At 42.7% G+C, this 72,089-nt stretch overlaps 1 protein-coding gene across 1 annotated transcript; it reads left to right on the top strand.

Moving 5' to 3' along the window:
• Window positions 1–19,782: 19,782 nt before the first annotated feature.
• GPR63 (G protein-coupled receptor 63) lies at window positions 19,783–64,294 on the top strand. Its single transcript, XM_030555973.1, has 3 exons — window positions 19,783–20,228; window positions 52,754–52,870; window positions 61,700–64,294. The coding sequence occupies exon 3, from the start codon at window positions 61,844–61,846 to the stop codon at window positions 63,101–63,103; it is 1,260 nt and encodes a 419-aa protein (XP_030411833.1). The 5' UTR covers window positions 19,783–20,228; window positions 52,754–52,870; window positions 61,700–61,843; the 3' UTR covers window positions 63,104–64,294.
• The last annotated feature ends 7,795 nt before the right edge of the window (window positions 64,295–72,089 follow it).

The raw sequence follows: 72,089 nt of genomic DNA, 5'->3' as shown, positions 1-72,089 counted from the left end.
GGGTTTATGCCTTCTCCAGGAACTAACATTCTGGACTTTGTAAGCAACCTACAAAGCACCCTCCAACACTCTTTAGCCCTTGCTAGAGAGAACCTAAAGGATGCTCAGGAAGAGCAAAAGGCCTGGTATGACAGACATGCCAGAGAACGTTCTTTCAAGGTAGGAGACCAGGTTATGGTCTTGAAGGCGCAACAGGCCCATAAGATGGAAGCATCATGGGAAGGGCCATTCACGGTCCAAGAGCGCCTGGGGACTGTAAACTACCTCATAGCATTTCCCAATTCCTCACTAAAGCCTAAAGTGTACCATGTTAATTCTCTCAAGCCTTTCTATTCCAGAGACTTACAGGTTTGTCAGTTTACAGTCCAGGGAGATGATGCTGAGTGGCCTGACGGTGTCTACTACGACGGGAAAAAAGACGGTGGCGTGGAAGAGGTGAACCTCTCAACCACCCTGGAATGTCTGCAGCGGCGACAAATCAAGGAGCTGTGCACTAGCTTCGCCCCATTGTTCTCAGCCACCCCAGGACGGACTGAACGGGCATACCACTCCATTGATACAGGTAATGCTCACCCAATCAGAACCCCACCCTACCGGGTGTCTCCTCATGCCCAAGCTGCTATAGAACGGGAGATCCAGAACATGCTACAGATGGGTATAATCCGCCCATCTACCAGTGCATGGGCATCTCCAGTGGTTCTGGTACCCAAACCAGATGGGGAAATACGCTTTTGCGTGGACTTCCGTAAGCTAAATGCTGTAACTCGTCCGGACAACTATCCAATGCCATGCACCGATGAGCTATTGGAGAAGTTGGGACGTGCCCAGTTCATCTCTACAATAGACTTAACCAAGGGGTACTGGCAAGTACCGCTAGATGAACCTGCCAAGGAGAGGTCAGCATTCGTCACCCATGCGGGGGTGTATGAATTCAATGTCCTTCCTTTCGGCCTTCGAAATGCACCCGCCACCTTCCAGAGGCTGGTAGATGGTCTACTAGCTGGACTGGGAGAATTTGCAGTTGCCTACCTCGATGATGTGGCCATTTTTTCAGACTCCTGGCCCGAACACCTACTACACCTGGAAAAGGTCTTTGAGCGCATCAGGCAGGCAGGACTAACTGTTAAGGCCAAAAAGTGTCAAATAGGCCAAAACAGAGTGACTTACCTGGGGCACCAGGTGGGTCGAGGAACCATAAACCCCCTACAGGCCAAGGTGGATGCTATCCAAAAGTGGCCTGTCCCAAGGTCAAAGAAACAGGTCCAATCCTTCTTAGGCTTGGCCGGATACTACAGGCGATTTGTACCACACTACAACCAAATCGCTGCCCCACTGACCGACCTGACCAAAAAGACCCAGCCAAATGCAGTTAAGTGGACTGATGAGTGTCAAAAGGCCTTTACCCAACTTAAGGCAACGCTCATGTCTGACCCTGTGCTCAGGGCCCCGGACTTTGACAAGCCATTCCTAGTAACCACGGATGCATCTGAGCGTGGTATAGGAGCAGTGCTCATGCAGGAAGCAACAGATCACAACTTCCATCCTGTCATGTTTCTCAGCAAGAAACTGTCTGAGAGGGAAAGTCACTGGTCAGTCAGTGAAAAGGAATGCTATGCCATTGTGTACGCCCTGGAAAAGCTATGCCCATATGTTTGGGGATGGCGGTTCCAACTACAAACTGACCATGCTGCACTAAAGTGGCTTCATACTGCCAAGGGGAACAACAAAAAACTTCTTCATTGGAGTTTAGCTCTCCAAGATTTTGATTTTGAAATTCAACACATCACAGGAGCTTCTAACAAAGTAGCTGATGCACTCTCCCGTGAGAGTTTCCCAGAATTCAGTAGTTAAAAAGTGTTCTTAAAATGTAGAAGTCTGTTAGTTATATACTTAGGGGTATATGTAAAGGTGCATGTGTTGTATTAATCTGTTTATTTTCAAGTTCTAGAAGGAAATCGCCGCCAGTGAGCTTCCCCACTGTCTGCAATTTGGGGGGCATGTCATAAACAGATAGCTACGGGTTAATGTCTCTTTCACCTGAAGCACCTGACCAGAGTGCCCCAAAACACTCTAATTTTTTGGGTAGTGGCAGCAAGTACCAGGTCCAAGCTGGTAACTAAGCTTGGAGGTTTTCATGCTAACCCCCATATTTTGGACGCTAAGGTCCAAATCTGGGACTAAGGTTATGACAGACGTATAGGTACCCAAGTACCTTTGTGGAGCTGCTGGGCCAGAGTGACTTGCCCCAGGTCACATATTGAGGCTATGGCAGAACCAAGAAATGAACGCAGGTCTCCCAAATCTTAAGATAGTACCTGTATCATCCGTCTCTGTAATTCCAGAAAAATGTATCCTGGGATAACTTTAAATTGATTTCTTTATTTGGCCCACTTGCCCCACTTCCTAAAGCCTAACGAGCTCATTCAGCGTATAAATTGATGTTTCCTTCAACATGTAGGGGAAGAGGAAGTAGCGCTACGGTCCAGCACAGGTATTCACACTCCAGCTATCTGAAATGCCCTTGTATTTCCTACACTACCACATCCCAAATGGTGTATTTCTGTGGACAGAGGATAGCTGCCTCATTTCCACACCAGAAGTGTTTGCATTTCAATGGTGAATTGATGATGTTTGTCCATCGTTGTCGATGAAGACCTCAACAACTCATTCGTTTGATGACCGGACTCTGTGCATCTGAAGATGACTGATCAGTCCAATTCAGGAGTGGAACGTCCTGTCACGTCAGGCAGACATGTGATGGCACTGTCGATGATGTGTGGGCAGCCCTGGACTTCCATAACTCACGCTTTCTTTCAGCCTCAGCAGTATGCTTTGCCTCAGAGATATTACTGCCTGTGTGAATGAGGCTGCGCCATGCTGGATGGTTCAGTGCGAGGGTTTCCCATGTGGCGGTGTTGATCTCGAGGGACTTCAGAGAGGTCTTCAGCGTGTCCTTGAACTGCTTCTTTTGTCCTCCATGGGAGCGCTTTTCCTGGGTGAGTTCTCCGTAGAAGAGCTGTTTAGGAATTCGCTCATCTGACATTCTCACGACATGTCTGGCCCATCTGGTCTGGGCTCCCATCAGCAGTGTGTGAACTGACGGCAGACTGGCGCTGGTAAGGACTTCAGTATCGGGCACTTTGTCCTGCCATCTGATTTTTAGAAGCTTTGGCAGACAGGAAATGTGGAAATGATTGAGCCTTCGTGCATGACTCCGATAGACAGTCCACGTCTCGCAGGTGTACAGCAGAGTTGGAAGCACCACTGCTCGGTAGACCTTCAGCTTCTTTGGTAGGCTGATCCCTTGGCGTTCCCAGACGTTGGAGTGCAATCGGCCAAATGCAGAGCTGGCTTTAGCAATTTGGCAGTTTACTTCATCATCGATTGACACTGCTTGGGAACGGGTACTGCCCAGGTACGTGAAGTGGTTCACTGCCTGAAGTCTCTGTCCATTTACAGTGATGGATGGTTCTGAGTACGGAGCGTGTGGAGCTGGCTGGTGCATGACCTCAGTCTTCTTGATGTTAATGGTGAGACCGAAGTTGTTGCATGCAGATGAAAACTTGTCCATACTGGCTTGCATTTCTGGCTCTGTACTAGCATTCAGAGCACAATCATCAGCAAAGAGAAAGTCTCGAAGTACAGTTTCCTTCACCTTGGTGATGGCACGCAGTCGCCTCAGATTGAATAGTTTCCCGTCAGTTCTGTACTTCAGGCCTACTCCTTCAGTGCAGTGTTGAAAGGCATCAGGCAGAATGGCAGAGAATATCATGCTGAACAAAGTGGGTGCTAAAACACACCCTTGCTTGACACCGTTGGTAACTGGGAACGCCTCAGATGTTTCACTGTCATCCAGGACACGAGCCATCATACCGTGATGAAATTGACATACCATTCGTATGAATCTGTCTGGACAGCCGAATTTCGACATGATCCTCCACAGGCCCTGGCGACTGACAGAGTCAAATGCTTTCGTGAGGTCCACAAAAGTTATGTAGAGTTCACGATTCTGTTCTTGACATTTCTCCTGTAGCTGACGCGCAGCGAAGATCATGTCAATAGTCCAACATCCCTTGCAAAAGCCGCACTGTGATTCTGGCAGTAAGCCCTGCTCCAGGTGAGTGATCAATCGGTTCAACAGAACCCGTGCAAGAACTTTCCCCACTGTAGAGAGCAGCGAGATTCCACAGTGATTGTTGCATACCTGGCGATTGCCCTTCCTCTTATAGAGGTGCACGATGGACGCGTCTCTAAATTCCTGTGGAATGGATCCCTGCTTCCAGAAGGACTGAAACAACTCAGTGAGTTTCCATAGCAGCACGGGTCCACCGACTTTGTACACCTCTGCTGGTATGGCATCTGACCCTGGGGCTTTGCCACTTGATAGCTGGTTGATGGCTTTCTTCACTTTGTCCTCTTCTGGTGAAGCATCCATGGAGTCATTGACTGCAACCTGAGACATCTTGTCAATGGCCTCATCATTGATGACTGAGGGGCAGTTGAGAACTGCTTCAAAATGTTCAGCCCATCTCTGGAGAATCTGTGTCTTCTCTGTAAGAAGCACAGTGCCATCAGAGTTCAGGAGGGGAAAGCTCCTAGAAGACTGTGGACCATAGAGTGTGTTGAGGGCTTCATAGAGCTGCTTATAGTCGTTCCTGTCCGCATACACCTGTATTTCATCTGCTTTGGCGCTCAGCCACAAGTCCCCCATTTTGCGCAGTTGGTTCTGTACTGTTCTGCGAGCATTGATAAAGGCGGTCTTCTTTGCCGCTGAGGATGGATCATTTTGATATGCACGATGCAGGCAGTGCTTCTCAGCAAGTAAGGCCTGGATTTCTGCATCATTTTCGTCAAACCAGTCTTGCTGCCTGCGTGTGGAGGGCCCCAATACCTTCGATGCAGCTGTATGGACAGTGTTGCGGAATCGCTCCCAGTCTTTCTCAACGTCATCCTCAATACGAAGATCAGCAAGCTCATTCTCTAGGTCTTCCGCTAGATTTTCAGTGATGCGGCTGTTCTTCAGCTTCGACACGTTGATCTTTTTGAGAGCCTTACAGCCTCGTGGTCGTCTCTTCGGCATGATACGGAGCTTCATTTGGATACTATGAGCCTATGATCCGTCCAACAGCCAGCGCCGCACATAGCTTTTGTAACCCTGACGTCTTGTCTGTCCTTTCTCCTGATGATGACATAGTCATCAGATGCCAGCGCTTGGAACGGGGATGCATCCACGAGGTCCTGTTACGGGTATGGAGGTGGAAGACCGTATTGGTGATCAGATGGTCATGTGCTGCACAAGTTTTCAGCAGTAACAGGCCATTGCTGTTACACTTTCCCTCTCCATTTTTCCCGATGACTCCTTCCCAGGCTGCGGCATTGCATCCGACTCTTGCGTTAAAATCGCCAAGCAGGATCAGCTTGTCTGTGCAGTGCACTGATGATAGCAGAGCATCTAGTTCTTTGTAGAATTTATCCTTCACATCCTCTGGGTTGGTCATTGTGGGAGCATATGTGCTGATCAGAGTAGCTTGTTTTCCTTTTTGAAGCAGAAGCTGCATTGTCATGAATCAGTCATTCACACCCTTGGAGGGACTGGCAAGTTTCCAAACAAGATGATTCTTGATGGTGAAGCCAACTCCAGATTCGCAACACTCATCACTGCTGTGGCCACTCCAGAAAAATATATAGCCTCTGCCTGACTCGGACAGCCGTCCTTCATTAGCAAGGCGAGTTTCGCTAAGGGCTGCAATGTCAATGTTGTAGCGTACGAGCTCTCTGGCAACAAGTGCTGTTCTTCTCTCCAGTCTGTCTGCCGTGATGTTGTTCAGTAGCGTGCGCACATTCCATGTGCCAATGGTGATCGGTGTCACTCTAAGTTTTGTTTTTGTTTGACTGCTTTTGTGGGATCCCCGCCAGCCCCGGTATGCTGGCCAGGGTAAGGTGAAGCAGGCAATGTTTAGGGCAATTTTTCTAGCCCACTCCTCATTCTGTGAGGTGAGCAGTGCAATCCTGAATAGGGCTGCTCAGTCGCTCAGGAAGATGCCGAGCTCCACTGCTGCTTCAGTCAGTGAGGAATGACCATTATACCTGAGCCACCTGTGTGCAGGTCCGCGGCTACAGCTCCCAGTGTATCCACACCTGCTGCTTCGTCGCTTTCCCATTGTCACAGGATTTGATATGATGTGATATGATATGATGTCGAGACTTGCGCGTGAATTGGATTAAAGTGAGGGAGAGTTGTGCAATGTCAACCTCACTCTCTGTTCCCAGTTCCTATCTGTATCCAGTGGCAGGACAAGAGTCGAGATGGCTGGAGATAGGGCAGGGTGCAGTGGATGACCAGGACGCCTACGTGCCTTGTTGTGCTCTTAAGTGTTCCACAACGCTTGCTGTCACCACCTTCCTGACCGTTGAACAGGTTTCCTCAGTCAGCCGGATCCAGCCTTTGCATGCAATGGGTAGACAGGTCGTAACTCCCCGAGGGTCTCAGACTCATCAGCTACCCTCACCTGGTTTAGCCCGCCAGTCGAGACGGTTTCCAGGGTGTGGCCGCTGTCACATACTGACAGCTACTTGGAGCCGCAGGTGAGAGCTGGGTGTCAAGTGGGGACCAAAGTGGATGAGCTACTCCTAGGAGTATGGGGTGTATGGGGTTGTCAGGGAGGGGTAGTACCTCTGATGGGGGAGCAATGGTGAATTAAGCAATCCCTGAATATAGTCTATATATCACTATGGGATCCCTCTGATAAAAGTAATACCTTGTATTTGTATAAAACTTTTATTTAAAAACACAAAAATATCTAGAAAGGAACTTTCTATGAAAACTAAATGAATTTTTAGTTTCTATTAATTATTACAGGATAAATTTTTGTTTCCAGCAATTTGTTAATGCACTGAATTCTCTTATCCTTAGATTAATAAAGATAGAATAATGTGATAATCTATCTGACTTCCTGAATAATACTGGCCATAGAACTTCCCTGAAATAATTCCTGTCTGAACTACAACAAATCTTGTAGAAAAAAACATCTATTCTTGATTTAAGAATTCCCAGTGATGGAGACTGCACCACAGACAACTCTTGTTAACTTGTTCCAAAGGCTAATTATTCTCTTTGTTAAAACTCTGCACCTTACTTTATTTCTAGTCTGAACTTGTATAGCTTCAACTTCCAGCCATTGGATCTTATTATATCTTTATCTGCTAGAATGAACAGCCCTCTATTGTTAAATTTCTGTTCCCCATCTATGTACTTAGAGTCTGTGAATATAGTAATGCCACAGAATAGAAGATTATGCTGCTCTATCAAGCTCTAAAATGCTTCATATAGCAATTCTACTGGATTTCAGTGTAGCACTGCTATGGGAGATATTTGTTGGCTTCATGCACCTTATTCAGTACGACTAGGGTGACCAGACAGGAAGTGTGAAATATCGGAAGGGAGTGTCATAGCCTAGGGATGCTCTTTAAATACATACATACAGTAACTTGTGCAATAATTACTGCTTGTGAACAAGAATGGAAAGTCATTTGCAAAACTAAAACTGTTGTAAAAATGACAGGCCCAACAAAAGTCTGTCTTACTCCAGAAAAGAGAATATTAGCAATAATCCTAATGTGAATTCCAGCCTATTCTCCCTATTGAGCAGAAACACACTAGAGGCTGTAGAAGTTGTTTTGTATACTACAAACTGCTCTGGGACTTGCTCTTTCTCTTAAGCACACTGATGCTATTATGTCAAACTGTGACATAAACATTTTCTATTGCAGTGAGATGAACTCTGTGATCTAAAGGATCTTTTCCATTTCTAGATGCTACGATCCTGTAGGCACAACTTTGAAGTAAATATACTAAAAATTGCAAATAAACATTGAGAAATACATTTATGTGTATTGGCCCAATCCTGCTGTAAACCATTACTTCTTCACTATTACCTGAAGGAAACATGCCTAGTTTACACTACACGGGTAGGTCAATGTAAGCTTACATCAACCTAATTATGTCAGAATGCACACTACAGCCTTGTCCTGCCAATGTAAGTGCCCTACTACACCGACATCATAACTCCACAAGAGGTGTAGGACTTACACAGGCATAGTTAGGAGAACTGCATTACTTACTTTGGCTGTTTGGGAACCTCTGGACTACGTGTTTGTGGGAGTGGAGGGTACAGCACTTTAGAAGACTGCACTGTCTGGGAGGGGAAGAGCTCAGTTATAGTGTATATCCTGTCTCAGGGCTCGTCCAGACTAGGGGGGGGAAAATCGATCTTAGATACGCAACTTCAGCTACGTGAATAACGTAGCTGAAGTCGAATATCTAAGATCGAATTACTCACCCGTCCAGACGGCGCAGGATCGATGTCCGCGGCTCTCCGTGTCGATTCCGGAACTCCGTTGGGGTTGATGGAGTTCCGGAATCGATGTAAGCACGCTCGGGGATCGATATATCGTGTCTAGATTAGACGCGATATATCGATCCCCGAGCAATTGATTTTAACCCGCCGATACGGCGGGGTAGTCTGGACATACGCTCAGTCTCTATGGCAGATTGCTTCTATGGCAGATTGCTAACTTCCTGGTGATGACAAGCATTTCTGTCTAGCTTTGCTGGACCTTGAAGATAAAGAACTTTTTTTTTTCTTTTTCTTTTTTTTTTTTTTTTGCTGTTCACACATTAGTCCTAATCCTTTACACTTGTCACACAAGGACATTAAATGTGCTCCTCCTCAAAAGAGACTGCAAAAATGACTCCTCCTTGGCACTGTTTTCTGGAGGGTTCACCTTCCATGAGACTGGAACAGCGTTATAAAGTACTTTCTTTTCAAACAAAGGCTGTTCCTTGGACGCTTTACAAAACAAACAAAAAATGGCACCATATTCTTCTTAATGGAAAGTTTTTCTGAAATGCCAATTTTTTAAAGCAGAGATTACACAGGGAAAAATGTATACTATAGGACTAGCTTATTAACTGTCTGTGTATTTTCCCTATGCACAAGTCTCATTAGCAAGCATTACTCTTGTGTGTGGATGATGAGTGGCCAAGAATTAATGAGCAAAGTGAAACATAAAGGTAATGCCTTTTAATTTCAGTCCATAAGGGATCCTTCCCTTCTCCCTCCATGTTAACATAGCTAAAGAAATAAAACAATGAATCATCTTTTTTCTATCTTTGTTGATCCCAGAAAGCTTTACCATAGCTCTGTAGAGGAGCCAATGGTCATGTAATTAAGGTACTGGCTTGGGATTCACAAGATCTATATTCAGTTCTGGCTTCTGTCATCTACCCCCTGGGGCTCTTTTGTGGGGGGGGGGGGCAAATCATGTAATCTTTCTGTACCTCCGTTCCCTATTGGTAAAATGGATATAAGAATACCTCCCTTCTCCCATCCTGTTTGTCTTGTCTATCTAGATGGTCAGATGTTCAGATCAGGGATTGTCTCATGATGTGTATGTAGAGGGCCTAGCTCAGTGGGTCCCTGATTCAGACGGAGCCTCTAGATGCTACTGTAACAAAAATAATACGAAACACCACCCATGAGTGGCCACTGTGCATACAGAATGAGTCAATTCCCTTTATAGGAATGAAATAAAAAAACTCCCCCTACTTCAATAATAATTCATATGTGGGATGCCACTGTGTAAGAGCACCCCTTGCCTTCCTCCTGCCCCATTTCACTTCCTCCCAGAATGTGTATGCCGCAGCCCGAAGAAAGGTTATCACAGGGCCCAGAGGAAAGATGTTGCAGAAATAACTCTACTTTGCTTTTTTTTTTTTTTTGTACCCCCTATCCCAGTCAGGAATCCACTGTGTTTGCATCTCCTCCACTCTCAGAGTGGAGATGATAATTTTGGATTAATTTATTAAGAATGCCATTTGACTTCAATGGGAGTACTACATGTGGAGGGGCTATTGCACTATGGCCAATCCATAGTCGTATCTGATCTTTGATGTAAAGTGATCACACGCAGGACTCGGGATCACAGGTATGCTCCCTTCCTCCTACCAATATACAGAATTGCACAATTGGCTAGATTTGTCCCCTTCCTCTGAAGTATGTAGATTCCTTACAGTGTTTCCATGGCACCTAGCGCTAAGTGTATGAGTTGAAAAGTCTCCTTGGAAAAACTCGGTTGTCAGAAAGTTGATTAGTATCTTTCTATAAGGATCCCAAGAAACATTTGTAGTCAAGCTCCCCCTGTTTCTAATGAAAGACAGCAACTAATCCCATGCACAGCTTTTGATTCCTAAATAGGGTAATAGCTTTCTAAGACTGAATCGAAAATTGTAGCCAGTACTAATATAGCAAATTTATATTTTTGTTAAATTCTGCTTATTCAAAGCAGCAGAGAGTCCTGTGGCACCTTCCAGACTAACAGACGTTTTGGAGCATGAGCATTGCTTCAAGATGCACTATTTCTCCATCATTCTTTGCTCAGGGTTGGAGGAAAAACTTTGATTTTTAATGTTTACTTTCCAGTTCACAGAACAGGGCCCTGAACAAATTATTCTTGATGGTGAATTGTTTGCCTAATTTACTGTAACGCTGGCCTGCAATTATAAATAAACACTTAACTGATTTTGTTTGGTTAGATCAAGGAGTCTGAGAGGATATTTGTGAACTGTCAATGTTTCAGTGATCCATTTCAGTACACTGTTTGCTTCTTTATCATAGTAAGTATGTGGAACATTGTCTAAGGTTTTGAATAACAAGGGTGCAGAGATTTTTGTTAAATAGTATTTACTCTCTCTGGCATTTGTAAAAGTATGCTAAAGAATACAGGGCAACTTTAGCACAAGGGCCAAAATTTAGTTTTCTTAATACTCCCCACATTAGGCATTTAAAAAAAGAGTTTTGTTTTGGTGTCCTTTTTTTTTTTTAATCAGACAAATATAATATGAAAGTGCTATTGAGAATTGGGCTAATCCATATTAGCCTATTATTAATGTGCTAGATTAGCAGGCAAGAAACTAAATTATTCCTGGAAAGATCTGTTTACTAAAGTCTCAGTACATATAATCATGGATCTATTCCATCTTGAGCTATGAACAGCCTGCTCTTCCTATTTCTGCTCCATATAAACTAGTAAAAGTCTATGGGAATTTGGATGAATGACTTAGATATTTACCAAAATGGAATTTTTCTTTAAGGGCCTCCCTCTTTCACTTCTTACACCGATAGGTAGCTCTGTGCTCTTCTCCTACATCTGATATCTATTAAGAGATTAAAGTCTCTGCAGTGGTCTTGATGTGCTGGCTGTGACCCTGTGTACCTGGGGTAGCCCTCACTGGAAATACCAAGGTCAAGGCAGGCTGCAAAAGGGGGAGTAGCTACTTCCAAGACTAGTGGGTAACACTGAAGTTCAACTCCACAACCAGTCAAACTGTGCTTTTGATTTCTCCATACTGGTTATCAAGAAGGGAGGGGGAGAAAATCTCACAGCCCCCTTTATTGCATTGCAGTTCTCTGGCCCTCAGTCAGCACCTAGGGCCAGTACAGTGAGAAGTTATTTTAAAACTCTGCTCACTATACACAATGTTCTTCTGACCCGAAGGGTCAGCCACATTACCAGGTTAGTATAGGTTTGGATTTTACCCAAAATACCATGCTGCCAGCCAATCCTTTAGTGTCTAAAACTAAAGGTTTATTATAAAGAAAAAAGAGAACAAGAAGAGATAAAGTAAAATAGTCACATACATACAAAGACTTCAAAGTCCATATATCAAGTTCCTAACAGTACTAGTGGAATGGGCCACACAGCTTGGATGGGCCATTCAGGCCTTTATTCAGAGCTTCAGTTTGTAGCAAAGTTCTTCTGAGAAGTAAGAAGCAGGATTGAAGACAAAATGGAGAAGATGTAGCTGCCTTTTATAGTCCCTTGCCATGCAGCCTGTGCTTCCTTTGTTTCAAACACAAGCTATCCAGCACATGGCTTGGAAACCTTAGGGTATGTCTTAATCAGCAAAGCTAAAGCACATGGCTGTGTAGTTGCAGCACTGCTAGTAAAAAAACTGCCAAAAAACAATAACAAAAATTCCATGAGGGGAGTGGCTCCCAGTGCAGGTGCACTTTCTACACTGCCACTTCACAGCACTGAAACTTGCAGTGCTCAGGGGTGTGTAGTTGGTTGATTTTTTGTTGTTTTTTGTTTTACCCCCTCCACCCACGAGTGAGAAAGTTGCAGCGCTGTAAAGTGCCAGTGTAGGCAAGCCCTTAGGTAAGCATTTCAACTTATTAGAAAAGAACCTCTGGAGGTTCATTCCTCACTTGAAAACCATAATGCAGAATATTTTACTGTATTAGTGCAAAACTCCACCTTGGATGTGCATTTGCTCCAATTGTAGCAATAGGGCCAGCCCTTATGCTGCTTCTATTGTTTGGAACTTCATGGATACAGGAAAGATATATACAATATTGCATATTTAAATACACACATACGCTATAGCCTCACAGTTCCAGTGCTTGTAGCTATGACTAAGAGTAAAAGGCAGTTTATTTCTAATAGTTGTTTTCAGTGATTTATAATTTCCCCCAATATTAGCATTCAGAAGAATAATCTTATTTTATGTATCTATTTCAATTTACAACACATGAGAGGGTACCTTCCTGTTAAACTGGGTGCCTTTGACATTATTTTAAATAATCCAATAAACAGAATCAGCAGCAACTCCCTAAGAAAAACTCCAATCTCTATGCAACCCAATCTATTCATCCATTCACAGACAAACTGATAGGCATTGCAGTATGTTTGAAAGTTCAATGATTCCTGACTATTTAGGACCAAGGATAGAAGCTCATTTCTTAGCTGAAAACCCCTCGTGGAGAATGTTCCATCATTCAGCTCCTAGAGTTACAAGCACAAAAAAAACAAACCCAAAACGTGTTTCCACAAATAGGAACAATTTTTGTGCATTTCTGCTCTATTGACCAAATTCTCTTCCTCTTAGGCTGTGAATGGTCCCACTGGTGCTAATGTAACCCACACACCTTCTGGGTGTGGTGTTCTGTCCCATCTAGTGGCACCAAGACCACTAGAGAGAGAGATTAATGAGTTTGCTCTACAGTCTTAGCTAACAGGCAGTTGGCTTTTAGCTCATGCAGTAGAGCAGGGGCCAGCAACCTTTCAGAAGTGGTGTGTCGAGTCTTCATTTATTCACTCTAATTTAAGGTTTCGTGTGCCAGTAATACATTTTAATGTTGTTAGAAGGTCTCTTTCTATAAGTCTATAATACATAACTAAACTTTTGTTGTATGTAAAGTAAATAAAGTTTTTAAAATGTTTAAGAAGCTTCATTTAAAATTAAATTAAAATGCAGAGCCCCCCGGACCGGTGACCAGGACCCGGGCAGCGTGAGTGCCACTGAAAATCAGCTTGCATGCCACCTTTTGCACATGTGCCATAGGTTGCCTACCCCTGCAGTAGAGGCTCATGCACAAAGCTCTGGAAGTCCCAGGTTTAATCCTGCCCGCCAACAAGCGGGGTCTGTTGGTATTATACTAAGACTTGGAGATTCTCCTTCAGATCAAGTGATAGCAGCCTGTGCTTTTGGAAAAGGAGGATCTATTCTCAGAATTCTATTTCTGTTTATCCCATCATCATATATCAACAGCGAAGCCAAGACTTGTATGAATAAAATGAGAAGGATTTGACAGTGTGTCTGTGATAAAATATATCCTTTCTCCAATCTTTATTAGTTAAGTAATATTTTATTCTTTTTCCCACCTCTAAACTAACAGAACTGTTAGATGGCCCCTCTAAAATTATCTTAAGCTTGGAAGCACTAAAAGACCTATCATTTTAGTCAAAAGGTGAGACTAGAATTTAATGAGGGTATTAGCACAATAGATTACAGCTTGCATCAGGAAGCATATGTTGATTACTAAGCTGTGATTGCTTCAGTGAGTGAAAGTGCTTTTTCAAATCATATCAAACATTCTGCTTTTCCCAGAGTCAGTCTTGTGCCATAGCAATACCAACCTTTTGCAAATAAAATGTGGTCATACATTATTTGTCTTACGGGATCAAGAACAGAAGCTTGTTGTACTAGGCTCTTTACAAACAAAGGGACAGATTTGTATATGTATTTAGGCACCAGGAGATGCAGATAGGCTCCCAAGTCCTCTTAAAATCAAGCATCGTCATTAAAGGGCATAGAAGTGGAAGATGTCTACACTCACACTTTACAGCGCTGCAACTGGGGTGTGAAAAAACACCCCCCGAGTGCTGCAAGATATAGCGCTGTAAAGCGTCAGTGTAATCAGGGCAGCAGCGCTGGGAGCACGGCTCCTAGCGCTGCACGCTACACCCATAAGGGATGTGGTTTACATGCAGCGCTGGGAGAGCTCTCTCCCAGCGCTGCCGCTCTGACTACACTCACACTTCAAAGCGCTGCCGCGGCAGCGCTCCCGCAGCGCAGTGCTTTGAAATTCCAAATGTAGCCATAACCATAGTTGAGGTTCAGGCCCTTTAGGCTTCCTAGATCACAAAGGGCACCTTGAATTTCACCCGGATTAAAGAGATGAAGATGGCACACAAATGCAACAGGATTTCTTTCATATAGCCTACTTCAAAGGCAAGCAGATCCATACTGCACCAACTGTGAGTGGCCTTTTTGAGAGGGTGCTAGCTGACAGGCTTGTCACCATTTTACCATCATTGGTGCCAAGGTGCCATTGACTTCCCTGCACAGATAGATGGCAGAATATTATTTCATATATCATCTTCAGCTTTGTCACTCTTTTTTCAGGCACATCCAACAGAGTGGAAATTTGAGTCTAAAGGCAAGGGAAGTAAAGTTACTTTTGTTCTATCCTCTCTATTCTTAAAAAGGATTGGGCATGATTTATGTTTTTTTAAAGATTTGTTTGTCAATACCATTTCTTTTTAATCTCAGGTTTCCGAAGGTGTGATCACCATCTCTTATCTTCTATTCTGTTGCTAGTAAGGGAGATAGAATACTGAAACTGTGAGGAAATGACATGGGAATGGGATGCTTGCATTATAGCAGAGACAGCTTCACAGCACATCACAGGATGACTTTGGAAGGTGTGAAATGATTTTCATGCTACATTTCAAGCTCAGCTCCAGTTCACTAGCCTTCTGCATCAGTTAACAGATAAATGTCACATGCTTCCACTGCAAAAATAGCAGTCTATTTTTTCAACATAACCCTTATTCATTTAGTCTTTCTTCACTTGCTTCAGTTAATGTCATATAGTTGCATGCATCCTAGGCCTAGATTCAGCGAAAGAACTTAAGCATGTGTATAATTTTAAGCATGAGTCATCCCACTGAAGTCCATGTAATTGTGCATGTGCTGGACTGGAACCCTAATTGTTGCAGTGAGTGTTTGCTTTTTTTTCATGGTCTTCAAGTTTAATCCTCTATTACAGTGAAGAAGTAGGCATTAAGAGGGTGGACATCATAAAATCTTGGTACTAGAGAGGTGCTAGAACCAAGCTCCCCAGATCCAAACTTCTGCATTTGGGGGAAGAGGTTCAGATCCAGACCAAGTATTCAGATCAGGCCCTGTTTCTGGTTAGCACATGATGGTACTTTATAAAGGACTCTGAATATTTAATGTTATATAATTGCTTCATAATACAATAAGTGCTCTTGCCTGAAATCTGTGCAGCATCTCATCTGGTATGCCCATTTCCCAAATCCAGTGCTATTTGGCTTATATATAAATAAAATTGACTTATTCCATCAACTGTGTTCCACATTTTGACAATTACCATTAATAAAGAGATTTTGGGAGGGTGTGATTTCTGCTCCCAATCTTCCCTATATTAAACTTTGGCCTGTGCTGCACATTATGCAGATACCTAAAAAGAAGCATGCAAATCTTTTAAATTGTATTAAGCTCTGTTAGGAGGGAAATCTGAACAGGATTTGGCTCAGAATAGTACTTTAGGTGTTGAAAGCCACCCTCCCACAGACACCTCTTAGATGGGGTTGAAAATGTTGTGGATGAAAGAGAAATATTCATGTGAGCAAAATAATTCAAAAAGTCTAAACACAACACAAATATTCTCATGTAACATCTTTGTGGGTAGTGATTTGCTTCAAGGATTCTGACAGTTGTAGTCGAAGAAATAAATTATATAGTACTTGTGCTAATCATTGTGTATTATGCACTGTGAGTAAGACAGGCCAATGACATTTTAGATGGTTACCCACTGCTCTCAAAAACACTGAACACCACAGCAGGTAAAGGGTAAACAAAGATCTTAACAGTCGGGGTATGCTTCTGCAAAGAACCAAATCTAAAATAAGTCCCTGCCATCAGCATTGCCTCTTCCCACGCATCAGGAATTAATACACACCAGTCTTTGCTATCATACTAGTCCACAAATTGGGCTACTCTTGCTTCCAGGACTTTGTCCACACTGAAATATTTCCTAAAAATCTCTCCATTGCTTTAGCACTGCTGCAGCTCTACAGATGCTAGCAAAGGTGGGAATTCTGGTGTAGAGAAGACACTAGCAGTTCGACCCATTGTGTTATCAGTGGTTCTCAGCCTGCAACCCACAGGCTGCATGCGGGGGCCCAGTCAGCACAGAGATGTGACTCATGTGACATCCTCAGCACCACAGAGGTGGTATTGGATGCAACCCACATAACACATTGTGGGCCACAAATGCAGCCCACAATGGTAAATTGGTTGAGAACCACTGTGTTGTCTAAACCTGCCGTGCTACAAGAAACAGTAGTGAAAATGCCAACAGACAGTCTTACTTTCACTTCTACCCGTGAAGGACCTGTACTAAGGCTGGGGCAATGAGATTTTCAAAAACACTTCCTTGTAGATGTAGCCACTCATGACAGTCCTTTTTTTGTTTGTTTGTTTGTTAGGGAAACTTGAGACGATGTGTTCTCCCTAGCATACCAGCCTAAAAACCCAAGTTTTCCTCCAGCAGTGGGCCGAGAGTAACCCACCGTTGTAGTTTTGGCTACTTGTTAATTTCTCAAAGGGCCATCTCTCCAGACTTGGTATGTTATCTTGGGCAGTTTTACAGGATTAGCCTTTCTACTTTCCTGATTCCAGGGAAGTCTGGTAATCCATTCCTGAACTAGCTAGTATGAATATGCCCAGGGGTGGATCCAGGCCTCAGCACACCAAATGCGTGCTTGGGGCGGCAAGCTGCGTGGGGTGCTCTGCTGGCGCCCCAAGGGCGGCAGGCAGGCTGCCTCCGGTGGTTTGCCTGCGTAGGGTCCGCTGGTCCTGCGGCTTCAGAGAGCATGCCTGCTGTGCTTGGGGTGGCAAAATCCCTAGAGCCACCCCTGGGTATGCCATAAGTATTTATTGCTACAATCCTTTTCTCATTATTTGGAGTTGTTCTGTGTGGTCAGAATGGGCACCAAGGGAAAAAGGTTCAATGCCCATTAAAGGGTGAGGGAGACAAAAGGCTCATTTGTGTGCATTTCTTGACCAGCTCTGTGGGTCTTGACTGCATAGATAAGTGAAGCCCCTCCCTCTCCCTCCCCATACTTGGTCTAATGAAGAGCCAGCTTACCTATAGAGGCCGCAGTGTTGCCATAATACAGTCTTTTTGTGTTCCTAAGCAAAGTTCTGAAAGACTAATGAACTACTAGTTGGTTTCCTTAGGCACTTTGAACTCTCAGTTGGGAAGACCAGCTGTATTAGTGTTTAAAGATGCATGTGAGAAGGGAAACCTTCTTTTGAAGTGCACTGCTTGTATTCACCAGAGAGCAGTGTTGCTCAAAGGGTGATCCAACAATGTACAGCGTTCCTTGGAATGAGAAAGCTCTTTTCTCAGACAAAGAAGAAAGAGAGGTGAAGCTGGTGCATTAATTCAGGGGACAAAGAGGAAAACACTGTGCTCACTGCATTCTGTCCAGATGAACTGAAAATATAAAGGTCAAGGCAAGACTTATTCTTTTTCTCGAGGATGAAACTCCACTATCCATGCTGGCCTAATAAGTTAATTATTCAGGTACGTTCAACTGAAGCGTTTCTCAATAAAAGCACAAACTGTGTATGCATACAGTAAATCTTGTGAATAAATGCAGAATGCTCTGGGAATGCTAATCTTGAGCAGTGAAGATAAGCTTTGAAGAGATGTTTTAAGAATAGCCAGGGAGTTAATTTCCATCTTGATAATCACTGATTTGCTGTATCACAATTTTTTAAAGCAGTCGTTGATTTTCGGTGCCTTCATTTCTGACTGCCCAAAGTTGATTTTCAAAAGTGCTCAGCATACACAACCCCAGCTGAACTCAATGGAAGATACACGTGCTCAACATCTAAAAAACAAAATATCCCTCCTTCCCATCCCCCACAAAAAACCTAACCCAGGTTGGATGCATATTTGGTAGCTACTATTGAAAGCATGGGCCTTGACTTCTTTTTGTCATAATGTCACTATCTGTATTGTGTTCAAGAAATTAATGAGAGAACTGAAGCTTCCTGTAATCTTCATTTTCTTCTTTCTCTCATTTTTGGTTATTGCCCAATACTTGGGGATTGAATAGAGACACATGCTGAATAAACTACTACCTTCTTTGTAATAGCAAAAGTGCAGTCTTGAAGCGCTCTGTGTGCCTTGAAAGCTTGTCTCTCTCACCACTAGAAGTTGGTCCAGAACAAGATATTACCTCACTCACCTTGTCTGAGTAAAAATGGCATTCTGGAGTTTTAAGTTTGGCTTTCTCTGAGTGGGAGATCAAATACACTGTTGATAAATTAAGAGTTTTCATAGTGGCATTATATCCTTCCAGTCTTGACACTGCTCCCATAAAGAAATAACTAGTCTTCCACAAATTATTTTAACTGAAAATACAATTAATTGAAATAAAATTAATACACTTGATACAATGTAATCAAATTTATTGAAAGCTAAGCTCATCCCTTGCCTGAATTGTGTTACTGATGCTATTAATATGCACCTTGCTTGAAGATTCTACAGTTAGACTTCGTTAACAATTCTGTTGATGATACATGAGCCAGAACTGAATCCAACCCTCTTCCGCTTGGTTGTATTGGCATTATGGGGGTGTCAAAAGCAATAAAAACTTATTTTAGTCACTAAGGTCAGCAGATATGACTCAATCCACAAAGGAAGCAGATATCTATGGAGCGAGGAAGTGTTATTTCTACAATCATGTTTCTGTTCATAATTAGAGTTAAGGATTCGGGGGAAAATCCAACATTAGAGAAATGGAACATATTTATATGTATGTGCCAAGCCAATGGGAGGGAAATGATTTATTGTAAATAGTCTGCAGCAACATCTGTCTCCCCTAAGGGAAATGTCATGTGTGCATCCGTTTTAAACATCCACTTTAATAGCAAGAACTTAATGCAAATGTAGGAACAAAATAAAAAGCGGGATCACAGACACCCCCCACCCCCCGGTGTTTCCATAGCAGAGGTTGGTGCTAAATCCCAGTTGGTTTGTATAAACTGTTCCTTTACATGCCCAGCGCAAGAGCAGACTAGACTTTCCATTGCACGTTCCCCCTGTCCAGGATTGGTGCGGGCAGGTCCCCCCGCCCCCCGGCTCTGAGCAGCCCCTGGCGGGCAGCGAGCACTCTCCCTTGGGACGTACCAGCCTCGCTCCATTGCAGCGGGCCTCTGCTCTGCGCTCGCTCGCGCCTGCACTCAGGGCCAGGGCCGACTGCTAAAGCAGGTGCAAGGTGCGCCAGGCAGCTACCACATACCTGGAGCGGCCGGCGCGGCGCGGGGAGCCTGGCCCGCCCAAGGGATGCTCGGCGGGAGCGCGCGGCCACTGGTGCACGTTCTCGGAGCGCGAAGTCTCCTCCCCTCCCGGTCGGGGGCCAGCCCCAGCAGCAGCAGCATTGCATAGACCGGGACGGCCGGCAGCCACTTGCAGGGAAGCAGTTAGGTGAAGGAGGCGGCTGGCAGGGAAACGTTTCCTCCTCCGACCAGGCGTTGAGTCTGTTTGTCCAGCAGCAGCAGATCCATCCTCAAAGCAATGGGGAAGGTTGCGCTGAGCGGGGCGCAGTCGGGCTACCCTGAGGAAGAGACAGCAGCCCCAGCTTGCAAGCAATGCGCCTCGCGGGCTGCCTGTGCTGCCGCCTCCTCCTCCTCCTCCTCCTGCTCCCAGCTTTGAACCTTTTGTTTTCTCCAGTCGGGGGCAGCGAGCTGCTGCTGCTATGTCAGGAAAGTTCCAGGAGGCATCGGATCAGGCCTGGCTTCTGCTCTGCCGGGATCTGCAAGGCGTGGTGTGTGTTCTGAGGTGAGACTTTGTTCTCTTCCTAAACACCCTTCTGCCAGCTGTTCAGACCAAGTGGATTGCTCCAGCTGGGGGTGCGGGAGGAGGGAGGGGGGCTCTGTGCGCGCGCCAGGGGAGTGGATCATCTGAATGGGAGAGAGGTGAACCCCAGAATTGTGCTGGGGTTTTTCCTTTTCTGGAGAGCCCTGCACAGTTATCCCAGGTGCATTTTTTTTCTTTAACTTACAGTGCGGAGGCACCGACGTGGAAATCCATTCACTAGACTAGTTCTCTCGTTTCTGATGAGGGCTGAGCTAGGAACGCACTGCTTCTCCATGGCACCTGGTGCCCTTTTACTCAGGCTGTTGTCTCTAAGCAGCTAGGCCATTTTAGAAATCTGCACCCCGAAGAGTACTTGCATTCCTGGGCCCCAGGGCAACTGGCTGTCAGGCCCAATTCAAGCTGAAAATAGTCTGTAGCTAGCCGTCCAGGTGGGAAAAATCAGCTTCATCTTCAGGGTTTATTCCAGGAGCCATTTATCAAGCCGTTGATTAATAGGCAGAGTGGTTACTAGGGTTTTATAACAGTCTTCAGCAGTTGCACTGCTGTGGAGTTCAGCCAAAGAAACTAACTCTTCTTTCCAAAACTAAAGGTGCTAAAAAGTAGAGGTTTTGTCAGCCATGAGGTAGGCACTTTAGGTTTCTCTCACAATTATTTCCCCAGACAAATCTGTATTTCTTCTTCTTTTTTAAAAGTCTTTCCTCATCTGGTGCCTTAAATTCTGGCATTATTTTATATCTGCTCGAACTTGGCCATGAAACATGTGCCTTTTATAGTGGTCTTCGGCCTCTTTGCAGAGGTGCTGAGAACACGCAGTCCATGTTTTTTCCTTTATTGCCTGAGTTGTGGGCTTGTTCTTTAAAGTGGTTGCTAAATAAAAGCTGTAGTTCTGTATGTGATCCAAACATGAAAGCTCCCTATTATCCTCTAGGAGTTACATTCATAGTAGATATTTAAAGGGTTGAATGTCATCTCTTATCTTCCCTTACCTTTTTAATAGTGATTCTTTACAGTTTGATTTTATAGCCTATACTGTATCTATATTTCTCTATTTTTCCTATCTATCTAGTTATTTTTGGATTTTCTGTAGTTACCTGCGGTGTTTTGTATCTAAGATCTTGATTATGCAAAGTTTTTTATTAGACTAAAATACTAATATACACCCATTGATATATTTTTGATTGAAGAGTGACTGTTAGCCAAAAAAGTATCCCATCAGGTTAGAACAATTTTATTTGTGGGATTTGTGTATACAATGCAACTTTGTGCATAGCATCTTTCATACATGACTGTACAAAGACAAATAATACAAGACACACTACAATTCTACTTACTGAAACATTTCATAAAGACATTTTTTGGCAAATCAATTAAGGTATAATTGTTTCCCCATGAAAATGGAGTGAAACAAAGGAATATATATGCATAAAGATATAAGCAACATCTCCATTTGCAAAAAATGGGGCAGAAGATGTGACAAGCAAGTTGTGTGGGTGGGAGAGGGGACTGTCAAAAATTGTTCATTTTTATTGAAGAATTAATGTTTAAATACTGGGAAATATATTTTGTTCAATGCATTTTTTGCTATTGTGAGGAACATATGGTACATAGCTGATCTTATAGCAGAGAGAATAAGAATCTGATATGAGGGACAATTTCCCAGATTAAATAGACCGTTTCTGGATATCTGTTAAAAGCTGTTTTTCAAAAAAGCAGTTACTTGAATGAGAAAAACCAAGCACTGCCAGCTCTCCAGTGTGTTTTTGCTTCAATGTTTGCAAAGTGTTCTACTCTCTTTACTGTTAGTTATGTCAGGTTTAACACTTATGTTGTCAAATTCCCAGGATCATATTAGACTAAAATATTTCATCGTAATGAACCTGTCTACAGAAGCAGATTTGACACTGACCAATAGTATTGAGGGTTGTTTTTTTTTATTCTTTGAATAACTTTTGCTGGTTTCCATAACTGAAGTTGAATTTTTGCACTCATACTATCCCACATCAGAAACCCAGATGCTTTGCTTATGCAAGCATACATGCATAAGTTATTAGACAGTGTCCTTATTATTACAGTGTGTGTCAAATGGATAGCTGCCTTTGTAAATTGAGAAAATAATATGAATCATGAAAATATTAGTGGGTCATATGCAAAAACTGCACGTGAACAACTTTAACCAAGCAGGACAAACCTGACAGGAGCATACTCATTTCCCATTACCCGCTCATCTATTAAGAGACGTTGACACTTTTCATAGGGTAATGGCTGGTCATACTGTTTTCACATTTCATTCCTGTGCCACTCTGAAAATCTCCCTTTAATAGTAAGAGTAGATGATGTTTGGAGGCATAGCATGCTAAGGGCTTGTGCACACTACCACTTATGTTGATATAACTTATGTTGCTCGGGTGTGAATAAGTCATCCTTTCCCCACCCCTAAGTGACTTAAGTTGCACCAACCTAAGTACCGGTGTGGACAATGCTATGTCAGCAGGACAGTTTCTTCTGCTGACATAGCTATCACCTCTCTTGGATGTGGTTTTATTATGCTGATGGGAGAGCTCTTCACGAGATGTGCTACAGTGTTGCAGCTGCATTGGTAGATTTGGTATTGTAGACTAGCCCTAAGTGATGAAACAGTAGAAGAGACTTGGAGTTTTGAAGTTCGAAACAGATGTTGCTCTTGTGTAACCATTTGTGTGAAGATAACTTTACTTACTGTAGTAGAAAGAAATCTGGAGGAGTCTCTTACATCCAGTGTAAGACATTGGTCCTGCTTTGAAGTGCTGTAGATATGATGAGGGCATTAAAATGTGTATATATAGGGATTATCACATTCTTCTTAGTGCCTTATTTCACTGGTAGACGTTTTACGTATTCATTCCAATCTATATTACATTCCACTGTCTTGAATAAACAAAAGATCTTGTGATCAATTAAATATCATAATTGGGTAGAATGTCTGCCAACATACTTTGCCTTTGCTCATTTCAGGCCACGTTCTGGTACCCTTATCTATGTTGAGTAACACCTTGCTCAATGAGTAGTCCCATTGATCTCAGTGGGCTCAATTATAAGTGGCCTAATTCACTTGCATAGGGGGCATAAGGAAACCCAAGCTTCTCCCGCATTCCCTTGTGTTGGCTACCCACAACATCAAGTTACACAGGAGAGTTGGGGAGAGCAGCTGTCTCTGTGATGCTACTCTTCTCTTCTGCATATGGGGTCAGGCAGAGAGCGGGAAAAGGCTTGACTCCATTCCCCCACGCCCTCACCTTATGCACTGGCCAGTGCAGCAGAGGCGGAAGTAAGATGTGTCAGGAAAGGGCTGGCACAACTTCCTCCTCCTACTCCAAATTTGCTTCTGGGGCAGACCCACTGGTCTAGTAAGGTGTTATTCAATGTGAGTAAGGGTATGAGAATCCAACCCAGAGCCTGCCAATATTCTTATGCCAAGGCCTTTTATTTACGTGGAGGAACACTTTCAATAGAACAGTGGTTTTTTGTTTTTTTTACTCAACGGGAAATTTATTTACTCTGCAGCAACTAGCATGACACAATGCTTGGGCTAAATGGCTCAAAGCTGATTTTAAAGTAGTTATCATGGCAGAGGTCCAAGAAGCTTTCTTGATGCATTGGTTCTTTTCCATCAGAATTATGAACAAATCTTAGGCATGTGAAATCAGTCTGGAATTTTGTAAATATGCATCTTGCTTCTTAGTTCAAATCTATGGTGTTTTTTTGATTCTTGGTCTCATTTTGGTTCTACACTGTGTGTGTGTGTACCGTATGTTATGTTATGTTTTTTTTTGGAGTGGGGGGGATTGTGAGGGAAGGTATCTTGATGTGTCTAGATAATAGTCCTAGCCTCTTACATAGCACTTTTCATCAGAAGACCTCAAAGTGCTTTACAAAGGAAGTCAGTATCATTATCCTCATTTTACAGATCGGAAAACAGAAATACAGAGAAGTAAAGTGACTTGCCCATGGTTGGTTAGCCAGCCAGCCAGTGGCAGAGCCAGGACTAGAACCCAGTAGGGTACAATGCCCCTCAGGAAAGCAATATATTTTAAAAAGCATGTGTTGTTTCTATGTCTGTGTGCTAAGGCCTATAACAGGGATTGGCACCCTTTGGCACACGGCTCTCCAGGGTGTTTACCCTGGTGAGCCAGGCCGGTTTGTTTACTTGCTGCATCTGCAGGTTCAGCCAGTCGCGGCTCCTACTGGCCATAGTTCGCCGCTCCAGGCCAATGGGGGCTGCGAGAAGCGGCGCGGGCCGAGGGATGTGCTGGCCGTGGCTTCCCACTGCCCTCATTGGCCTGGAGAGCCACGATCGGCTGAACCTGCCGACACGGCAGGTAAACAAACTGGCCCGGCCTGCCAGGGTGCCTACCCTGGCAGGTCACGTGCCAAAGATTGCCAATCCCTGGGCTATAACTGCCATCCAAATTGGTAGTACAAATAAGAATTTAGACTTGCTGTGTTCTTTTCTCATGTATTGATGAACCTGAATAGAGAAGAAGGTGGATGAATTACAGTGATATTTTAAATGTAGGAAATAATTCAACAAGGAAGTCTCGTGACATTATAAAACACAGCACATATGTTTTATATATTACAAGTCAAGACCCCAAGACTAAACTAATTCCACAGAACTTTTTATAACGAGGGAGAAATACTATTTAACACTTCGTTAGTAGAAAGGGGAGGAGCAGGGACATGAAGCTTTTAATCACTTAGGTTGCAGTTCAGAAAAGTACTTAAGTACACACTTAACTTTAACTACACATTGGAACACAGCAAGTGCTTAAAGCAGTTTCTGAGCTGAAGCCCCAGTTAAGTCATTCCATGTAAATTTACTTGAAAGAAACCTCATAAGATCAGTGGCAGATCTAGAGTTAGTGGGGCCCTGTGTGCCGCTTCAGTTTTGGGCCAGCCCCCCTCGGGACCCAGCCAAGAAAAAGAACATTCTCTTTTATTCTCCCCCCATCCCCATTTTTCATTCTTTTTTTCTTCATCCTCCTCCTATATTACAAGTAATAGGAAGTAAATGAAAATAAAGTGAGGTACCTTGATTGGGCCAGGGCATTGGGGGTGCAGGAGGAGGTATGGGGGTTGGGCTCTGGGAGGGAGTTTAGGTGTGGGCTCTGGGGTGGGGCAGGGGGTTGGGTGTAGGAGGGGGTGAGGAGTGCAGGCTCTGAGAGGAAGTTTGGGTGCAGGCTTTGGGTTGGGGCAGGGAGTTGGGGGGTGGCGCTTACCCCTCTGGTAGCAGCTTGTAGGCGGGGAGGCATGGGGCCTCAGCACGCTGCTTCTGCAGCTCCCATTGGCTGCAGTTCCAGGGGCTACCCATGTAGATACCTTCCCACCCCCAGGGGCTGCATGGACATGCCAGCTGCTTTTGGGATTGGTGCGGCGCAGAAGGAGGGAGCATAGGCAGGGAGCCCCCTTAGCCCTGCTGCTGGCATGTCTCTGCATGACCCTTGGGGAAAGGGGTGCAGCGGGTCTCTGTGCTCTTTTTGGGGTGGGGGCAGTGCACGGCGCTGCCTCCCCACCCCCACACCAGGGATACGCAGAGACGTGCCAGCAGCCGGCTGCTTCCAGGAGTAGCGCGGGCCACTGGCCACGGAATGCAGGCAGCCTGCCTGTCTAAGCCCTTCTGTGCCGCCGTTTGGGACTTGGGGGCAGATTGTCAGACGAGATTTGTTCTGCATTTTGGGGGCCCCTGTCATTGGGGGCCCCATGCCACTGCACTGTTTGTTTCATGGTAAATCCGCCTCTGCATAAGATACAGGCAGATGATGTGTCTCAGTATTCAGATGTTTCAACACCTTTCTTTTCTGAAGCATCGTTTACTGTCTAAGGCCCTGATTAAGTAAGATATTTCAGCATATGCCTAATTTGAAGTATGGGAGTAGTTCAACTGACTTCAATGGTACTTTTTAAGTACCTTCCTGAATTGGGTATAATTTGTTGTCATCTATCTATCTAGATATATAGATATAGATAGATAGCACACACACAACTGTCAAAATAAACATTATTAAGATTGCAAAGTCAGGCATGTAAATGTTAGGAAATGCCAAAATTAAGGTTGCTTGTGTTCTTTTAACTTAGTTTTTGTGTGTGTAATTCCTAGGCTTTCTAAAACGCATACTGAAAAAGCAAAAATTCGATCATGTGGCGTCCTATTGACGCCTGCGTAGTTGACTTCCGTAGCGTTTGAACCTTTAACCACATGCAGACTTGTGCCACTTAAGCTAACTTGTCATTCTACAAGTGGATTTCAAAGATATGTGTTGGCAGCAGAGGAATGGTGAAACTCCAAAATCTTGAGTTCCATTCAAGGCTGTGGTGGGAAGTGTGCTCTAGTGGGTACAGACTTTTCTGCCAATTTTCCTCCCAAAATGTGACCCTTCCTCCTCGTCCCCTCCAACCTGTCTCTTCCCCAGATCAGACTGCTCGTCCTAATACCATTCTCCTTGTCTATGCAGGCCCAGATTTCTCAGGGTTCTCATCCCAGTCTTCTTGCTCAGCCAGTCACACTTCACCCGAAGCTCCCATTTCCAGCCGTCTTGCCTAGCCGGTCCCAGTCTCTATCCCAAAACACCTGCTTATATCCCCTCCTGGCTTCAGGCCCAGTCTCAATGTCTCCACAGCTCCCGCTCCTAGTCCTTTCCTCACTCCCCCCCCCACCTTCTCTAGCTGTTCTGTCTATACTCCCTGTCTGCTTTGTAGGTCTGGCTCTGTTTCCCCCTCACAGAGGTGTAGCGAGCACCCTCCGACCGGAGGGGGCCCCGCAAGGAAGGGGGCCCCTAAAAGTGGCAAAAAAAATGTAAGGTATAACTAGGTAAGTGACATTTATTGACGCTATTGCACAATCCATGTCGGTTTTACTGACAAAACCGTGAAGTCATTATGATACATCATAATGCTATTGGCTACATCAGTTGTCTGTCGGTCAGTTTCGAATTTTAGTTGGACCCATTCAAAGAATGTGTATTTGTGTTCATAATGGCGGTCGGCGGATAAATGTTATTAATTTAGTTGTTTAGTTTTTTATCGTTTCCAACGCAGAAGCGTGCTTTGTGATGTCTAAGAGAATGTATAAGAGCGGAGCTAGTAAACGAAAGACAGCAAAAGATGCTGAGAAGGAACTTGAGAAAATTCCAAAGTTGTCAACGTATTTTGCGCTGCAATCCAACGTACAGGTACAGGCACATGAAACGGACAGCGCTAGCAGCGACGAATCGTATCCAGAAGTATCCAGAAGTGCTTCAAGTGAGGTCGAAGGTGAAGCCACTTGTTCTACCAAACAAACTGTGATAGATATTCCAGCTGCTGCCCGGAAAGAAGTATCTGAATCTGAACCACTGACTGATGATCCAGGAGATTGGCCGTCTATAATATCGGACAGGCAAGTGTGTGACGTTGCACGTGGCTCACCGCAGCAGAATGAAAGTTACGAATTTCCATTTAACGAGGAAAGACGGAGGTTCACAAGTACTCATTTCTGTCGAACCATGGCAAATGGCGAGAAAATAAGACGTTCATGGTTAATGTACTCAGTTCAGAAAGATGCCATTTTTTGTTGTAAATTATTTGGCACTGGCGACATACCGCTACATCGTGGAACATCTGCTTGGAAAGCACTGCCAAAAAGACTTCAGCAGCATGAAACAGGCAAAGGTCATCAAGACTGTATGGTGAAATGGTTTGACCTTCGGTCAGGCATAGTAAACCGTACATCTATTGACCAACTTGAATTGCAGGCTTTTCTGAAAGAAAGAGATTTCTGGAGAAATGTCGTCAAACGCATGGTTGATGTCGTTATTTTCTTGTCCGAAAGAAACTTGGCATTTCAAGGAAGTAATGAAAAGCTCGGCGATCCTTTGAATGGCAACTTTTTGAATTGCTTGCAAAGTATGATACTGTCCTCAGTGAACTTTTACAGAGTATTAAGAAGGCAGAGACACATGTTCAGTACCTCAGTCCACAGATCCAAAACGAGCTGATTCAACTTGTTGCCAGTAACATTCAAGAGGCCAACATAGCGCAGCTTAAAAAAGCAAAATATTATTCAGTTATTTTGGACTGTACTCCCGACGTGTCACATGAAGAACAGATGTCTGTGGTGTTATGATTTGTTGAATGCAACGGTGAAGATGATGTCAATATTCGTGAAGCGTTTGTTGGTTTTCTTAATGTTCATGATACAACTGGCGAGGGCTTATTGGAAGCATTTCTTGAAAAGGCAAACAATTTAGGAATAGACATTGCTGACATGAGAGGCCAAGCTTATGATAACGGCGCAAATATGAGAGGAAAGAATAAAGGAGTTCAAGCCCGCATGCTAGAAATAAATGACCGTGCCTTGTATGTACCATGTGGAGCTCACACTTGGAATCTTGTGATCTCAGATGCAGCAAAGTCATCGAAATATGCCGTTGACTTTTTCGGTCTGATTAACAGAATATACATTATCTTTTCTTCTTCACCTTCACGTTGGGATATACTTCAAGAACATATGCCAATATCTGTAAAAGGGTTATCGGACACTCGTTGGGAGTCGAGAATTGATGCTGTGAAGCCATTGCGTTATCACCTTGAAGAATTGTGCAATGCTTTGTCGTCTTTGTGAGAATATGTGCTCGAAAAGAAAGATGGTAATACAGCAGCAGAAGCTGGCGTGCTTTTAGACCATGTTACTACGTGGCCTTTTGTTCTGACTGTGTACACGTGGTACGATATACTATTTCACGTCAATAAAACCAGCAAATTAATTCAGTCACCAGATGTGTCAATTGACGTACTGCAGGCAGAAGTCGGTGCTACAATGAAGTTTTCGGAAGACTATCGAAATACAGGATATAACTCTGTGGTCACAAATGCACGTGAAATAGCAGAGCATATGGGTATTGAGCAGGTGTTTCCAGAAACCAGGGTGCAACGTAAGAAGAGAATATTTGATTACGAATGTGCTGATGATTCGAGTTGTCTTTCTGCCAAAGAAAAATTTAAATCGCAGTTCTTTCTTGTTCTCACTGATCAAGCCATATCTTCTGTTTTGTCGTGATTTGACCAGCTCGTGGAGTGGTATAAGTTGTTTGGATTTTTGTACAACGCTAACAGCCTGAAGCAGTGTCACAGAGAAAATGAACTGGAGAATCACAGCAAAAATTTTGAAAGAAAAATGGGAGACATGCCAATGAACTCATAATGGAATTGAATCGTTTTATTTATGTCATCGAGAAAGAGAGAGGATTTGTCACGGCAAACAATTTTTTAACGTACATATACAAGAACAGCCTTCAGGAGATATATCCGAATCTTTGCATTTGCATCAGAATTCTTCTGACCACACCAGTTACTGTCGCTGGTGCTGAAAGGAGCTTCAGCAGAATGAAACTGATCAAGAATATCCTGCGCTCAACCATGACAGATGACAGGCTTTCTGCGCTTGCAGTTATCTCAATCGAAAACAAGATTGCGAGATCTCTGGACTATGACACATTGATTAACCAATTTGCGGAGAACAAGGCTCAAAAGAAGCGCTTTGCGTAAATACGGAATACATGTACACTGTAGGCCTATGTATACATAATATGAACCCTGTATATTGTATAAAATAAATACCGCATTCCAGTTTCTGCATTGTAAGGGACCCCGGACATATGTTCGGAGGGGGCCACGTTCTTTGTTGCTATGGCCCTGCCCCCTCAGCATTCAAATCAGGCATTATTCTCCTCCATGCTGCCTGGGTATCATCGGGGGGTCATTGAAAGCACAGGAGAGACTGGCTCCCTGCTCTCAGTTCTGGTGCCCAAACCCAGCAGGGCCTATAGCAGCCCAGAGGTATAATTTCAGGGAAAGTTCTACTCAGTCCTGGGCTGAAGCATAGCCAGTGTGGAGGGAATCTTGAGAATTTAGCTGCTAAAATATAAGAAGTCTCTACCGAGCATGTGCAAATGGTGCCTTCCCCGCCCCCAAAGGCTTTTAGCTTGGCTAAATCTGGGTGGATTTTCTTGGTGAGAGCAGAAGGCACATCACTGATGCAAAGGCCAAACCCCTGCCAAGATTAAAATGCTTGCTTCAAAGCATGGTGGCATGAGAACTTTTCAAAGGACAGGCTGATGGAATTTTTTAATATGGTACCCCTGGGGCATTCTGTGCCAAAAAATGAAAAATTCTGTGCACAATATTTTAAAATTCTGCTAATTTTATTTACAATTTATTTACAATAATAGTACATAATCACACCATTTTCAATTATTTTGGTAATTTATTTCAAAATGCCTGTCAGCAAATATGTCTTTAACAATACAGACACACACAAAATTTCACCCAGGGCTAGAGAGTTAAAGAAACCTCTATGACAACCCAGTTCCTGTTTCTCTGCCCCTTTCTCCCCACCCTTAGAGTCCAGCTGGGGGGGGCCAGACACCCACAACCCCTTCCCCAACAGAGCCGTGCCAATACATCTGAACTCCCGTGCCCCCACAGACCAGCCTTGGGGGGGCCCCCCTAGCCCAGATACTCACATCCCCTCTTCCCCCAGAGCCTAGCCGTTTCCACCAGCCCACACACCCACCCCCCTCCTCCCCTAGAACCAAAGGATCCAAAGGGAGAAACAGCCTGGAGCTCTGGAGTTTCCTGTGCACTGCCTTCTCCTTCACACAAGAGGTGCTGGGAACTGCAGCTGCCAGGAACCCTCTAACTCCGCCCCCCGCCCCAGCAGTGTCTTCTATGTGTGAGCTGGGCTCTACTGGGTCCAGTAGTCCCTAGTGGCAGCCAGAAGCACTGCAGCCCATTTCTGTGGGGGCAAGGAAATTCTGAGTACACAATGTTAATTTCTGCACCACTGCGCAATGCAGAATTTTGCAGTTTCCCCAAGAGTAATATGGTCAAAACAACATATTTTTTCTTAGCCTTTTTCTGGGAAGTGGCTGAACTATTTTCACTGAAATTTCCCCAGAAATATTGAGTGTGTCTGGGTTGTGGGTTTTTCTTTTTGACAAAGTTAAAAGCAATTGAAAACAGGGTTTTATAATGAGAAGTAACTGGCCACCTCAATAATCAGCAGTGCTAACAGCCCAGCCTATAATGTTACACATACAAAACTGTGTTAAAAGAACATTAAGGTTGCAAAGTCAAGCACACAAAAGTTAGGAAAAATGCCAGAATTAAAGTTGCTTCTGCAACCTTAATTCAGCTCCTTTATGCTTATGCATTATGATACACGGCCAGATTTAGGGGCAGGCGACTGCCTGAGTACAGTGCTTGGAGGGCATTGGGCTTGGGGTGCTATTTTTGTTGTTAGCATCTTATATGACAGGGATAAATCATGCATACAAATTGTGCATCCAAGTCGTGAAATGGGCTACAAATGCAATAAAAAATAAGGTATTCAAAAGTTTAACAAATTGGGGATGGGGGGCAGGTGCTGAAGATGCTCCTAGGGTGCCATTTGGTCTTAGGCTGGCCCTGATGATAGTCTTTAATTACATGATTACATGCTGCTTTTCCACAGGATTCCTTCCTCATTCAGTGCATAGGATGGGCAGTTTTCACTTAATGAGCAGCTACTCCGTATTTTGTTTTCTCCTCATTGCTCAGTGTGTGGTCCCATACCTTATGTGCTGCACACTATTCAAACCCTGCGCCGAAGACAGAATTATTCATTTCATCATTAATTTTCTATAATGTTCATCACTATAGTATCATAACACTTTAAAAACGTTAATTAATTTATCCTCCGAACACTACTGTGAGGCCAGGAGGTGGTATTATCCAAATTTTATGATGAGAAGCTGAGGTACAGAGAAATTAAGGTCAAAAGTGTCCACTAGTTTAGGGTGCTCAATTTGAGTTACTTTAAATTCCAGAGAGAAAATTTATGCAACAGATGTACAAAGAAAAAAGCAGATTTTTATATGAAGATTGTAAAAATCATATCTTTCGACAGCTGAATTGGATAGACTCTAAAAACTATTAGAACAGTTTATTGCTTTAGGATTTACTATATTTCATAAAATCACACCTTTTTGAGCATCTCTAAGGTTCTGTTTTTATAATAATGAAAAAGTATGTGATTTCTCAAAAAAGTAGTAAAGATGCTTTTTAAAAAAGTGTTGAAAATGATTCTGAAATAGAAAAATTGAATTTTGTGTTGCTTAACCTGCAGAACATCAGGATTTATTTAGTACTTTAGCCTTATTCCATTGAGCCTTGTATTCTATCGGATCATTTAGGTTTAAAGTCTTCAGTATTATTTGTTATTTTTGAGGTTTTTCTCCCAAAATCTGTTTGTGATTTAGATTGTTATTGACAAGAGTTGGTGTGTATGTTAGTCAGTGTTTATATAGGTGTGTCTACCTAGAAAGCTATTAAGTTGTATTGTCCTGCCCTGGGTATTGTTTGTTATAACTTCTTGTATTATATATTTTTAAAAAAAAAAGGTGTTTATGTAAGTACACAAGTTATTCTAACTTATAATTTTAATAAATTAACCAAAAATCCTCCTTGAAGCTTTTAAAGAATGCACTCGAGCGCATGCTTGCACTCAATCTCTCATCAGAGGAGTGTGTGTGTGTGTGTGTGTGTGTGTGTGTGTGCTTTAGAAAGGTATATGTAGTAACAGCCCAGGAGATGGAATCCCTCTGTTCACAGAGAAGAATCAACACATTTAGTGGAAATGAGGAGCCTCCGTCCCCAGGATGCCAAAACTTTGATTTGAAGGGCTCACCATTAGAGCTGAAAAGTTAGTTTGGCCTCCAGGACCACTGAGGGTTTCTCTACACTAAGGAGACTGGGCTGGCATAGCAGCATCACTGATCATGACTTAAATCAAAGCAGGAAACGTTGATTTAAATAATCTCAGTCGTGTTTTCAATTGTACTTTTTAGTTCTTTTCTTAAAGGTTGATCCTCATTGGTTGGTAATCATTAAAAACGTTGATTTGCAATTAAATATAGCCTTTGTTCTAAGTTTGGTGCTTCTTTTTGCTAACAGGAGACTGTGTCATATTTATACATGTATATATTTACGTAATTATATAAATTAATTTACATTAATTCAGATTCTTAATTTTTACATTTTTAATTAGAAAATGATGGATTATCTATTTCTTATTGACTAGATCATTAATTTTTTAATTGTGATTTTTCAAGTTCTATTTGGATGGAAATAAAAAATGCACTAAAACAGCATTTTGGATCTTTTTATTTAAAAGTACATTAAATATGCTAGATGCAGAAGGGGAAAAAAGCTTATCAAAAGTTTTGCATTGAAAATTGATTTCTTAAAGGAAATATTATCTGTAGTTAATCAGTTGAACTGACAGATTCCTATCTTTATGGCCTTCAAGATTTTAGAACTGGTAGTTTTCATCCTCTCACATACTCCCAGCTGGTTTCTTAACTTTGAATGAGCTAGTCATTGAACTGAACTAGTTGAATAAACTGAAATGATGAAAACGTTTTCTATGAACTTGCAGAAGAGACTGTTGCTATAAAAATGGATTAGGCATGTCAGCAAATTCTGGTTCCAGGTGCTAAGTCAATGACTTCTTCTAGTTCAGTGGTTTGATTTTCTTTAAACCTTGGCAACAAATATGTACTGTTTATAATTTTTTAAAAATCATTTTATTAGATTATAATAAATTTAGATCTCCACATAGAATGCTAATTTCAAATTTAGTTTTAAATAGGTTTATTTAAAAAGTTAAACGTGTTTGATTTAAAATTTTTTTTTTAATTTTATCGATTTTTATGCACTCTGTTATGGAACACCATCAGTTCCTCAAATGACAGTAGCTACATTAATGGAAGCATTCTTTCATCAACATAACTGCGTCTACACTGGGAGTTAGGTCAGCATAGCTTATGTCGGGCATGGATGTGGGTTTTTCACACCCCTAATCGACATAGCTATGTTGACCTAACTTTTAAATACTCCAAATTCAAGCCTGGTCTGTATCTGTTGGGGGTATGTCTAGACTAGAAACAGTACAGCGTTTCCAGTGCAGACATTTATTACAGTGCTGTAGTAAATCCGCCTCTCTGAGGCCTGGTCTCCACTAAAAAGTTAAATCAATGTAAGCTGCCTTGCATCAGCCTAGCTGTATGCATCTCTACACTTGATGTAAACATTCTCTTAAGGCAACACAGTTACACCAACCAGCTCCCTGAGCAATGGCTGATGTAATGAGGGTGACATAGCATGAGTGCAGACACTGCATTACCCATGTCCCTCAAAGTCCTTCAGCAGCTGTCCCACAATGCCTGACAATGACCACTCGGGTCACAATTGTGATCTCCACAGCTCAGGAGTGACCAGGACTGGAAGCTTCCTCTCTCTCTCTCTCCCCCCACCCCCAGCCCCCTACACACCCTTTACAAGCTCTCAAATGTTTGAAAGGTTTTTTTCTGATTGTCCATCTTACCGAGCATATTAGGTAATAATTGGAGATATACCAATCTCCTAGAACTGAAAGGGATCTTGAAAGGTCATTGAGTCCAGCCCCCTGCCTTCACTAGCAGGACCAATTTTTGCCCCAGCTCCCTAAGTGGGCCCCTCAAGAATTGAACTCACAACTCTGGGTTTAGCAGGCCAAGGCTCAAACCACTGAGCTATCCCTCCCTCCTATTGAGCAGCTCTCCACTGTTGTCTGCAACTGCCCAACTGACCATGCTAGCTACACGCTTCAGATGCACTCTGACCTGGAGTAGACGGGAGCTATTAGATCTCCTGGGCCTGTGGTGAGAAGAGGCTGTGCAGACACAGCTATGGACCAGCCATAGAAACGTGGACATCTATGAGCAGATTGCACAGGAGATGCAGGAGAAGGAGTACAACAGAAATCAGCAACAGTGCCAAGTGAAAGTGAAGGAGCTGTGGCAGGCATATCAGAAGGCTTGGGAGGCCAACAGTCGATCTGGCGCTGAGTCACAGGCCAGCTGCTTTTACAAAGAGCTGCATGCCATAGTTGGCGGAGACCCCACCTGCACTCCACAGAGCATGGTGTATACCTCCAAGGAGCTGGAGTCACAGGCCCTTGCCTTGAAATAGGACAAGGAGGAGGAAGAGAAGGAGACTGGGGAGCATGTGACTGTAGGGGGGTGGTCCAGCTATGCTACAAGACAAGACCTGTTTGAGATTCCATCACAGTCCAGTAAAGCACATCTGAACCCTATGCAGGGGAACAAATGTTGGGTAAGTGTGTAAATGTATTTTCCATTACAGTGAAGTACTGATGATGCTCCCAACTTAGCAGGACACAGCTATTGACTTTTCACTAATTTACTACTAGAAGAGGTAGCAGTATAACTAGACAGGTAGTGTTGTTATCTGCTTTTTGTTCCCCTGTAGAGTTAGGTGGGGGCAGAGGGTCATGTGGAGCAGTTTGTTTAAGTATGCAGGGATGTCCCTCAGAGATCCTGATAAAACTTTTATGGAGTTACTCTGTAATCCTTTCCTGAAGGTTTCTACGGATGGCATGCCTATTTCTTTCTCCGTGGTAGGACGCTTTCCTGTGCCAGTCCACAATGACTTTGGTAGTCACCATTGCAGTCAATAGGCTAACGGCATATAGGCCCTGGCGGTTTTGGGATGCCAGCAGCAGCTGTATTCTTGGTGCCTTTATCACCTTCAGGAGTGAGATATTAGTTAAAATCACCACTACCTGTAGAAAATGGTGCCAGGATTGAGTACCATTTCTCTCTACTCATGACTTCATGCAACCGAGCAATTCCCTTCTCGTTTCCTTCGCCCCTGGCAGGGCATGCTCACCATAGCTGGTGCAGTGAGTGGTGTGGTGCACAAGCATTTCAAAGCAGAAGTGTCTTTAAGCATGTCTTGTTTAAAACTTTAGGGGAGCAAGGCAAGGGAGTTCTGAAATCTTTACTTTTGCTTTCTACTGTGACTATACTTACAGTGGTACCTCTGTGTGTTTCATCTATAGCTGCTGCTGTTATGACCTTGAGGGGTTCCTGCTCCACACCCACACAATGCCTTAGCCAGTTAAGGAGGAGAAAGAAGAGGACTCGGGATGACAAGTTCAGTGAGATCCTGCAAGCCAGTGCTGTATCAGACCATGAGCAGAGGGCCTTGAGGGTGAATATTGCAGACTGTATGGAGAAGGAAAGAGCAGACTTGTCAAACTCTCAGCAGAAAGAGGAGAGGGAGATGCACCACTCCATAATGGAGCTTTTCCAGCAGCAAACACAGCTGCTGCAAACTCTTGTGGACCTACAGGTTTAACAATCGTGGACTCATCTTCCTTTTCCGCCTCTGGAGAACTCCACTATAGCACCTCCCTATGCTCCCCTCAACATTCCAAATGGAATCTGGGGGTGCATCCCTATCCCTGCCGTTCCACACTAGGGGTCATTTGGGACAAGCGCAACTTCACGTACACAGACCTGTGAGAGCAGTGGTTGCCAAAATGGAAATCAATATTCTTATGCTTGGTTTCATAAATTTATTAAGTTTTTTATGTACTTGCTTTTAACTTGCACAGAATTTTTTACAGTATTTCTGTCAGTCAATAAGATTCTATTGTTTGGAAAATAATTCATCTTTATTAGCTCCCAAAATATGCTGCAGAATGCCTAGCAGTATTGAAAGCATCCATTTCCTCGTTATACAATGTGACACAACTCAGAGGATCAGTAACAAACACAGTGTAATGATCATAAATGTACAGCAAATGCCACAAAAGTAATAGGTACATTGAAAGTGTTACATTCATGCATGAGCACCAAGCACCTCATAGTTGCTAATAGGCACCAGAACAGCAGGGCGAGGTAGAACACAGTACATCACAATGCATTACCATGACTCACTATTGAAGTGCTCTTTCAAAGCCTCCCTGAGTTGGATAGCTCTGTATTGAGCTCTTCTAATAGCCGTTGTTTCTAGCTTTTCAACTTCCACGGCTCAACTTCCACCCTCCAGCCTGGCTGCAACATTTCCCCTTTTGCTTCCCAACTGTTGTTATGCAGGTCACAGCAGGCTGCTAGAACCACTGGGATGATTTTTTTCACTCAGATCCAGTCTTGTGAGTAAACAATGCCAGCCTCCCTTCAATCTATCAAAAGCACAATCAGCTATCATTCTGCATCTGCTGAGGCAATAGATTAATTTTTCCTTGATGCTGTCAAGATGGCGGGTATACAGCTTCCTGAATTAGGTAGGCTGGGTTCCCCAGGATCACTGTTGACATTGCAGCATCACCAGTGATAATCCACCAATGGGGAAAGAAAGTTCCTGCTTGTAACTTTCTGTACAGTCCTGTGTTCTTAAAAATGTCAGCGTCCGTGACAAGGTGGTCTGGTACCAAAACAGGAATATGAGTTCTGTCTGTTGCTCCACTGCAGTTCAGGAAATCCATTGCTGCAAATTCATCCATCTCAGATTGCTGAGAATCATAGTCCTGCATAGCAGAAGACGATTAATGGGCCTGCAGGCTGGCATCGCAAAGGCCCCCATAGTGGATTTTCTACCTTCAAAATTATTTCCCACTGACTGGTAGCAGTCTGGTGTTGCAAACTTTCCGAGTGCAATTGCCAATTGCTTCTCCACAAACAGTGAAACTCTAATTCTGATGTCTCTGTGCTGGAGGGTTGGTGCAAGCTTGCTATAGAGATCCAGGAGCATGGCCTTGCACATCCAAAAGTTCTGCAGCCACCGCTCATCATCCCAAATCTGTATTAAATGTGATCCCACCAGTTAGTGCTTGTTTCTCAGGCTGAGAAGCAATGCTTCACCATCTGCAGCTGCTCTGTGAATGGCATCAACAACTTGAATTGGCTCTCGCTGTGTCCCACATCAGTCTGTCCTCCACAAAATCAGAATGTTCCCCTCTGATTCAGTGGTTTTTGTGGCTCTACAAATACTGAAGTATTGTGCGTCCTGTGCTTGCAACACTCATGACAATAGTGCAGAACTGTACAGGCTGTGTTTCTGTCAGAGATGGTGGACAGCGAGGAGGGCCAGATGGGTTTGAGAGAGTTTTTTGTTTTGTTTTTTTTAAAGGTGCAAATATTATGGGATATAGATGACATTACAAGATGGAGAAAGTTGCATGCTTGGAAGTTGACTCCTTGCTCCCAGGCAGCCAAGCATGACTCGTTTCTGCCTTCCTGCTTTCATTGCCAAAACTTCCCCAAAAGTCCACTGGATGTTGGTGAGTTGCATTCTGGGGTACCTACCCGTGGTGTACCACACTGCCTCGACACAAGTGCTTCTGGTGAATACGCATTGCACCAGTGCAGGGAGCCAAGTATCACATGTGCAGGTGATATACTAACTGTGGTGACATTATATTGGTGCAACTTGCATCACCAAAAGTTTGTAATGTAGACATGCTGTGAGAGGCAGTAGTTAGGTCGACAGAAGAATTCTTCTGTCAGCCTGCAGTGTCTACGCTGGGGCCTAGGTTAGCTTAATTACATTACACAGGGCATGAAATTTTTTACGTCCCTGACAGATGTAGTTAAGATGACCTAACTGTAGTGTAGACCAGCCCTGAGACTCCAAATGTTGTTTGTGATGTGAAGGCGGATGTCATCTGAAAGAGTTTTGGCAATACTCAGTACTGACTCACCTCGGCGAGTTCAGAGTGTTTATGAGAGCAGGGAAAGATACTGTGCCTAACTTGTAAGAGGGCAGGGAAACCTTCTCTCTTTACCCTGAGATGTTTCCACTGCAGTTACTATGTTGAACCTGTCTACCAGGAACTGGACTGTATCCATTCACTCATTTCACAGAGACTAGCTAAGAAACATCAGTTCTTAGCAATATATGGGCAATACTGACCTGGGCTGGATTTATTTCTTTGTTTGTTTAAGTTGTCTATCCAATCAAGCTCTAGGTATCTGTACAGTTATCTTAAAAAAACACCCCCCAAATCCAAAAAACTGAAGGAGAAATATCCTTACCATAAATAATTCTGCTGCCAAGCCACCTCATGTCTATAGCCTGGTTAGTTGTATTACATTTAATAGCTCACCATATGTAGCACCAGACTCCAACTTCCTCCAACTGCTCTGCCCAGAAAGGCCCAAGAAAACAAGTGAGCATTGTAGTGCATCCTGAAGGCTGTAAAATCTCAGCTCTATAGGATGAAGATGAAGGAAAAGTTCTAAAATTGAAAATCCTTCTTGGAAAAAAATCCATCTCTCTCCCTTTCAAGCCAAGGGACTATCATCTTGAGCAGCTCTGCTGATTGCAGTGAGAGGAGCTGGATTTTTCAGGCAGCCCAGTGAAAGACTGTGTATCCTGTTATCAATCCTCTGAGGCATCCAGTTGATCAAGCCAGTGTGTGTAATTCTTCCCCCCACCTCCAAGAATACCAATAACTTTTTTGTTTTATTAGCATACTCAATTATCATAGTGACTACACACTTTAAAATATAAATGCCTTTCTAGCCTATTTGTGATATAGATGAAATATGGTATTAGAATTTAGCTGTGTGCAGCCAGATGGCTTGTATAGTGTTGCTAAGGAAACAGACTATGAATGTAGTGGTAGCTGAATGTCCCCAGAATATCAGACTACTCGGAGCTGGTATTTTTAACCCATGTAGGCAGATAGATAAAATAGATACAATCATGAAATATTAATTTCCTGGGTTTTACATTTCATTAGTTTTTATTGCTCATTTATATTTACTAAAGGTACTTGAATTCCTTACTGTGCCAACAAAGGTACATGGGGCACTTTTCTACGGTTTACAATTAAATGATAAAATTAAACGTTAAGAAACTACAATAAAAGATCTACCATAAAAGAATCATCAGAACTGTTTGATGGATGAGTAAAGATATAAAAACCAAACAATGGTAGGGTCCTATGGAAAAATGCCTTTGGAGTGGAAGGAGAAGTTAAGGTAATTCAAGTGTGGAAGAGATAGAGCTACTAGCGAGGATGATAGAGGGATAAGCTATATCACAATTTGTTACTGTTTGGTCTTCATAACAGCCTGTCAAACTACGCTCCAGAAAGCAGCCCTGCCCAGGGAAGGAGTTTGACACCTTATTGAAGGACTGTCATTGGGAAGATATCAAATCTGCAATCTCAGGCCATTGACTTAGATTGACTCTCAAATACTGGCCTACCTCCACGGAACAATGTTTTTTCTGCATGGTGATGTGAATGGCTGGGGGAGAGGATGATAGAGAGAGACTGTCCTTAAGAAGGCATGCTGTTGTGAGCATCATTGCATGTCAGAAGAGGGAGAGGGAGAAGGCAGGAGGGACACTGCCTTGCCTGAAAGGCTGATAAACCTCAGACCAGGGGTGGCCAACCTGTAGCTCTGGAGCCACATGCGGCTCTTCAGAAGTTAATATGTGGCTCGTTGTGTAGGCGCGGATTCCGGGGCTCGAGCTACAGGCGCCAACTTTCCAATGTACTGGAGGGTGCTCACTGCTCAACCCCTGGCTCTGCCACATGCCCTGTCCACCCCTTCCCGCCCCCTCCCCTGAGCCTGCCATGCTCTCACTCCTCCCCCCTCCCCCCAGAGCCTCCTGCACGCCATGAAACAGCTGATCGGGAAGTGCGGGGAGGGAGTGGGAGGCGCTGATTAGAGGAGCTGCCGGTGGGTGGGCGGCGTAGAGCTGATGGGAGGCTACTGACGTATTACTGTAGCTCTTTGGCAATGTACATTGGTAAATTCTGGCTCCTTCTCAGGCTCAGGTGGGCTTCCCCTGCCTCAACTCACCGAAGAGGTGAGATCAAACATGGGGAGGGTTCCTCTCCGTTGTCTGTTTTTTTCAAAGATCTGTAACTCTTGGATGCTTTTAGGAGTAAAGTCTTTGTGGTTAAATAAACTCCTTGGCTAGGCTTCTGTACCTGTCTTTCCTGACACGTTGTCCCCAAACAGCTTGAATTACTGCAAGGGTAGGCAACCTATCGCACGCGTGCCAAAGGCAGCATGCAAGCTGATTTTCAGTGGCACTCACACTGCCCGGGTCCTGGCCACCGGTCCGGGAGGCTCTGTATTTTAATTTAATTTTAAATGAAGCTCCTTAAACATTTTAAAAATCCTTATTTACTTTACATACAATAATAGTTTAGTTATGTATTATAGACTTATAGAAAGAGACCTTCTAAAAATGTTAAAATGTATTACTGGCATGTTAAACGTTAAATTAGAGTGAATAAATGAAGCCTTGGCACACCACTTCTGAAAGGTTGCCGACCCCTGAATTACTGCTTAGTTGGAGTTCTGGGGGAGTGTGTGTAAGTGACTTGGTGGACTCAGGAGGCTCTGCTTGTAAGGCACTGGTTTCAGAGTCTGGGGTGGTTGGTTTGCAGAGTGTCAAGGGGTCTGAACCTGGGAGTGTGCCCTATAGACCCAGAACTAGAAATGATGACTAGACTCTGCTCAGACCCAGTTGGCTTGGAAGCGCACGAGATCCAGCAATTAGGTGCACTTGCAACAGACTGGTGACTGAATCGGACCAGGTTGTAAGAAGGCAGTATAAAAAGAGAGATGATACTAAATGCGCTTTTAAAACACTTTTTGAAAGGCTCACCTTCTTTTAGCTGAGACCTACCTCATTAAGGCCTCCATCTTGCAGATATTTATACATGTGCTTAACTTAAAGTATATGAGTTGTCCGTTTGATTTCCTGGGGAGTGTGCCCATTCTTCAACACATGTATGTTTGCAGGATGGGAATCTGATTCTGAGTATAGATGCTCCATGGATGGACTGAAGGGGTGGGGGAAATGATTTAACAAATCTTATTTGTCTGAAGCAGGGAAAGGTAGCTAGGCCTCTTCTCTTAGCAGGCAAATAATATGGTGCTGATTGGGCCTGTGGAGCTGGGAGACCTGGCAATGGAGGCTCCTGCAGAGATTTCAAGAGTAGATTTGAAAATGTTTGTTGAAGAATTAAAAACTATTGGGGCTGGTCTAGCAAAGGCAATACGTGAACTAAAATATGAAGTGAAGGATTTGAAGAAGAGTCTCAGGTATGTAGAACTTATTGGAAGATGGAATTTCCATTCTGCTCAAGATTCTGGACTCTTCAACATTAGTTTGCATTCCAGATTGGAACAAAATTTCTCATGAAATAAAGATTCTGAAAAAAATTGTTTGGGAAACATTTAAATGTTTTCTTAATAAGTTAAAAACTTTCATTTTGATAACCTCAAAACATTATTGTATTAAGTGTGAGTGTGTGGAGAGAGAAAGTTAAAACAAATCTATGGTTGAAATGTAGCATTTTTCATAGAATCATAGATTATTAGGGTTGGAAGGGACCTCAGGAGATCATCTAGTCCAACCCCCTGCTCAAAGCAGGACCAATCCCCAACCGGCCCCCTCAAGGATTGAACTCACAACCCTGGGTTTAGCAGGCCAACGCTCAAACCACTGAGTATCCCTCCCCCCAATGTTTACATTCTCAAAATGAAACATTTTAACACAAAATGAGTCTAAATCAGTGTTTCCCAAACTTGGGACGCCGGTTGTGTAGGGAAAGCCCCTGGCGGGCCAGGCTGGTTTGTTTACCTGCCACTCCGCAGGTCCGGCTGATTGCGGCTCCCACTGGCCGCAGTTTGCTGCTCTGGGCCAGTGGGAGCTGCTGGAAGCGGCGTGGGCCAAGGAACGTACTGGCTGCAGCTTCCAGGAGCGGCAAGCTATGGCCAGTGGGAGCTGCGATCGGCCAGACCTGCAGACGCGGCAGGTAAACAAGCCAGCCCTGCCCACCAGGGTACTTTCCCTACACAACGGCAGCCCAAGTTTGGGAAACACTGGTCTAAATGAATAGTTTTGATATAAACATAAGGAGAAAGTCAAAGCAAATAATTTCTACTGTCTTTAGCTTTTTTTTTTTAAAGACACGTTCCTGCAGAATATTTTTGTTTGTACAAAACTCCGTTTGCATTGAAAATGTTTTGATCAGCTATACAAGTATGGATGCTAGTAACCAGCTAGACTTCTGTTATGTCCAGAGTTAGATAAGTGTGTCTAACTGAAACAAAGAAAAAATAATTAGAGGATAAAAAAAGACATAAAATGAAAATAATGGGAATTCTAGAGGGGCACAGAAATGGTAAACAGTGGTGACATACTGAACTAAAGTAAAAATATGTTCTGCAGCATACTGGAAAATCCAAGTATCAGAGGGGTAGCCATGTTAGACTGGATCTGTAAAAGCAGGAAAGAATCCTGTGGCACCTTATAGACTAACAGATGTTTTGGAGCATGAGCTTTTGTGGGTGAATACCCACTTCGTCGTGCATCCCACGAAACCTCATGCTCCAAAACGTCTGTTAGTCTATAAGGTGCCACAGGATTCTTTGCTGCTTTTTTGAAAAATCCAAGTTTCCTTTAAAGATGACTTGCAAAAAAGCTGTATGTAATTGGATTTGTGCTTTTTTTTTTTTTTTTAAAGAAATATCAGGATGTCACTTCTGGTTTTGCTGCAGGGCTGTCCTTTTTGGGGTCCCAGGATGCATATTATTATTAACTATAACATCTTCATTGAAGGGTGGCAGATATCTTTAACAAAAGCTTTCTTTTTCCAAAATGTTAATTTATGTATTTGATTTTAAAATAGGTTTTAACATAAATAGAGTTTTAAAGAGATTTTAAACTCCCCTCTCCTCTCAGTTGCTCAAAAGATGATGTTTGCTCTCTTGGGCCTTGGCTACACTGGCGCTTTACAGCGCTGCAACTTTCTCGCTCAGGGGTGTGAAAAAACACACCCCTGAGCTTAGCAAGTTACAGCGCTGCAAAGTGCCAGTGTAAACAGTGCCCCAGTGCCAGCGTTGCAAGCTAATCCCTACGGGGAGGTGGAGTACGTGCAGCTCTCCTGTGGGAGCGCTCCTGCGGCAGCACTTGGGAGTTTCGAGTGTAGCCAAGCCCTTGTTTCTTGTGATGTCATTTCACTTGTTCTCCAGTCGTTCTTGGCCATAACTTTCAAGTAACCACTGAAATTGGGGGTCCAACTTGAGTCATTTGTGGCCAGATATCTCAGCAGATGATGAGCACCCATAATCTAACACCATATATTGCTTTACTGTTTTTAAATTTATACCAGATACAAGAAGCCAATAAATTGTAGAAATGATCTCCTTAGAAGCAGTTGTTAAATTCAAAACCAAATAAGCTTCTTCTTAACTTAAAACTCATTTTAATGTTAGCAAAATGAGTTAACTGAAATATCTTTAAGCTCTTGGAGGGAAACGTTGAATTAGTGAGAGAAATATGATATTATGTTTTCTTACACGTTAGTAATTCGAGTTAATATATAACTGCTTCTAATTATGTAATCCTGACCTTTCCAGAATTTTAATTAATATTCTGGAAAGCAGTCTGAAAATTCTTTTGGTTTTATTTGTGTAAGAGTTAAGGGAGATGTGGTGGGATATTTGAGAAAGTTTGGAGCCCTGCAGGCTGTTTTCTTTAGGAGGATAAATTGCTGATGAAGTCCGATATTTGATACAATTCTGTTTGTTTATAGAAATTGTACAAAGACCTTTTCCTCCTGAACATAGGAGAAAACAAACAGGAGATATAGTTTCTTTGCTCACAATTTGAAGCCCCCTTTCAGCCAGAACCCAGCCTCAAAGCTCTTCCTCTCTCTTTTTCCAGCATCACACATTCAGTGCTTATTCAGGCTGTATCTGGTGTTCCATGCTGCTTTCTGTCTTGGCTTCTGAGGAGTTTCTCTTCTGCTTCTCTTACGCACACAGACTTTTACTACACACAGTACTCAGCCAAACCCCTCTCCCTCATCATTCAAATTCCTGAGCAGCCACTATGTGCCTTGCTTTTGGGTGGTGGCATGTACCTTTGTTTAGGGTGGAGGTTACTACTCTTTCATGAAGGAGTGTAATTGTTTCTTACAGCTATCTTAAATGAAGAGTGGCAGTTACACCTAAGGCTCTACGAAATTCATGGCCATGAAAAATGCATCACAAATTGTGAAATCTGGTCTCCCATGAAAAATGGGCTTTTGTGTGCTTTTAACGTATACTATACACATTTCACTGAGAAAACCAGCATTTCTCAAATTGTGAGTCCTGATCCAAAAGAGAGTTGCAGGGGGGTTACAAGTTTATTTTAGGGGCGTTGTGATATTGTTACCCTTACTTCTGCACTGCCTTCAGTGCTGGGCGGCTGAAAAGCGGTGGCTGTTGGTCGGACACCCAGCTCTGAAGGTAGCACTTGGTCAGCTGCAGCGCGGAAGTAAGGGTGGCAATACTATATCATACCACCCATACTTCTGCACTGCTGTCTTCAGAGATAGGCAGAAGGAGAGTGGCAGCTTCTGACTTGAGGGCCTAGCTCTGCGGGCAGCAGCAGTGCAGAAGTAAGGGAGGCAACACCATACCGTGCCATCCTTAGTTCTGCAGTGCTGTTGGCAATGGCTCTGCCCTCAGAGCTGGGCTTCCAGCCAGGAGCCGCTGCTCTCCAGTTGCCCAGCTTTGAAGGAAGTGTTGCTGCCAGCAGGAGCGGAGAAGTAAGGGTAGCAGTACCACAACCCTCCCCCCTAATAACCTTGTGACCCTCCTCTCCTCGAACTCCTTTTTGGGTCAGGACCCCTACAATTACAACACCATGAAATTTCAGATTTAAATAGCTGAAATCATGAAATTTACTATTTTAAAAATCCTGTGATTGTGAAATTGACCAAAATGGACTGTGAATTTGGTAGAGCTTTAGTTACGGAAACCAATGGGCATAATGTTTTGCCCAATTTACAGCAATATGTTAAATGTTTCATATTGGTAGATGTTTATCAGAGCAGAACAGCAGCTTTCTATAGTTACAGTTAAGACCAGCTTTCTGTTTAAAACTATATTCTTTTAAGTGCTCTAAAATGTACGTGATTACTTTGATTTCCTTGAAATTTGGCATGCCTTCTGGGGGCCCAGAGTTCTATTAGGGATCCTAATTTGGGGCCATTTGACCAAGGGGTTCCCAAGACACAGCCCCTCAAAATAAACAACTTTTCTTAGGTTGCCAGAATTTGTCAAGCTTATTTTTGCTCACAGATAGAGATTAAACCAATGCTCAAATCATCACACCAGCATCTCAGACTCTCAGGGGTTACTCCAAACAGAGTACATAGATCCCACCAGGCCTTTGAGGGGAAATCAGATTAAAATGTTATTTCAAAAGCAGTTTACTTCTCCTGTTAGGCACTTGAGAAGGCTTGCACGCCTATTCGCATGTCTAATAGATTATACTGAACATGTTCAGAAAGAGAGGTTACCTATCTGGGAAACTACCTCTAGGTCACAGGACTTGAGTGGCTGTGAGGATTTTTTGTGCTTTGAATCTGAGCTCCACACCAAGCACTATGAGTTCAAATCTGCCCCAGGGTGGAAATCTGAATTAGAAAAACCAGGTGTATTGCTCCAAACTGTCTTTATCAAAGGGGGATTTTTATTTTGGGAAAATGTAACCTAGGTACAACAGAATATTTAGAAAGCACTGAGATTATTTTTTGAGAAGAAAATAAACTACACAAGCAAATGCTGGCTGGGAGGGGAGGGTGATTTGGGGTGGAGGAGTAAGCGGAAATGGTTTCGGTATCAGGCGATGGAGAGTGAGAGGGGAGTGTGGAACACTGGGATTGGCCATGGGGATGAGGGAGGGGGAGAATAGGGACAGGAGTGCCTGTTAGCCCATATTACCTTCCTGTATCTGTGCCATGATCTGAGGCCACCAGCATCCCCTTTCTCTGCCTCCCTCATGTGAGTCAGGTTCTGGAGGGAGTTTGCCTAGCTGGAGTATCTGAGCTCCTTTTCTTTATTCCCGTTATGTAAGCTGGGGATCTATGAGTCTCTGCTCCCCCAGTGGAGTTTGATCCCTCTCTGCCCCCCCATGTGTGCAAGGATCTTGGGGGCACCCTGCCTGTCTGTGCCAGTCTCTGACCCCCTTGTGTGCCCCCATGTGAATCCCCCCCCGCCATGCCATCCCCCTCATGTGAAGGTTCTGCAAGGGTCTTGCCTTTCTGGGACCATCTGAGCCCCACTCTCTAACCTGTTCATGTGATTTGTTGCTTTAAACATACATTTTTGGTACTACTTAGGAACTTCTGTCCTATTTTCTCTGCTTGCATATTGTTGTTCAAGACTCGTTGAACAACATAACTTTTAAGACCCCACCAATCATGACTGCATAGACATTTTTTGTGTATTATACTGGTTTTGTTTTTGTCCAGCTGCCAGTATGTAAGGGTCATTTCTTACAGTGAGGCAAATGGAAACTCTCCTTAAGCCTCCTCCTGTATGGGCACACTTCTTTAGAATTGTTTCTCATAAAATGGATTCATTTTTGTGCAATTTTTTAAAAAAAATTTACTATCTTGAGAGAATAATTCTTATTAGTTGGTTTGAGAAGTGAAACATGTTCACAAGTTATTCAAACAATTAGATAGCTTGGCTTAACACCTATTACTTTTATTTAGATTCTACCTTTTTACATTAAGACAAATAGGTTAATGTCCCAGTATGTATCTGATTTGGTAGATTATCCTAGATTAATTCAGCAAATTAAGCATAAGGTAAATGTTGGAATTCAAGTGAATAATAATGACTTGCTAGAGTATTTTTGTATTAGTTGAAAATAAAAATTCTATATATTTGATACAAAATAAATAACAAACTTTATATTAATATGTCCCCTTTTTATCCTGAAGGATTCAGTGGTACTTTCCAATCTGTGAGCTGTACTCTTCTATCGCTGAAACAGTTACCTATGCTACTTTGCTAGCCATAACCACCCTAGCCATAACCACTTTCTTGACCCAAATGCTATAGGGCCTGCAGTATTCACAAGGGGCAGGAATCCTAACATCTATTTCCTTGGAGGTAGGGGTTGGGTAAAAGTCCTAGGAAGTAGCAGAACTTTAGCTGCAGTAAGGGTTGCAGTAAGAATGGTAATGGCATGGGCTGGGGCGTTGCCTTCCAACCTCAGCACCTCCAAACCTGGACACTACCATCAGGTTAGAGCCGTAGCCTAGGAAACGGGGATCTTTTAATAAAGACTTAAAATCAAAATATATGGTGGGTGTAAATCAACAGAGAAATGTATAAATAAATAAGAATAAAATTGAAGAAATAACAGGTGCAGATTTAAAACAAAACAAAAGTAAAAATAGGCAATAGGAGGAAAATCAGTTAAATAATAGACAAGAATTAAAACTATAAAATGGGTAAAAAGTCATCAACATGGTGATAAAAACAGCTGAGACTTGTTAACACGGTTGTTACCTCTGGTGGAGCATTGTGGTTGCAAAGTTTGCTAGTAAAGGTACTGCCAAAGGCTTTTGCAAACACTCTGTGCCACAGCTGGGAGGCTCAGTCAGTCACTAGATATAGGGTGACCAAATGTCCCGATTTTATAGGGACAGTCCCGATTTTTTGGGTCTTTTTTTTATATTGGCTCCTATTATCCCACACTCCTGTCCCGATTTTTCACATTTGCTGTCTGGTCATCCTAACTAGATACCATGTGAGTAACATACTTAGCCTACAATTTGTAAAGAATACAAAATTGTCACATTTTTTCCACTCATTCTAATACCCTCATTTCTACCTCAATGCTTCCTTCCCCCCCCCCCCCCCCCGCCAAATCACAAATTCTTACGCTTTCACAGTCAGGCAAGTATCTATGAAAGCAATAATGAGATAAGTGGGCATATTTTGCCTAGCTCTGTCAGTAATGGAAGTAAAGACATTTCAGTAATGATTTGTCACCTCATAAAAATGACAAACTGTGTGTGTGCTTTAAGTTCCATTCATGGATAGCTGCTATTGTTTTGTTAAACCATTAATGACTAAGGAACAAATCCAGCCAGGTCCCTCTTCCCTGGCAGCAGAATAGGTACATTTCGAGGATGTAAATGGGTAAAAATGTAGAGGGGCACCATGGAAGAGAGATACCTCCTTCCTTGCACGGAGCCTGGGTCTAGGTTCTCTCTGCTTGGCATTGCCCAGTGGACACAGCCGAAAGTGTGCTGCATGGATCCTCTGATCCTCCCATGCCACAAAGGAGTGTGATAGGTGACATGTAAACTACCTCAGCCAAGCGGCTGAAGTAGCTTTAACAGAACAGCTCTGCAGCTGCTTTGCAATCTAGAGTGGGCTTGTCCTAAACCCTGCTTACCACCTTCTCAGCGTGCAGACCAGGTTTTCAGGTGGGGCATGGAAGGTGTATTTGACCCTGATTGTGCAGTTTAAGGTATTCAAAGTATTTGAAAAGCTCTTGCAGCCTTTTGAGGGAGTCACTAGCATGCTGGTATGTCTTGTATGATGGATGATTCTGAATACTTGCATGTATTATTTGTATTACAGTGGTGTCTAAAGCCCTCATCTGTGTTTGGGGCCCCTTTGTGCTAGACACTGTATGAACACATACTAAGGACCGGTCTGCACTGGGAACTTACATCAGCATAGCTATGAAAAATCCACACCTCTGAGACATGTAGCTATGCTGACCTAGCCTCGGTGTGGACAGTGCAAGTCCCCGGAGATAGTCTTGTATCAACCTAGCTACTGCCTCTTGGGAGGTGGATTAATTACACTGATGGGAGAACCCCTCCCATCGCTTCATTGAGTGTCTACACTGAAGTGCTATCAGTAACATTTTAAGTGTAGACATATCCTAAGGAACAGTCCCTATCCCGAAGAGCAAGGAGAAGTGAAGTGATGTATCTCACAAAGCAGTACTCATTCGTGGTGCAGTAAGGTATTGGTTTTGACCTTGAAATCAAAATAGTTTGGGTGGTATTATAATTTCTTTGAGTGCTTCCTTAATATACAGTGGCCGAAGTTAGGCAAGCTGCTTTGTGTGGGCAGACAAGTGTGCCTGCACAGAGCCCCATTGACTCAGCTCTGTGCATGCATGGGGTTCCAGCCATGCAGAACTCATTGCTGAATCAGGACAACTTTTTTTTCATGTTGATGGATTCTACTGATTTGAGAGAGTTTCTCAATACATATAATGGGGAATACCAGTTGGACACAGTACAGACTATTCTGGTTCACTTTCATTTCTTTAAAAAATGCTTTATATTTATCTACCTGCTTGGCAGCTTGAGGTTAAAGTTATTCATAGATGTCACAGATATTTTAGATTACTTTTTTAGTTGGGTTTAAAAATACTACCAGCTCTTACTGATGGCATCTTTACTTAGCATGCAAGTAATGAGAAGAAATGAAAAAATATTTCAGAGAATATGCTTACCTTGTGGGAAGATCTGACAAGTTGAATTTGAATTTAATCCTTCCAAGTTCTTGGCACTATTTTCTGCCTGCTGGCAAACCTGTTTCCTTAGCTGATGCTTCACTGAGGCTGGGAGAAAAGATTAACAGTTTATGTTGCTGATCTTGTTAAACGGGGAGCAGATTTAGTGATGAATGCCTATCATAATCTTAGCGCTGCATTTTATCTGTGTGTTTTTTCTACATGACAATAATATTCCCTCTTATCCTATTTATTGGAATAAACAAATTGTTAATTTTGAGCTGATTGCAAAATAACATCCGTTAGTACTGACTTCTGACCATTTGGGAAAACTGTGACAGAGTGATTGTGAAACAAGTCAAAGCCTTTCCAGCCTTTTAAAAACCAGAAAGAGAGACAAGTGTCCATAAACAATTTTATCTTGTGCTTTGATTTTTATGTATACAAAATATTTGTAAATAATGGAGATCATTGGGAGCTGCCAAAAAGCATTAAGATGTTTCAGCTTTCAAGGCTCGCTGATACTCCCTCATTTTCCTTTGAGAATAAATAGAAGAATCTGCCAAAGTGCTCATTTGAAAATGGATAGTGTGAATTCACTAGAGCCATATGAAAAAGTAATAGGCCGCCTAGCCTGTTTGACAGATGTCACATTAGATATTTGTTAAAGTAGAGCAATATCCTGTTGACGACTGGGTGGTGGTGGTGACTAGATGGGCCATTTCTATTATTTTAGCTCAGGGGTCGGCAACCTCTGGCACGCAGCTCACCAGGGTAAGCACCCTGGCGGGCCGGGTCAGTTTGTTTACTTGCTGTGTCAGCAGGTTTGGCTGATAGCAGCTCCCACTGGCAAGGGTTCACCGCTCCAGGCCAATGGGGGCTGTGGGAAGCGGCGCGGGCCGAGGGATGTGCTGGCTGCCCTTCCTGCAGCCCCCATTGGCCTGGAGCAGTGAACAGTGGCCAGTGGGAGCTGCAATCGACTGAACCTGCAGACGCGGCAGATAAATAAACTGGCCCAGCCCGCCAGGGTGCTTACACTGGCGAGCCACGTGCCAGAGGTTGCCGACCCCTGTTGCAGCTGTTCAAACATTTTCACTTCTCTAATAGGTTGGGTTGATGTCTGTTACTTTCTGCGAACTTCATTAACCCTCCTTATGAAATTCCACAGCAGCCTGTGTGTTTAAATGCTGTTTCTTTCCATTGTTTTCAGAGGGCTTTGGATTAGGCCCTTAACACAGTTAGGTTTCTAAGCATGTTCCTAACTTTAAGCACGTGAGTAGTCCCATTAACTTCAGAGTTAGCTATATGCTTAAGTACCTTGCAGAATTGGGGCCTAAAAGTTCTACTTAACAGAATATTAACCCCAATCCAACAAAAAATATCTTTTCAGTTTTACTGGAGGGAAAACTGCTGCCTTTCTGCCCATGTTCTGCCTTATGTTTGGACTTAGTTGTTAAAGTTTCAGAATAACTGCCTCTTTGACAACCTCCAGGGCTGGCTCCAGGAATGCTCTCTCGGTTCTCTAGCTGTCCCCTCTCTGGGCAGGGACTCAGATTCTCCCTAAGCAGGTCTGACTAATGTTCAGCCTCTGGACTTTGCTTTCTCTTCAAGGACAATGACAGTGGCTTAGCAGTGGTTATAAGTGACTATCCAGCTCTTTCTTAGCAGAGTACATTTACTTAAGGACAAAAACATACAGAGAAAATATATGAAACAAAATAAAAGGTCTCAATGCATACTAAGTGTACCAGGATTTGCCCATTAATCCTGTGTGGACTCTGGCAGGTTCCAGTCTTTCTAAACCTTCAGCACAATAGGGTGCTACCTTGGTTGAAAGGTCATATCCATTTGTGGGATCAGAAAGCAGACTGCTTAGTCTGTTTAATCCTAGCCTTTGTATCCCCAAAACTGTTGTCTCCCAGCCTCCTGAAAATAGGTAAAAACCAGTCAATGCCCCTTCCCCTGGGAGGTAAGACTTCAAAGGCTGCATAATCGGCCTTGGAATTTTGCGTTAATCACCCTCTAGTGATTCCATATTCCCCTAGTGACCAGGAATACACAGTACATATAACATGTATTGATACAAAAGGCTATGAATATTCTACAGGCCTGTATCATCTGGCACATCTCAATGTAATGGTCTTTGAAGTTTTCATACTTTCAAGGCTGGCTCAAACATTCAGATAACATTCATAACGATAAATACAGTCGCCTCAAGAGAGGCTTGTGTTTGTCATATCTGTGTCAGTAGTATTGACTTATTTATTTTTTAACAGGCTGCTCGAAAAGGGAAGATTCTGCTGAACATCAGTGCATGCAACCTCACAAAGAGCACCGAAAGATGACTTATTCAGACTGTTCCTTATTCTGTTCAAGGGATCCTGCCTGGATTGGTATGTTTTGGATTTTTGTGTCAGGAAAGTGTGTGTTATTGCAGGTGTAAATGGATGCTAAACTTAAATATACAATTTAGGTACATTGGATACAAATGCAATGGAAATTTGAGAATGAAGTTGTGAAGTTAGAAATGGCTCTTTCTCTTGGTTAATCTAACAATTAGGCAAAGACCGTGGAACATCATTGGCAGTGCAAATTTTCAGCATTATTTTGCACTTCTTTAGTGCTTATCATTTGATGATATTGAAGGGTGTCCTAAACGCTAACTAGTCCTCACAACATCCCTGCGAAGCAGGTGAATAATAACTGTCTTACTAATGAGGAAACTGGGGCACAGCAAGTCAGTGGCAGCACCAGCATTTAACCCAGAATGCTGTTGCCCTTTCTTGTGATCTAAAGACTAGACCATGCTCTTTCTGAAGAACTAAGTAAATGCTATTTTTCTTTTCTTTTTATATCTGTTCATGGTTTGCAATATGACTTCCATGTTGAGCATTTTTTGGCCATTAACCAGCAGCTGAACTAAGGGCAGAAGGCATTCTCCTTAAGAGGTAATTAAGTGTCACTACTTGCTCAATTCAGATTGGTGGTTGTTGCTTTAGTACTTTTCACTTTTAAAATATATAGTTCTAGTTTTAAGAGGAAAAGAGAAATATACTTCAATTTTAAATAAACTATTTATGAATAGTTCTGCTAAAATCATACAGCTTGAGTGCTTTCCATAGATCCTCTCTGTTTACAAAGTCAAATGCTTTCATAAAGTCAATGAATGTGCAGACAGAGGTTTGTTGAAATCTGCATCTCTCCAAGATTTGATAAAAAACAAATATCTTATCTAGAGTCCAGGTTCAGGCGTAAAACCAGCTAGTGAAGGGATCAGAAGGGATTTCCTATGCTCTTTTTTGCACTTGGTTGAGAATAACTCACAGAATACCTTGCTAGGAATACTTATTAGACATATTTCTCTGTAGCTGTTGCAATATGTTGGGTCACCTGTTTAAAAGAGTAATACAGTGATTGAGCGTTGCCAGCCTTCAGGGACTTTACCCTACATCCAAATGAGGTTAAATAGTTTGCAAAGGAGCATGACTACGCCTGTTCTGCCATGTTTTAACACTTTAGGTGGATACCATCTGGACCAAGTGCCTGGCTGTTTTTCAGAGACCTGATTAGGCACAATTTTAGAAGCAAGTTGATTCAAATATTGCAGATTCTATATAGCATAGCTTGACATACAATGCAAGTCAGCGGTGAGCTGACATAGTGGTTTGAAGTGAAAACTGAAGTCAAACAGGGGTGCATACTAAATCCAATATTTTTTGCTCTACAATTAGGCCTGATCTACACCTAAAAGGTTGATGTAGCTACAGTGCTCAGGGGTGTGAAAAATCCACACGCCATAGTGCTGTGTCTTTGTCATCCTATGCCCCAGTGTAGACATAGCTATGTTGATGGAAAAATGCTTCTGTTGATCTTTCTACGATCATTCAGGATGGTGGAGTTTCTACAACAATGGAAAAATCCCTTCTGTCACTTCAGTAAGGATCTAAACTATGACAGCATAGCTAGAGCACCCTAATTGTGCCCCTGTAGTATAGATGTGGGATTAGAAAACATCTTGTTTAGCTCCCTTAGGCCCCGTCTACACTGGCAAGCTTCTGCGCACTAAAGCAACTTTGAGCGCTGTAACTCCCAAAGCGAACATGCTGCCAAGGCATTTAGTGTGCAGAAACTACGCAGTTGCAGCGCTATAAAAAAGCCACGTTGATGAGAGGCGTAGAGCTTTCTGCGCAGGGGCTATAGTGCTGTGGTGCCAGTGTAGATACCATGGTGATTACAGTGCTGTGACTGGCCTCCGGGAGGTGTCCCACAATGCTTGTTCTCACCTCTCTGGTCATCGGTTTGAACTCTACTGTTCTGCCCTTACGTGACCAACCATCAGCCACAGCCCATACGTTCCTTTGCAAATTTGAAAGTCCTCTTCCTGTTTGCTCAATGATACATGTAGTGGTCTCAGCGCATCTTTCCAGGTGGCCAGGTCTGCGCCACGCACCAGGTGATCCTCCGCTTGGAGCACTGCCGAGCTGCTGGACCTCATCAGCATTTGGAGAGAGGAAGCTGTGCAGTCCCAGCTGCGCTCCAGCCATAGGAATTATGATACCTACGGACAGATTTCACAATGTTTGATCGAAAAAGGCCGTGACTGGGACACATTGCAGTGTAGGGGAAAAGTGAAGGAGCTGTGGAATGCCTCCCAAAAGGTGCGGGAGGCAAACTGCTGCTCCAGTGCAGCGCCCATGGACTGCTGGTTCTACAAAGAGCTGGATGCGATCCTCATTGGCAACCCCACCTCCACTGCGAAGACCACTATGGATACTTCATTGACTCAAGTGCCAGTTGAGTGGACTGAGCCAGTCGGAGGCAATCTTGGACAAAGTGTGGAGGGGACTCAGAGGTAGAGGATGACTCGGAGGCCAGAGATGCATGCAGTCAGGAGCTCTTTTCTACTCCAGAGGAGCCTAGCCAGTCACAGCAATAGGATCTTGGCGAAGCGCAAATAGGAGAGGAGGCCCCTGGTAAGTGGATCTGATTTTTGGGAATTGATGAAGCAAGTTGTTGGCGGTTGCGGGAGGGTTGCAGAAGTAGGCTTGTCTCCAGCCACATGCCTAATCTCAGCGGCGGAACAGGCTGTTGATTGACTTGCTCACTTTACGTGAATCTCCCTCAGAGATCCACTGCTGCAGGTTCCTCGGCAGAGCTGCTTTGTTTCTTGCCCCATTAACGGTAACTTTCCCGCACCAATTTGCTGTGACGGGTGGTGGGGGGACTATTGCTGCACACAGACGAACCGCATAGGTGCCAGGGTAGAAGCCACAGGCTTGGAGAAGACCCTCCCTTGATTCCCTGCTCACTCTCAGCAGTAAAATATCTTCCATAATGATCCCCTCCTATGGAAACTGTGGGAACAGGAATGATTGTCAGGCCCACCCTACAGTGCTGGCTCTCCCCAAGAGCCATGTGCCAAGCATACAGTAGGATCTGGGAAGAGTGATTTGCCCTTCCCCTGCGGCTGCTCACCATTTTGGGGGTCTTGTGGCTCATGTGTGCTTGCCTGGGGTCAGCCAGTTAGTGACAGGTGTGTGAGGACTGGCTGTGTTTTTAAAGCACTGAATCACTGTTGTCTGTGTTGCAAATAATATTGCTTCTGTAAAATGTTGCATTTAAACTTCAGCAATGACCTTGGGAGGCCAGTCTCCCTTATCGGCAGCAGAACAGATGCGCTGAATTAGAAAGATCCAAGAAGAGCTAAGGAGGACTTTCTGCTTGAGGTTATGATGCAGTCAGCTGCCGAGAAACAGGAATTGAAGGAGTGGCGGGACAGCAAGGAGAATGACCGAAAGGAGAATTCAGCACACCAGAAAGAAGGCACAGAGCGGCTTCTAACAGTTATAGAGTGCCAAGTGGACACACTCTAGGTGATACTAGTTCTTCAAACCAAGCAGCTCCATGCCCACCCTCCCCTGCAGCCACTGTCACAAAACTCTTTCCCATGCGTCCTCCACACACCACCAACACACTGTTATCAACCTCCTGGCTTCACTCTGTACCCACAGCATTCCCCTCCTCCCTCCTCACAGTCCCGCAGTGTGGACTCCCACTGCACTCAACACTCATCCCTCCGCAGCTTGGCCCTGCTGAAGTACAGCACTGGGTGCATAGTACTCCAAAGGAGAAGGTTGAGCATGATCCCTGAACACAGACAAATCTGTAGCTGTCCTGGGACCCCTCCTCCTCTTGAGAACTTCCCTTCCCCCATGCCCCCTCCCCCTCCCTGCTGATGAATTTTTTCATTTGACTCTCTCCTCTGGTTGTTGTTTTTTAATAAAAGAATTGTGTGTGTTTGAAAGCAATATTTATTCTATTAAGTGAAAACAAAAATAGCACTGCAAAGCAACATACAATTATGTTAAGGCCGCTTCTTGCATCATGTGCACCAATCACGGCCTAGCATTACAAGCACTGCAATCCCGAGCATAGCAACAAATGTTACTGGCTTTCAGCTTCAGATTAACCTGTCTACACCAGCCAGAGAATGGGGATTAAAAATGAATGAACAAAAGAGCAAACTAATGTGAAATTAGTGGAATCAGAAATCAAGAAACTGACTAAATTGGTCATTAATGGTGTAGACTTCTCACAAGTAGACAGATTCTGCTACTTGGATTCCATTATAACATATGACAACTACCAGGAAGATGACATTGACAAGCGGATAGCTACTGCCAGGAGACCATTCATGTAACTGAATAAAAATGTTTGGAATGTAAAATCCGTAACAACTAAAACCAGATTATATACAACACTCATTGTACCCACATTTCATTATGGTTGTGTAACTTGTATTGACAGTGTCTGGAGCAAAAGCTGCAAACATTGGAAATAAGATTCCCTTGCCATATCCTAGGTATGACATGGCTAAGTAGATTAAGAAATGATGACATCCATAAAGGGCTGAAAATATAATGCATGACTAGAGTCATCAAAAGATGCAAACTACAATGATTTGGCTATGTTGTTAGATTGACCCCATACTGACTGCTTAAAACTGTTCACTATGGAAGAGTGCATGGAGGCAGAAGCTGGATATCCAAGGAGACAGTGGTATAACATGGTATATAAGACCAACCAGGTAATACCTCACAGGCTCAAATGGGAATGGTGACTCAAAACAGATGTGGATGGAATCTGTTCATAGCCTTGGTCCTACCCAATCTTGGTGTTTGAAAAAGAGATGAATGAATGGTTCTGCTGGTGATACTGGACACGCAAGTCTGCATGATTGGAAACTAGCTAATTCAGTTGTCTTACGAGTGGAAAATCAGGTAAGTTAACAAGTAAATTGCCCATTCCCCTTGGTTCTATGCCCCACTTCTTACTCTATCTGAAGCAGGGAATTGAATGTTAAGGCATTGAAGAAATCCTCTCCCTCCTATGTAGTGAGAAAAATCTCCCAGGCCCCCCTTTCACAGATATGGGGGTCAAAGAAAGGTTACAAAGTGAGTTACATTATTTATAACATTTTGGTTTTGTATTTAAAAATGTTTCCCTAATCTGTACTACCTACCTATATCCCTGTTTGTGCTAAATGTATTTGTTACCCTGGTTATTTAGGGCTTATGTAATAATAAACATGGTAAAAAAATTAACATTACAGGTCATCTTTAACCCAACCAAATGTGAATTAAAATAAACCATTCATGATAATTGTAAAAACAAAGCAAAGCAAAACCCAAGTGGGACCATGTAAAAGGGCATGTTAAAGTTATTCCTTTCTATGTATTTAAATCACCTGTCAACTTTTAAGCTTTTGAAGAAAATCACCAGTAGGTGGCTAGAATTTGGCACAGAAACAGGTAAAATTAAAAAGGAAAACTTTAAATTTAATGCAAATGTGAGCAACAGCCAAATGTAGACTAGCCTACTCTGCCTTGAACACAACTGTTGCTGTAATACTGTATTTACAAGTACTGTATAAAGAAAAATCCTCCACCGTTTGGCTAGAAGGGAGGTTCTGGTTTTGATGGTTATTGGCTTTCTATATGAGACATAATCTTTGACAGTTGAGTATACTTTCCAAATTGTAAACAGATTTTTGCCCTTGGCTTAAAAATCTGCTAAATTCAAACAAAGTTCTAGCAATAATTATATTTGATGAATGAAATTTGTGAGATATTTAGCTGTGAGTTTACACTGCATCAGAAACAATTGTCTATTATGCTTTATATAAAGAAAGTTGCATTTGAGAGAGAAATTTGCTTCAAAGGAAATGTGCGTACCCAGTAATTTTCTGCATTGAAAAGGAAAAAGTAATTTGGACTCTAGCTTTTCTGCATTTGAAAAGAATCAACGAGAGTGCATGTTCCAAAAATGAGAATACAGTGACCAAAATGTATCCGCGTCATACTTTTCCACATTGCTCAGAAACAAATTTGCCGATTTAGATTATCTTCAGTCTATGGGCTCATTAATGCTTAGTTCAATAACTGCTATCCAATACGTCTGTCTCAATTTCAAACGGTAGGATTTGGCCTTCGCAGCTAGTAACTGAAGAGTGAAACAAAACCACTGTGAACTCCTCTTCGCTCCGTTCTTTCTGATTTTCTTTTCAACCTCTGTTTCTATTTCCAGATTTTTTTTGGAGGAGGGAAACACAGGATGGATCATAGAAAAGATTGTGTGCTTGATGATGGGAGGAGAGAGCAACTGAAACATCTTTTTGTTGCAACTTGCTGTCTGTGCAAAAAGCCTGATGGCTCAGGTTTTGTGGGAGGAACTCTGTGGGGTTGGCTGAAGGGAATCCTACCCACTCCGTCAACTCACAGACAGGGCAGAGGGCTGAAGCTCAGCCCTTCCTTGCTCTCTATTCTATCCCAAAGGGCTGGGAAAGCATCTACCGCCATATGGCTGTTTTGACTCATGGACCTAGGAGCTCATCCACAATGCTAAGTTATTTGGAATCAGTGAGGAGACCCTGTCCTCCGTACCTGTTTCATTTGCAAGGAGTGAAGCTGAATGCAGATTAAATTGAACAAATGGATCTGCTTTAAGCCCTGTGCATTGCTCTGTCCATGTGGCTGAATTGCTCCCAGCCTAACTTCTGTGTTGCCTGTTTTTCTGATGTCCCATCATCAACGAATAGCAATTCCTCCAGGGAACATTTTTCCTCTGTCTCCAATTGCACAGATCCAGTACCTAGAGGGTTCAGAGGTCCCCCAGCACAGCCTGTCAGAACAGATTAAATGGTGCACAAAACCTTTCACTGGTACTCTGCGCCTGAGTGAATTTCACACTCTCTGTGTTGCATATATTAGCTACTGGGATTTAAATAGAAAGGAAGAAACAGTGCATGTATGCTTGTGAGTTGGTATAGCATATGTCAAATAAGCTTTGTGGTTCGTACTTTTCCCCCAAGTTGTTTTCTGCTGTAGTTAAAGGGTAATGAATCATAAAAGCCATATATTTTTAAATCCCTTGCCTCTAAACAAGAACACATTAGATTGATTAGTTTGTTTTCTGTCTAACATTTTGTGAAACATTCTTTGCTATAATTTCTGGACACCTAAGGCTATTTAAATTTAAAACATCAGTGCTAGATTAGATGTTATGAAGATGTTTAAAGCCCTGATCCTGCAGATTTGGATGGTTAACTTTAAGTATGCGAATAGTCCCATTGTCCTCAGTGGAATAATGCTTAATGATAAGCATGTGCTTAAGTATCTTGCTGAATTGAAGCTTCAGGATGGGCCTACCAGCACCCTCATACTGAGTTCTGTCCCTCACTTTCTATCAGAATATCTGCAGGATTTCCTCCATTTGCTGCTCATAATGAATACTGAGGCTTAGGTTCCTTCCCTTCCTAGTTATCCACCCTGGCTTCCTGTTCCCACTCTCCACAGAAGCCTACCAGACATTACCTGTAAGACTTTATTTTCAGTTCTAAATCATGAATTATTTGTTGTTTTTATGCTGCCTTTCAAATCACTCCTTACGGAACACTGATGCTACTTTCTGTCTTCACTGCTTACAGTGTTCATTGAGTAATAGGCCTTTGTGGGTCTCCTAAACAGGATTTTGATACTCCACACTGTCAAAATTATTGTTTATCTGAACCAGAAAAGAGTGAGATAAATTCCTATTAGGTGTTGTTTACACACAGAATTCTAATGTTGGTGGGGAGGACTATTAAAGGAAAGATTTCTAAATTGGCTTTTTCTTTCAATAAGTTCTGGGCAATTTCTCACTGTGGGTCTACTGTTTTTGTGCTTTAGTTTATTATTAACATTAGTGCTTGTTGCAGAGGAGTTAATATAAAATAAAAATGAAGGGCGAGGAGTAAGGAGAAGAAGAAATCTAGAACAAGGTAACTAGCTTATCTGGCATTTTTGCAAGAATCTCCCTACGTAGTTTAGGACAGTCTGCTTTCCCTGAGCTACCAGCAGGGCTCTGAAATGTAAAAGGTAGGAGGGAAAAATAAAACATTAATCCTCCTCCTTCAAGCAGTAAGGGGAAATAATTAAACTCATGAATCAACAGTGTAGTTATGTTCATGGTAAGACTGTACCTTCCTGTGAGGGAGTGAACAAACACCATACAGGACCAGACTAGGAAGAAGTTAAAGATCTGTCAGAGGAAACAGAAGCTGAAAGTGGCCTTGCCCTGCAACACCTGCCAGCAATATGGAGCCTGGAGGGAGGCTACTCCTGCTGAGGGCATGTGAAGTGGAGGAAGCAGACTTGAGGGCTGAGATGTCCTAGACAACTAAGAACGTTAGCCTGGATAAAAGTTTGGGCTTCTGGTTCATGATTTGTTTTTATTATTGTTCATTTCGTTGTTAATAAATTCCAGCTTTGGGAAGGGATTGCATTTTTGACCCTCTTGTGTTTCAGAGCAGGTAGGATAGTCTCTTACTTATGCTTCCTCATTATACTGTGACTTCAAAGTGTACCTAAAACCAATGCCAAATAAAACTAAGCCAAAGACTGTTTCTGGGTGTGGTGCTCCATCTCCCTTCAGGCTTGAAATCTTAGCAGTCTCGGACTCACTCAGATTCCAAAACACATTCAGAACCTTTAAATTAATAGTCCAGGACTGGGGGTGGGTGAAGGAGGAGAACAATTACAGAATTATCGGACAGTTAATATCAGAAGATAGGGATTCTCAAACGTATTACATTATTGGTCCTTTAGTGATATCTAAGAACCAAAAATTTTTTCTGCTCATTTTAAGTTTCATTCCTATGTTTGTGTTTGTTTTTGTTTTTTCAGGCATAAATATTGGCATGAAAGTTGGAGCTCTGCTGTTTTCAGTTGTGTAATCCTGATTTGGTCCATGGCCAAGGAACATGATACTACCCTTACAAGCTGAAATGCCTTGAGGACCTTGGCTCTGAATTAATTCCTCCTGAAGCAATGGTTTTCTCCGCAGTGTTGACATCTGCCCACTCTAGGACATTGAATGCTACTTTTATTGTCTATGAAAACGCCTATATGAATTTTACCACTCCTCAATTTTTGCTTCGTAGTGGCACAACACAGCCATTGAATCACAGTTCAGGGGCCATGGTCACCACTGAGATAAGTACTTTACTAGTGAACCCTACAGCTATCCTGCCAACACAGGACGTTTTCAAGAGCTTGAGTCTGCCACTCCAGATCATTCTTTCTGCTGCTATGATATTTATACTGTTGGTTTCTTTTCTTGGAAACTTTGTTGTCTGCCTCATGGTCTACCAGAAAGCTGCCATGCGATCTGCAATTAACATTCTCTTAGCAAGCCTGGCTTTTGCAGACATGTTGCTTGCAGTGCTGAACATGCCTTTTGCTCTGATAACCATCATTACCACACGATGGATTTTTGGAGATATTTTCTGCAGAGTTTCTGCCATGTTTTTCTGGCTGTTTGTCATAGAGGGAGTGGCCATCCTACTCATTATTAGCATTGATAGATTCCTTATTATAGTTCAGAGACAAGATAAGCTGAATCCTTACTGTGCAAAGATTCTCATTGCTGTTTCATGGGCTGCATCCTTTGTTGTGGCTTTTCCATTATCTGTGGGGAACCCAAACCTGCAGATACCTTCTAGAGCACCTCAGTGTGTTTTTGGCTACACCACTAGTCCTGGCTACCAGGCGTATGTAATACTAGTTGTACTAATTTCTTTTTTTATTCCATTCATGGTAATGCTATACTCTTTTATGGGCATACTCAATACCGTACGCCACAATGCAGTTCGTATCCACAGCCATCCCGACAGCATATGCCTCAGCCAGGCCAGCAAGCTTGGTCTCATGAGCCTTCAGAGACCTTTTCAAATGAACATTGATATGAGCTTTAAAACTCGTGCCTTCACAACCATATTGATTTTGTTCATTGTTTTCATAGTCTGTTGGGCACCCTTCACCACCTACAGCCTTATTGCTACATTCAACAGTCACTTTTACAACAAGCACAACTTTTTTGAGATAAGCACTTGGCTCCTTTGGCTCTGCTACCTCAAGTCTGCACTGAACCCGTTGATTTACTACTGGAGGATTAAGAAATTTCATGATGCATGCTTAGATTTAATGCCCAAGTACTTCAAGTTTTTGCCACAGTTTCCTGGTCACACAAGAAGACGCATTCGACCAAGTGCCATCTATGTGTGTGGGGAGCACCGGTCGGTTGTGTAAAATTGCAGCTATTTGACATGACAATTATTTTCTGGGATTATTTGTTTTTATGTATTGTTTTATTTTAATATGGCTCCTTCAACTGCCATATCTTATATCTCAAGTATGTTTTCCAAAATCTGACTCAATTTTAAGGAAGAACGTGATTTACTAGAACTGGGTTTACTGTCAGAAAAAAATGTAAACAAAATTACAAATATTACCTCCCAGGATTCAGTGGAAACCCAGACTTTTTTTTATTAGATTTCTAATATTTTGTCAGTTTTCTGCTTATTAAGCCTGCAGTTGCTTCTAATTGTAGGGTTTTTTATGCTGCTATGGTACAGTATGTTTAAGTGGTGTAATTTTTCTGAAAATGTTGCTGCTTTCTACCAAGACATTAGAACCAAAAAGTCACATTTAGGTAACTTCTATTTAATTTTAACAAAATTTCAAGAGTTTTGATGATGACATTAGAACCTTTTAAAAAATATTTCCATTAATATTTTGTGCACTTTACAAAACTTGCTACAAAATCTGTTTTTCAGAATATTTGTGATGCCTGTAGAGAAGGTTTTTAAACTTTATGGTGGTAGTTTAATGAAAGATATGTTTAGTTTTTAGAGGGCAGATTTACATTGGTGTATCTAAATTACAGTTACTGATTTTGCTAGAAATTATTTGTGAAAATTAACCTAATGGGATATTAACTCCTTAATCCTGGTGAATGAGGAAATGGAGGCAGAATGAAAAGATAAAATATCATGCCCAAAATATAAGGCTAACATAAGTTCTGGAGAAATGGGCCCAGGCAAAAATTGATCTTTTTTGACCATTGCACACATTTTAATATTTTAGTGGCTATGGAACTCCAAAATCTATTGCTTTGTCCAGAAGTCAAAGTTATAAATTATGGCTGTGATCCTGTGATTTACAGCAGGTGGGCAGACAGATTTTCCCATTCAGAGCCCTAAGGAAGTCAGTGAGAGTCTGCGAGAGTGGAATGTTGCACCCAGGCATTCTAAATGGGCAGGATCAAGGCCTGGGAGAGTCTGTGGCCAAAGGAAAATTGGAATAGTGTTTCTGGGTCAAAAAAAAAAAAAAAAAGACATGAAACATGTTTTGGACTGGGGCAATATTAAACACCCTCATCTAAAGAAGGGGTGGACAAACTTTTTGGCCTGAGGGCCACAGCTGGGTGGGGAAATTGCATGCAGGGCCATGAATGTAGGGTTGGGGTGCAGGAGGGAGTGCAGGGTGTGGGTGGGGGTGCGGTGTGCAGGAAGGGGCTCCGGGCAGGCAAGGTGCGGGAGGGGGCTCAGGGCAGGGGATTGGGATGCAGCGGGGGTGTGGGGTGTGGGAGGGGGCTCAGAGTGTGGTGGGGGTTGGGGTGCAGGCAGGGGGCTCAAGGCAGACGGTTGGGTGTGGTGTGCGAGAGAGGTTCTGGGTGCGGGCTTCAGCCTGGCATTGCTTATCTGGACCAGCTCTGGGGTGGCAGTGGCACACAGCAGGGCCAGGGCAGGCTCCCTGCCTACCCTGGCCCTGTGCCTCTCCAGGAAGTGGCCAGCACCATGTCCCTGAAGCCCCTGGAAAGGGGGCACAGAGGGATCCATGCACTGCCCTTGTCTGTGGATGCATCCCCCAAAGCACCCATTGGCTGTGGTTCCCCATTCCCAGCCAATAGCAGCTTTGGGAGTGGTACCCGCAGGCGATGGCAGCACGCGGAGCCCTCTTGCCCACCTCGATCTAAAGACTGGCCACAGCCCTACAATTTATAACCACAACAAAAAATTGAGATAATCTTTCAGAGAAATAATCTGATTTGTAATTATAAATTGGGGAGATGAAAACAAATGGGGAAAGGTTGGGAAGCTAGTTCAGAATTTATGATGGAGAGTTGGGCAGTGGGGCTGGAGTGGGATCAAATAAGTCAAATTCCCTACCTCTCTCCTGTATTTCTTTGTTGTTTTTCTTTGCCATCTCCCACTCACATGTCTACTGTCCCACTAGTTTTCTGTGTATTACAAATCAGCTTGTTTAGTGGAATGCCAAACCATCTCTTGGATTCACATCAGGTACTGACTTTGCCTTTCTTGATAACTGCCTTGAAAACATCCATTCTTATTTGAGAACAGGAAAAATGTCAGTGGATTTCACTCAGTGATCATAATCCAGGTATGTATTTTTATCAACTGCATAAACTTGTAAATGACAGGTGAATCAGATTAAACAGGGAACATTTGTGACATTTAAGTGACAGCCCTGAATTGGGCATCAGGGTGGAGAGGGACACTACCACAGGGTAGATTGCGCTTTTGGAAAGTAAAGTCTCTTCTGGGCTCTATTTGTGCATGGGAGGAGTGCAGCCTGCTCCGTCCACACAGAATCCCATTGGCTACAAATTGAAGGAGCAGATTGCACCAGCCCTGCTCCAAGTAGGGGATAGAGTCATCGCCCTACTTCCTTCTTACCCCCTTTTTCAGCATCCTGCTCTCCAGGAGTAAGCAGTCCCTGTGCTCTCCAGAGAACGGTGTCAGTTCTTCCAAGTTTCTCCTTCTGAGCTGCATAAAGCGTGTGTGTGCGTGCATGCTGCATAAGACTTGTGTGTGCAAAGAAGCTTCTTGTTCTGTATGAATGCATAGGGACCACTCACTATCTGGAGAGCATGTCTGGATTAGATTTTATGAAACTGTTTAGTGAAGGGCTAAAACCACTCTCAATGTATACTGCTACCTCAATATAACGCCACCCGATGTAACACAAATTTGGATATAACGTGGTAAAGCAGTGCTCCGGGGGTGGGAGCTGCGCACTCTGGTGAATCAAAGCAAGTTCAGTATAACACGGTTTCACCTATAACATGGTAAGATTTTTGTGGCTCCCAAGGACAGCGTTATATTGAGGTAGAGGTGTAATCTCTATTCCTCTCACCTAAAAATATTGATAAAAGGGTATTTGTTATTTTAACATATTAAAGGAGGAACTTTGCCTTGATTTTTATTTCATTTTTAAAGAGTATTTTGCTTTGAACATGTAAATGCACTGCCACTCAATGCCAATTTGACAAGGCTGTGGGCTTTCAAGCCAAGGCGCCAGGGCTAAGGTGTTGTTAAAATAAAGAGGTCCCTTGAAGTCAGCTCTTACATCCACATTTAATTCTTCTGGTGGCATAATTGAAACAATTATCCTCTGATCAGATGACAGGCAGCAATGGAGTTTTATAGCAAAACAACTTGTTTTTTGTGTTCCTCTCAGAGTACAACTCTTATTTCTAATTCATTTTGCATCTGTGTCTCCAGTTTATGGCTGGGCTTGGTATAGATTTTGTATTTCAGAGCTATTCACCCCTTTTCTCTCTGAAAACAGAAAAATTGTGCTGTAAGTCATATAATGGGAGTACACACAGTCTGCCACTGACGGGAACAGATATTTTTGCTCTGTCTTCCAGAGGAACAAAACTGATGTGAATGGATGTAATAAAAATATAATTCAAGTAGGAAAGAGGATGAGTAATCCAGTGAGGTTGGTTAAATTATTCCTTGAAGGGGGAATATGACCTTTTGGGGATTTTGTAATCTCTGATCTGTGAAAACTGTGAAGTAGAAATTGCATCTGTCAAAAATTTGATTTGTTTTGGTAATGCAGTGTTTAAGCCCACATTGGAGCATGTTCTCTTCTCAATGCTTGAACTGTTAATGTCAACTCTCTGCATTGGGCCAAATTCAGAGGTGTCTTAAAGCGAGGGTGAAACATACACATTGAATAGGCTTTGGGGATTGGGAGGTTAGCAGAAAATACAAATCAGCTAACCAAGAGGGAGTACAAGAAAGTAAAGGTGACTTGCTCAGCATATAAATCAGACCAGTTTACCCCAATGTGTTGTTTTCAGAACAAGTTGGCTTGTTGTGTTCAGTTGGCTGTTACAGAGCAGTGCCTTGTTAATTTCAGTTGAATTCTTAGGATCAAGATAAAGATTGATAAACTGCTTACTCTCGTTGGCTATCATCCTATAAAACAAGTTAGCGCAATTGTGTAAGAGAAATTTTAGCTGGGGAGGGGGGGTTAAAATCTTAAATAAATTGGATCCTTTTTAATTCTAGGAGATTACAACATTATTCTTCCTCTCCAAAAATGATTGATTTTTTTTTTACTCATTACTGAACTGTGTTCCCTTCTATTATATGTTGAAGATTCTTTGGTATTGAAAATGAAGATGAATGTATTTTTATTACTTTGCAGTTATCTCAGTGTTGTTCAGTCAAAGCATGAAGCTTTCACAACTTTCATGTGTACAAATCTGTTGCTAAAATGATATTTTTATACTCTTAAGGGATGTTGCATATTCTTGGATAGTTTTTGCTACCTTATGTAAAGGTATTTGGGTATATAGAGAGGAAAATGCTTTGTCTCTTTTCTTCCTCTGTTGATTTTCACTTTTATGCCTGATACTTTTATAATTTATTTTATTTGGTTTTATGCTTAAACACTGCCAGATTTTAATGTTCTTTCTAAGAACGTGAGAGATTTTTCACTCTCAAGTCATGCAACATTTCCCTCCTTGAAAGATTTATTGGTTTATTTTTATGTGAAAGCAGAACTCCAAGAACACAAATTTGTTGCAGCGAAAATGGTGAAGAATTTCTTAAAAGTCAGTTTTTCCTGGAGCCACTACTTTGTCATTATGAACTGGATTAATCTTTTTGAGCAGCAGTAATTTACCTATGTGGAAAAACCTTGAATTTATTGTTTTAAAAACAAATTGTTAAGTAGAATTGTGTTGTATTTTCTGTACATATCACACCCATGAAAATAACTCAAAAACAAAAAAGCTAAATAAACATGAACATTCTTCAACAATGTGGGAAAAGTCCTTGACATTAAGAAATTGTTATATTCACACTCAAATGTAGGCCTGTTAAAATGTCTATAATTTTAATATCTGCTTTTTATCATTTCAAATACTTTTAAAGCTTCCTTTATAATTCATATAATGAAGACGGATGTCTGCACCATTAAAAACTTTCCTATATTTGTAGTTATTTTTGTTTATCCCAAAACATTATTTCCTTTACAGTAATTGTACAACAAAATGCAGTAATGCTAAAACTGCTATGGAGATGGTACCAATATATCTGAAACATATGTTAGCATTTTTAATGAAGGAAAGAGTGAAGGCCTAAAGGAGGATACATAACTTTCTTTATTTCCATATAAGGTAGATGTGCTGCCCTTTAGCTGTGGCTGAGTAATTAAAATCAACTTGGTGTGGAATAAATAGAACATATTCCACAGGCAGTGGTACAGTGATTCATTTCCACACACGACAACAACCTTTATGACTCAATTCCTGCCTATTTGTAAATGACTGATTATTTCCATCAGTAGTAGAAATAAGAATTGGGGTGAATTGGATGATAAGCATCTTGTGATTTTATCAGAATTTTGAGTTAGCAAATGAACTACACCTCTGCTAATAATTTTTAAAAATTATGGCGGAACCAACTAGGGGCAGAGCTGTTCTTGACCTGATGCTCACAAAGCAGGAGGAATTACAGGGGAAGCAAAAGTGGATGGGAACCTGAGAGGCAGTGACCATGAGATGGTCGAGTTCAGGATGCTGATACAAGGAAGAAAGGAGAGCAGCAGAATACGGACCCTGGACTTCAGAAAAGCAGACTTTGACTCCCTCAGGGAACTGATGGAGAGAAACCCCTGGAAGAATAACATAGGGGGGAAAGGTGTCCAGGAGAGCTGGATGTATTTTAAAGAATCCTTATTGAGGTTGCAGGAACAAAGCATCCCGATGTGTAGAAAGAATAGTAAATATGGCATGCGACCAGCTTGGCTTAACAGTGAAATCCTTGCTATTCTTAAACGCAAAAAAGAAGCTTACAAGAAGTGGAAGATTGGACAAATGACTGGAGAGTATAATAATATTGAGGAGTGAAATCAGGAAGGCTAAATAACACTTGGAGTTGTAGCTAGAAAGGGATATTAAGAGTAACAAGAAGGGTTTCTTCAGGTATGTTAGGAACAAGAAGAAAGTCAAGGAAAATGTGGGCTCCTTACTGAATGAGGGAGGCAACCTAGTGACAGAGAATGTGGCAAAAGCTAATGTGAAAAAAACATTTTGTACCTCTGTCTTCATGAACAAGGTCAGTTCCCATTCTACTGCACTGGGCAGCACAGCATGGGGAGGCGGTGACCAGCCTTCTGTAGAGAAAGCAGTGGTTCAGGACTATTTAGAAAAGCTGGACGAGCACAAGTCCATGGGGCTGGATGCACTGTATCTGAGGGTGCTAAAGGAGTTGGCAGATGTGATTGCATAGCCGTTGGCCATTATCTTTGAAAACTCATGGCGATCCAGAGAGGTTTCAGATGACTGGAAAAAGGCTGATGTAGTGCCCATCTTTAAAAAGGGGAAGAAGGAATATCTGGAGAACTACAGACCAGTCATCCTCACCTCAGTCCCTGAAAAATCATGGAGCAGATCCTCAAGGAATCCATTTTGAAGAATTTTGAGGAGAGCGAAGCGATCAGGAACAGTCAGCATGGATTCACCAAGGGCAAGTCATGCCTGACTAACATAATTGCCTTCTATGATGAGATAACTGGCTCTATGGATGAGGGGAAAGCAGTGGATATGTTATTCCTTCACTTTAGCAAAGCTTTTGATCCGGTCTCCCACAGTATTTTTGCCAGCAAGTTAAAAAAGTATGGATTGGATTAATGGACTATAAGATGGATAGAAAGCTGGCTAGATCGTCGGGCTCAACACATTGTGATCAATGGCTACATGTCTAGTTGACAGCCGGTATCAAGTGGAGTGCCCTAAGGGTCGGTCCTGGGGTTGGTTTTGTTCAATATCTTTATTAATGATCTGGAGGATGGCGTGGATTGCAGCCTCAACAAGTTTGCAGATGACACTAATCTGGGAGGCGTGGTAGATACGCTGGAGGGTAGGGGTAGGATAAAGAGGGACCTAGACAAATTAGAGTACTGGGCCAAAAGAAATCTGATGAGGTTCAACAAGGACAAGTGCAAAGTCCTGCACTTACGAAGGAAGAATCCCATGCACTGTTACAGACTACGGGCCGAGTGGCTAGGCAGCAGTTCTGCAGAAAAGGACCTAGCGGTTACAGTGGACAAGAAGCTGGATATGTGTCAACAGTGTGCCCTTGTTGCCAAGAAGGCTAACGGCATTTTGGGCTGTATAAGTAGGAGCATTGCCAGCAGATTGAGGGATGTGATCATTCTCCTCTATTTGGCATTGCTGAGGTCTCATCTGGAGTAGTGTGTGCAGTTTTAGGCCCCACACTACAAGAAGGATGTGGACAAATTGGAAAGAGTCCAGCAGAGGGCAACAAAAATGATTATGGGGCTGGAGCATATGACTTATGAGGAGAGGCTGAGGGAACTGGGATTATTTAGGGGGTATTTAATAGCTGCTTTCAACTACTTGAAAGGGGGTTTCAAGGAGGATGGATCTAGACTGTTCTCAGTGGTACTAGATGATAGAACATGGAGTAATGGTCTCAAGTTGCAGTGGGGGAGGTTTAGGTTGGATATTAGGAAAAACCTTTTCATTAGGAGGGTGGTGAATCACTGGAACGGGTTACCTAGGGAGGTGGTGGAATCTCCTTCCTTAGAGGTTTTTAAGGTCAGGCTTGACAAAGCCCTGGCTGGGATGATTTAGTTGCAGATTAGGTCTTGCTTTGAGCAGGAGGTTGGACTAGATGACCTCCTGAGGTCCCTTCCAACATTATGGTTCTATGATGGAAAACTTCTTTCATTTATCTAGCTGTGAATACATCAGAGTTAGCTTGACCTAAATACAGCACACAAGGCACAAATTTTTTTGCAGCCCTGAGTGATGTAGCAAGATCAACCTAAATTTTAGGTATAGACCAGGCCTTACTTTGTTTAATCCCAGAATTTCCTCTGGTATTAAGGGCTTGTCTACAGTACAGCTGCAGGACTACAGCTGTGCTACTGTAGAACTGTTGTGTAGATACTTCTTACATCAATGAAAGGGATTTTTCCATCAATGTAGTTAATCTATCTATTTTAGAGGCAGTAGCTAAGTTGACAGAAGAGTTTTTCCATTGATCGAGCTGTCTCTGCACCTGGGGTAGGTCAACCTAACTACTGTGCTTGACATGAATTTTTTTCACAGCCCTGAGCAATTTAACTAGGTCAACCTAATTTTTAAGTGCAAACCAGACCTAAACTAAGGCCACTTTACTTCTGAATATGAGAACATCCACATAGGAGGTTTAATGTTCTTTAACTTCACACCATTAGTTAATTGGTCTTAACTTTCCTGAGTGCCTCTGTGTAGAGAAGCCTTTAATGCAACTGAGTAACTTCAGAGCCCAATTATTACCATAATGGTGTGAGGCTTTTTGCAGATTTTTTTTTTGAGTAAAATTTTTGGATCATTGTTTTGTTTTTGTCTTTAGAATAAACATTTGTAATTTATTTCAGATTCTGAAAACCAAGAGGCATTAGTCCATAGATCTAGGTGCCCGGCTATCAATTTTATTGTACTGTACAGTTTTGTATGTTTCTAAACACCCTAATCAAGCTCATCCCTTAGCATCCTATTGTAGTCAAAATTAACAGATCACCACCCCATTCGGTAGGTTCCCTATAGCTATAATGTCTTCAGAAATACTTAATGTTGCCATTGTAGGAGACAGGGCACTGAATTGGACAGACCTCTGGCTTGTTTTTGTATGGCAATTTTTTTGTTCTGAGATAGCAGGAATTATTTTTAATTCTTACTGTTTCAACTTTAATCAACAATAAATTTAATTATATGGTTAGTAATGGTCTTTAAAGGGCCATTTCTTTATACCTCTTAATTTACTTTTGAGATTCTTTTCTATTCATTGGCTCACCTTGACAATAGCACTAGGAAATTTCAGTGTCTTCGTATGCACAACTGAAGGTCTGTCTTAGTGGTGTTGATTGTGGAAGGCTGATTTTCTTAATCAACTTTCTC

The sequence above is a fragment of the Gopherus evgoodei genome, chromosome 3, assembly GCF_007399415.2.
Source record: "Gopherus evgoodei ecotype Sinaloan lineage chromosome 3, rGopEvg1_v1.p, whole genome shotgun sequence".
NCBI classification, from domain to species: Eukaryota; Metazoa; Chordata; order Testudines; family Testudinidae; genus Gopherus; species Gopherus evgoodei.
The sequence above is the reverse complement of the archived record's forward strand: the minus strand, read 5'-3'. Positions and strand labels throughout refer to the sequence as shown.

What these genes read in the sequence shown, in the direction of transcription:
- GPR63 (XM_030555973.1), top strand. Translation starts at nt 61,844, where the DNA reads ATGGTTTTCTCCGCAGTGTTGACATCTGCCCACTCTAGGACATTGAAT.